Source organism: Aedes aegypti, chromosome 3 (genome assembly GCF_002204515.2).
Source record: "Aedes aegypti strain LVP_AGWG chromosome 3, AaegL5.0 Primary Assembly, whole genome shotgun sequence".
Classification (NCBI taxonomy): domain Eukaryota; kingdom Metazoa; phylum Arthropoda; class Insecta; order Diptera; family Culicidae; genus Aedes; species Aedes aegypti.
In genome coordinates this window covers 313,491,970-313,556,618 of record NC_035109.1, presented here as the reverse complement: position 1 = coordinate 313,556,618, position 64,649 = coordinate 313,491,970, and the positions used below count along the sequence as shown (strand labels likewise).

Below are 64,649 nucleotides of genomic sequence, written 5' to 3'. Positions count from 1 at the left end.
ACCTTGGGGAAGATCGGGTAACCAACCCCCGGTGGGAACTTTGGTCGTATGCTGACAGGGAAGGGGGGGTTTGCTTTTGCAAACCTGGAGCGTCTGTACTCCACGTTAGGAGCGGCTCACAACAGCGTCTGTTCCCCATGTCAGGGGCGGCTGATCATCGTCCGAGTGCCAGAGAAGGACTCTAAGCTAAACTGCGCACTATGGCCCTCCGAACATTTAGGGGGAATGGTCCTCCGGAAATCTAGGGGGTTGGTGTCAGGCCCTGCGAGCCAGCCGTAAAAACACATCAGCACAGGAACGCCAACGAGAGAATACGGACCGGAACAATCGGCAAAGACCACAGCGACGAAAATGGACTAGCGATTGGAAACTGAATGTACTGAAGACCCGCGGTTTCGACATCGTAGCGCTGCAGGAGGTGTGCTGGACAGGAGCATTGGTGCGAACGTTTAGAGGTAATCATACCATCTACCAGAGCTGCGGCAACACACGCGAGCTGGGAACAGCTTTTATAGTGATGGGTGACATGCAAAGGCGCGTGATCGGGTGGTGGCCGATCAATGAACGAATGTGCAAGTTAAGAATCAAAGGCCGATTCTTTAACTTCAGCATAATCAACGTGCATAGCCCACACTCCGGAAGCACTGATGATGACAAGGACGCATTTTACGCGCAGCTCGAACGCGAGTACGACCGCTGCCCAAGCCACGACGTCAAGATCATCATAGGAGATTTGAATGCTCAGGTTGGCCAGGAGGAGGAGTTCAGACCGACGATTGGAAAGTTCAGCGCCCACCGGCTGACGAACGAGAACGGCCTACGACTGATAGATTTTGCCGCCTCCAAGAACATGGCCATTCGTAGCACCTATTTCCAGCACAGCCTCCCGTATCGGTACACCTGGAGATCACCTCAGCAGACAGAATCGCAAATCGACCACGTTTTGATCGATGGACGGCACTTCTCCGACATAACCGACGTCAGAACCTATCGTGGCGCCAACATTGACTCCGACCACTACCTGGTGATGGTGAAACTGCGCCCAAAACTATCCGTCATCAACAATGTACGGTACCGACGCCCGCCCCGGTACAATCTCGAGCGGCTGAAACAACCGGATGTCGCCAATGCGTACGCGCAGCATCTTGAGGCAGCGTTGCCGGATGAGGGCGAGCTCGATAGGGCCCCTCTTGAGGACTGCTGGAGGACAGTCAAAGCAGCCATTAACGACGCTGCCGAAAGCGTTGTCGGATATGTGGAACGGAGCTCAAGAAACGATTGGTTCGACGAGGAGTGCCAAGAGGTTTTAGAGGAGAAGAATGCAGCGCGGGCTGCAATGCTGCAGCATGGTACGCGGCAAAACGTGGAACGATACAGACTGAAGCGGAAACAGCAAACCCGCCTATTCCGGGACAAAAAGCGCCGCCTGGAAGAGGTGGAATGCCAAGAGATGGAGTTGCTGTACCGTTCTCAAGAAACGCGGAAGTTCTATCAGAAGCTCAACACATCCCGCAAAGGCTTCGTGCCGCGAGCTGAGATGTGCCGGGATAAGGATGGGAGCATCTTGACGGACGGACGCGAGGTGATCGAAAGGTGGAAGCAGCACTACGATGAACACCTGAATGGCGCAGAGAACACAGGCACAGAAGGTCAGGACAGCGAAGGCGATGGCTACGTCAGCACAGCGGATAGCGGAAATCAACCAGCTCCCACGATGGGGGAAGTTAAGGATGCCATTCAACAGCTCAAGAACAACAAAGCCGCTGGCAAGGATGGTATCGGAGCCGAACTCATCAAGATGGGCCCGGACAGGTTGGCCGCTTGTCTGCATCGGCTGATAGTCAGAATCTGGGAAACGGAACAGCTACCGGAGGAGTGGAAGCAAGGCGTTATATGCCCTATCTACAAAAAGGGCGACAAACTGGAGTGTGAAAATTATCGTGCAATCACCATCCTAAACGCCGCCTATAAAGTGCTATCCCAGATTCTCTTCCGTCGTCTATCACCTATAGCAAACGAGTTCGTGGGAAGTTATCAAGCAGGTTTCATCGACGGCCGCTCGACAACGGACCAGATCTTTTCCGTGCGGCAAATCCTCCAGAAATGCCGTGAGTACCAGGTCCCTACGCACCATTTGTTCATCGATTTCAAGGCGGCATACGATAGTATCGACCGCATAGAGCTATGGAAAATCATGGACGAGAACAGCTTTCCCGGGAAGCTCACAAGATTGATCAGAGCAACGATGGACGGTGTGCAAAACTGCGTGAAGATCTCGGGCGAACACTCCAGTTCGTTCGAGTCTCGGCGGGGACTACGACAGGGCGATGGACTTTCGTGCCTGTTGTTCAATATTGCGCTTGAAGGTGTCATGCGGAGAGCCGGACTTAACAGTCGAGGCACGATTTTCACGAGATCCGGACAGTTTGTTTGCTTCGCGGACGACATGGATATTATTGGGAGAAAATTTGAAACGGTGGCAGATTTGTTCACCCGCCTGAAACGCGAAGCAACAAGAGTCGGGCTAATGGTGAATGCGTCGAAAACAAAGTACATGCTGGTTGGCGGAACTGAGCGCGACAGGACCCGCCTAGGAAGCAGTGTTACGATAGACGGGGATACCTTCGAGGTGGTGGACGAGTTCGTCTACCTCGGATCCTTGTTGACGGCTGACAACAATGTTAGTCGGGAAATACGAAGGCGCATCATCAGCGGAAGTCGTGCCTACCCGAATAAAAAATACAATACAAAAACAATATAACGTATTGCAACAGTACCATTCAATATATTGGAAATACAATACAGTATATGTAAAATGACAATACAATTACAGTACAATATATTGTTTTGAACAGTTCACTGTATGGTATATGAGATTTTTGCAATATAATGTATGGGTGGTTAAGTATCGTAACAATACAAATATAGATATTTTCTCATACAAACATTTTGAAAATACAATACGATATAATGTTCATGTATTGTCTTGATTAGCAATTCGTGTATTGTTGTACAATACAAAAACAATTCAACGAACTGTATCATGGTTGCATTCGTCGTTACATCTTATGTCAAGTGACTTCTAAAAAATTACTTATTTTAACTTTTTGAATATTTTTCACCCAACATTTCTTGCTTTCTGAACTTGTTTTGTTTATTTCTTTCAGCAAAGCTTCATAGAAAAAAGCAACAGTTGTTTTACGCGAAAATAGGAATTTGACCAAAATTGTAAGGTATAAAACCAATTAAAAACAATACAATGTTCTGTTACAATATATTATATTGTTTTTGAATTGTATATCCAAACAAGAATAATATTGCTTCGACATTCAATTACAATACGCTTTATTGTATCCAATACGTTATATTGTACATTAATGGTTTATTCCATTCACTGAATGATACGTTTTTATCCGGGTACTATGGGCTCCAGAAGAAACTGCGGTCAAGAAAGATTCACCCCCGCACCAAATGCACGATGTACAAAACGCTCATAAGACCGGTAGTCCTCTATGGGCATGAGGCGTGGACTATGCTCGAGGAGGACTTGCAAGCTCTTGGGGTTTTCGAACGCCGAGTGCTAAGGACGATCTTCGGCGGCGTGCAGGAGAACGGCGTGTGGCGGCGAAGGATGAACCACGAGCTCGCTCAACTCTACGGCGAACCCAGTATCGTGAAGGTAGCTAAAGCTGGAAGGATACGCTGGGCAGGGCATGTTGCAAGAATGCCGGACAACAACCCTGTAAAGATGGTGTTCGCCACGAATCCGGTCGGAACAAGAAGGCGTGGGGCGCAGCGAGCTAGGTGGATTGATCAGGTACACCAGGACCTGGAGAGCGTGGGTCACAGCCGAGGATGGAGAGAAGCGGCCATGAACCGAGGGAATTGGCGAAATATTGTTGGCGAGGCTTTATCAAGATAATTGATGTAAAGCCAAATAAGTAAGTAAGTAAGTTGAGTAAGACCCGGTTTTACATCATGAGTAAAATTTAGGAGCGAAAAAACGAAAAAAGAGCAATTTAATCAACCATTGAACAGAATTTGTAATAGCTCTGTCCCTTTAGATCGCTTAGTTTACATAGTTTTCATATTACATCGCATCAATTACATGGTATGGTGTACGTTGAATATATTACATCGGAAAAATTACATCGGTCCCATTTATTACACCAATAGTCCGCGAGTACGTTGAGCTGTGTAATATTGTCGCGCGCCCACCAAATCGGAACGCGCGTGTGGGACACGCGACGTTTGACTCGTTCCCGACATAACTATCATAATGACATGTGTGCCGCTGCATTCTTACGATTTTTATGCACACAGCACACTATTCAAATATTAGTCGCGACGCTTGGATATTGAGAAAAAATATATATAAAAAAAATGTTTGTCCTTATTTCTGTCGGATCCATAATATTACACAACCGAGGGAACGACTTGGTTGCAGCGGTTTCGATGTAATATTCAACAACTTTTTTTGCTGTGTTTAGTTTGACATAGAAATCCTTTATAAGAGAGATTCGCGGAAGCTGACATTTCTGTCAAAGTGTGAGCCAAACGAACATGCGTTATGTTTGTTTTGAACTATTCTTGAGGAGTAATGTAATCCGCTTGAAATTGACATTAGAGTTCGTATCGAAAGAGAATATCAAATGCGCCTTTATGTTTTTCTCACTTATTTCGTGAAAAACGTTAATTTTAAGAAACAGTTGTGCAGTATATGATTGTAGTTTATCAAATAAACTGTTAGGTGAATAAAACTCAATTTGTTTACATTTGTCAGTTAGGCCGTTGTTCTGGTACTGTATTGAATTAGTATTTTCTTTTTTATCCGAGTAATCGAATTTAATTGGGTTCAGCAGCGGCTGGCAAAGCCAATGCTTACCAATGTCGATGTACCCTTTTTGAAATGTTTGTCCAGAATTACGAAAATAATACTTTTGCCGGTGCGGCAAACGCTCGTGAAAAAACATCGCCCGCAGCTACTGTCCGTCGCCCGTGTGTCCAGTCTACCACACGGAGCAGAACAGCGCACGTCATTGAAGGTCGCCATTTTAGTAAAAAAATCGTGCGCAACAAGAATCGTCCGTCGTCCGCGCTGTTGTGATTCGTGCGTAAATTGCCCCTGTAATATTGTACAATATAGTTCGGAACGCGATCGGAAACGGCACGGTTACGGGTTCCCCCAAGGCAGTCGACGGAAGTGCGCTTCGTGTGTAGAAAAACGGCAAAAGGAAACCAAGGGAGCGAAGTCAGGATTCAAAGTTTGGTTCCAAAATCTGAGAAGCAGAAGACTTCATTCCCACACCAGTTCAAAGAATTTTGTTACGGAAAAGCTTCCGCAATTTTCCCCTGTCCGGGATACAAGAAGCAACAAGTGGAATTTTGGTGCCGGGAGGGTGTGAAGTTATCTTGTGGGGGCATTTATCGGCCCAGGAAGTGCGTGAAAAGTTGGATTTTGATTCCCGGAAAGCCCGGAATGCCATTATTTTGAAAAGTGCTACTGGTTTTGACACTCGGCAGCAAAGACACCAACACCAATACACAGACAAACGGAGGAATCACGACGACGGCCGCTGAAACGAGTTTTTTTGTGTCTTTCGTTTTGTGTTTGATGCTCTTTTGCTGGTCGAAGTTCTCCGATTTTGGTTCTGCTGGTTGGTTGGGCGCAGCATAAAAAAAAGCATAGGAAGCGCGCGCAGGAACACGCACACAGATAACGACGGCGCACATTACTGAATTGCCGTCGCGGCGCGGCGCTCTTCTTTCATCTTCCCGATCGGCTGCGGATTTTGGATTGGATTTTGATCATCTTTACACACTCGACGACGCTTGCCGCTGAATACGGGATCAGGAAGGGTGCGGATTTTGCCCCTTGCCTTCGTTGAATGAAATTTATGCTGACGGTGAGTAGTTTTAGCAATAGTGTGGATGTTCATATCTGAATACGACAATCGAAAGTTTTTCTATTCTATTTACCGTAAAAATAACCTCAGAATAATAAAATCATTGAATCTTACAAAAAAGCATTTCCTCCATTATTGGAATAGGGTGTCAATGCTAGTAATGGACCCCTTAGTAGCTGAAATTCATTCTCGACGCCTTTCCGCAATTATATCTCAGGCAGATATACGTTTTGTGGAGTCTAATAACAAGTTCAATGTCTTTACTTCACAGTACACCCATGCAACATACAAAATCATACAATTTTCCCAGAGAAATATACATTTGGAAAACTTGTCCGAATGCCTATTATGGACCCTCCCGGGGTCCATAATGGATCGATGCACGAGTTCACTATTTGACATTTTGAGCGGTGCCGCGTTATTTAAGTGACCATGGTAACGAGTGAATTCAGCACCGCTCAAACGTCAAATTAGTGAACCCGTGCAAAGGTCCATGGACCGATTCACGAGTTCACTAATTTGACGTTTGAGCGGTGCTGAATTCACTCGTTACCATGGTCACGTAAATAACACGGCACCGCTAAAACGTCAGATAGTGAACCCGTGCATAGGTCCATAGGATTGTTTACAAATTTGACGTTGCGTATTATGGACCCTCCATTTGATTCCCATGTAATCCGGCTCGCTGCCGACGTGCCTATTATGGACCCACCTGGAAATGCGTATTATGGACTCTCTTGTGTGGTTTCATTTACAAAACTGTTCAAATATCTGTATTTATGCGCCTCAAACCAAATATTTTGCCTGAAACTGCTGACCAACAATGCAATCGAAGTTCCCCCGGTAGAATTTCATAGGAATAAGGTTGCTTTGAGTGCGAATTTTATGTTTTTCTGTAGGGGGTCCATAATACGCAAAGGGTCCATAACCGGCATCGACTCCCTATGTTCCAGTAATAGTGTTATTTGCTAATTTTTGTTCCTATAATAGTGGTTCCCATTGACTTCCCATTAAGACTCACTTGTATCGAAATGTCCCACTATTACTGGTGCAAAGGAGCCAAAAAATTAATTCTAATTGTTTCTAATTATTTCCTTACTAATTAATTACGACCTATTCTTAATAGAAGCCTAGTCCAACGAAAAAGTGAAATAATAGGTAATACTATCTGTAAGATCTCAGTATGCTAGATTATCTTCATTTCCTTTAAAAATTGCTTCGGGGATACACGAGGAAATTCATCTAAGGATTCTTTCAGAATGATCTTTAAGGAGTAGTTCAGTAATTTCACTAAGAATGCTTTGCTCATGTATTACTTTACGGATTTTTGAATTTCCAAATAATATTCTGGGAGTTCCATTGAGGACTCAATTATTGATTTCTCAAGATATTTATCTTAGGTTTGCTTCATAAATTCACCCACGGATTCCACCAGGAACAAGTCAAAAGGATTAATTCACGTATTCACGTATATTCATGAATGCATTCAGTAATTCCCCAGAGATTACTTGAGAAATTTCCATCAGGGATTTCTTGATTAATTCCATCTAAGTTTCCTTCAGTTTTTTTTTTCTAAGATTTCTTTAGTAGTTCTCCCAATTCTCTGAAACATTTCCTACAGAAACTTCCCGGATATTTCTTCAGGTATCCCCCAAGTTTTCTTTCAAAAACTTTCCCAGTGGTCTCTGTAGGAATCCTCCCAAGCATTGTCTCTGGAAATCCACAAGGATTCCTACAGAAATGCTTCCAGAGATACCTTCAGAAATTCCTACCGATATTCACTCAGAAAATTTTCCAGAATTTTCCAGAATTTTTTTCAGGAATTCTTCCAGATATTGCTGGATATTCCTCATTGCTCTCAGGAATTCCTGCAATATTTGTTTCTGGAGTTTGCCCTGGGCTTGGATTTATATTTTCCAGGGAACGGTGATTTTAGATATTTGATCGCTGCATTTTGTAGTGTTGATTAGAAAATGGATGAACTTCAGAACAATGGCAAAGTTTTTATTACATTCAGATTTTTTGGGTTTTGTTACCAGTGAAACGAGGTGGTAAATTCCTAACTATTTATTGAAATAAGTCTATATTGATTGAAGGCTCGTATCTGAATGATCTTCATTTCTGCTTTTCGCTGTCATCTTGGTTGCGCATCCAAAGCATGGCATACTTGGTTGCACAACTGGTGGTGGTAACATCTCCCCCTTTATTTCAGTACCGGATGTAGTCTTCCAATCTTCTTGGTATTCTGGAGCATCTGGTTGGGCGTGGTGTATCTTCATCATTAGGCTGAGCTACGGGTACTGGTGTTGATGCAAAAATAGTCGGTGTTGCCGTCTGCATGGTTTCATCTAGGCTGTCCGCAATGAGTCATTTACTGGAACTGTTTGACTGTGTTGCAAATTTGTAGTTGGTTCTGGACTAGGATTCGTCTGAGTAGGAACTGTTAATCCAAAACTTTCAACCAGTATATCCAAAGGCAATGGAAACTGAACGTAACGGTTGTTCGACATCGTTGTATCTAGGACGTAATTGATTTGTAATTGTAGTTCACATTTCCAACTGTTTCAATAATCATTCCAGGCTTCCATTTCTAATCGGTTGCATTCTTGTGCACTTTTGCAAAGACGATTTTTCTAGCTTTCAACGTGATTTTTGCGGTTGTTGGATCACTGAAGATGGTATGGTTGCAGTGGGTCGAACCAAATCGAGAGTAGTCTTCATCGGGCGGCCAAATATCACATCTGCTGGAGATTTTCCTTCCAGAACTGTACTTGGCGTTGAACGATACACTTGCAGGAACGTTTGTAGATATTCGGCTGATGGTATGTTCTCCCCATCGGTGATTTTTTGCAGTGAACGATTGAGGGTATCAACGAACCGTTTCGCTTGTCCATTTGACTGTGGATGATAGGGAGCGGTGCGAATGTGAATAATACCGGAATACTCACAAAACTGCTGGAATTCACTGCTACAAAATTGGCTTCCGTTGTGCGAGACTGTAGTATCAGGAACTCCAAATCTTGCAAAGGTTTCTTTCAAAATTCGGATAGTCGAAGATGCTGTTGTTGATCGGGTTTGGAATCACCACTTGCTGAATGAATCGATAATGACCAGACACGACATCCCTTCAATTGGTACGGCGTAGTCCAGATGAAGTCGTTTCCAGGGTCCTTCTGCTTTAGGCCACGGTTGAGGTTGAATTTGTGGCGGTGATTTCGCTGCACTGGCACAAATGGAACAACTTCGAACGAAACGTTGAATTTCTTCATTAATCCCAGGCCAGTATACAATACTGCGTGCAACTGATTTCATCCGCACAACACCAGGGTGACCGCGATGTATTTGCTTCAAAATTCGAGCTCGAAATACAGCTGGGATAACGATTCGGTCGCTGAGCATCACACAATCCTTGATAATTGAAAGAAAGGACGTCCGCGTGCCCAAACTGGTCAGTGGGAACGTATTCCACATCGAAATCAAACCCCGGAAGCGTTAGTGCCCATCTCTGGAGGCGATTTGGCGGTATGACAAACATTTTCAGGAGCGGTTGATGATCGGTGTGTAGCTTGAAATGGCGACCTAGCAGCATGCGGCGAAATTTGGTCACAGCAAATACTAGAGCGAGTGCTTCCTTCTCCACTTGACTGTAGTTTTGCTCAGTTTGTGTTAGTGTTCTTGAAGCGTGAGCAACAGTTTTGACTTGTCCATCGGCGAACTGATGCATGATGACGGCACCGATTCCAGTCTTTGACGCGTCTCCAGCTACGATGATGCCCAAACTTGGATTGTAGTGGGTTAGCAGCAGATCGGATTGGAGCACTTTCTTGATATTGGTGAAAGCTTCTTGACACTGTTGACTCCAAACGAATTGACTGTCTTTCTTCAACAAGTTGTCTAACGGCCAGCGTAATTGATGCATTTCTCTGACGAACTTGCCAAAAAATTTAACAGCTCCGAGGAAAGATCTGACTTGACTGGTATCGGTAGGACGTGGCATCTGAACAATTACACTTATTTTTGCTAGATCTGGACGTATACCTTCGGAACTGACTATGTGGCCAATAAACTTGATGCTGATTGGCCTAATTTGCACTTCTCCAGTCGTAAGTTGAATCCGAACTGTTGAAGTCGAGTGAACAGAGCATGCAAAGTTTTTTCGTGTTCAGCTTCTGTTTTGATGTGTACGATGAAGTCGTCTAGAAAAGATTCTACTCCTCCTATTCCCGCAATCAAACTGCTTATTACCTGCTGGAATGCATCCGGTGCCGATTTCACACCAGGATCTAACCGGTTGAACTGCAACAGTCCACGATGGGTGTTGATTGTCAACAGCTTCTTTGATTCTCCATTAACCACAAGTTGAGCATCCGAGAGATCAATGACACTGAATATCGTGCTACCTGTCCGCACATATGCGTACTTTTCCTTCTGGCTTCTTCACGATGACAATTGGTGCTGCCCATTCGGAAAAATCAACTGGAGTGATGATATTTAGCTTCTGAAATCGATCCAATTCCTCGTGAACCTTGTGTATAGCATGGAACGGTCGCTTTGGACGGAAAACAGGCTTCGCATGTGGTTTCAGGAATAACTTAACCTTCGTTCTCGTACAGTGACCTAGTGTGTCCTTGAATACTTCAGGGTAACGGGTGATGTATCGGCTTCTGGAGTCTGGATTGAAATTGGGTTGATTTACTTGATTGCAGATGGAAGCAAGTGGTTTGTTCCAAAGATCGAATGCTTCGATGAAATCTAGTCCAAGGAGGTTCAAGTTCTTCACTGTAGTGGCAAAGCAAGTTCCTGTTCTGGATTCGTTGTTGATGGTCATCCGACATTGGAACTCTCCCTTCAGTGGTAGTGCAGCACTCGAGGCTGTATTCGCCCGATGGAATGAATTGGTTATGGATGGTGAACCAACCTTCTTCCATGATCGGACGGGGATGACTGTTATGTACGAACTACAATCCAGCTGAAGATGCGCCGGCTTATCGTTGATGAGAGCGGTGACGTACTTACGGGTAGGTGCTGCTACTGCGTTGACGGAAAGGATGTGATTTGACTGAGATGAATACCGTCAAGCTACCATTCACCGTGCATTTAAGAAAGATTTGAACTTCAAATAATTATATAACTTTTCCAAATAATTTGAAGCGTACTAGAATACCACTACGGAACGTGCAATTATATCATAATTCAGGGAAAAATCTAAACTAGTGATGCATAACAAAAAAATACTCAAAAATTATGTTTGGAAATGTCATGTTAAGGTCGCCTCGTACCGTTCTATGTCACCATTTACCGTGCACACTAGTGCACCATTCACCGTGCGTATAGTTTTCATCATGATTTTATTTCGTTTTTTGAAGAAACGTTGTTGATGAAGTAACTATGTTGCTAGTAGTGTGCGCACTTATTTTTAAGAGTATTCAAATTTTCATTTACAATAAAAACCATAAAAAGTTCAAAAATTGGCTAAATAATTGTTTTTCCATTAAAATCGTTATAGGAGGTTTGACTGTATTGTCCAAACCATTTCATATTCACTTACAAACTAAATATGAAGTAGTTTAATCACGACATAACGATAAATCTAATATTACCGAATAATTTCATGCCTTTTACACTAATGCACGGTAATAGGAACCATATATATTGAAAAGGGTCCATTCACCGTGCATTTGGGTTTCGACTGAGACACAATAAAAAATCCTAATTTGCATAAAATCTCATTGCTCATACGATAAAATACATCTTACTAATAGTATCCACAGTGAAAACTTGTTGAAATTTTGAAAAATTTCAAACCATAACGTTAAAATGAAAAATGTGATTTTTTGGCGTTTCTACTAAGAGTGTTGAAAAATCTCATTACACAGCGTAACAAAAATGACATTTTTGCGTGTCTCAAGGATCAAATTATGTGTCTCTAGTAGATTTGGGGTTGCTGAATCTGGTGCCATTCTCAGAAATGTTCCAGCACGTCACAATTTTTAGCTACAGGTCGCCAAAGTTGTATTAAACACTGGTTTTACATGAAATTTAAAGTACAATTCATCATACTTTTTTGTAATCTAATCCACCAAACATGCAAAATAGAACTTGAACTTTCATTTCAGACATAATTTTATTGAAATTGCGCGATTGAATTTCGATTAAACCGATTTTTTCAACATGCTTGCAGTCTCCATACAAAATTCTTCGTTTCTTCTATATGGCAAAATACAACAATTCTCTAAACCATCAAAAAATAACTTTTCTGTTACGAAAGTAATACAAACTTTGATGATAAGTATTGTTATACACATAAAGTTTGAATTCTGTGGCAAATTAAGCCAATATATTACCTTACAAGTTGGCAAACTTGCATGCAAGTTGGCTGAAATAGTCATTTTTTGCATTTTCAACAGTCATTATCTCAAAAACTAGACGTGCTATGACATTTCTGTAAACGGCAATGGATTCAGCAACCCTTAATTAAGTGAATAGTGGTATTTTGATGCTGGAGACAAAAACGTGTTACGCAGTGTTATCAAACAGAATTCGCATGATTTTGACTACATAAACTAGGTTTTTCCAAACGCTTTGTGACAAAAACTACTTCATTTTATCAGTTTTATCTTATTTTGCTGACAAAAGAATAATTTGTGAAAATTGTATGAATATTCTGTAGGAATTTGTATATGTGCACGGTGAATGGAGGCCGCACGGTGACTGGTGACTTAACGGTACCTGCCTTGATGTTTGCCTTTTCTCTTCTTTTGATGGTCGGTATTCACTGAGTATCCGGATGGCCTGGTTATCTTGGTGAAGCATCCGCAATAGCCTTCCTTTTGTCCAGTCTTGCTGCATTGCTTGCATTGATGGCTTGAAAATGGACATTCTTTGACGAAATGCATGGCTCCACATTGCCAGCACGGTGTTCGAGGAGTCTTCTCGCTTGAATGTTGAGAACCAGAAGATTTCGGCTGCTTTGGTTGCCGATCTGCCTGAACCGACGAAGGTGATTACTTCTTCTCCACCAGAGCTGTGTCGTGTTTGAGATTCGACAGTCTCTGACATTCGGTGACTAGATTCTCGAGATTTACAGTTGCCGCCGTGTCTGCTTCAAGCTTCGATAGTAATCTTGTCCTGACGTCTTCATCTCTTGATGATTGTAGACCGCAAACCAAAATCAGTCCCTTGAATTGGTCGATGGTCAGCTTGTTCAGTTCGAAGTCCTCACACTGGCGGTTGACGATGCCAGCGTAAGTAAAGTAATCGTCTGCTTCGTTCTTCACAATCCTGAGGCAATCGTACGTTGACTGAACTGGGACTGATGGTGTCCGAAAACGGATTTCAATTTCTTCATCACTACTTCTTCGAAGGTGAAGTCCCGTGGGTGTCATGGCAGGAGATAGCTTAGCTTAGCTTAGCTTAGCTTAGACTGACTACACATATCAATGGTTGCTATTCCGTGATTGACCGAAGTCAGTGAAAATGCACAAAGAATCAACTAGAAGTTCGGCTGGGATTGGCCATAATCTTCTTCAGTGTGCATAATTCAGTGCCTCTATTTATACAGGGTCAATAACGGCGCCGGCCACGTCCTTGCAGTCAGGTGGGATTGGGGGAAGGAATGTTAGTGTGTAACCTTTGCTTTTTGGAGACCGTGTTTGCCTCTGCATCTCCACAAAGGCTACTGGGAGGGATGTTTGTTAATGGGGAGGATCGTTGGGTCATAGGATTCACTTTGATAAGCGATTAGACCATGATAAACAATGATTTGTGAGATATATACATACTTATACGTAAATATAATATTTTCATTTGATATGAACAATTTCTATGTAGAGGAAAATAATGCCGACACTTGAGGTGACGAACCATTCAAAGTTTGTTGAACAAATACCTAAATGTAACATTCCTACAGCATGTGTTATTATATTTTACTCATTTGAAAAGAAACAAAAAACTCGATTGGTTGGGACATCATAGAACACTCTTATTATTATGCCGACACTTACAGTGGCGAACCATCCAAAGTTTGTTGAATAAAGTGAACCTTTCGCAAGTCTACACTTGTAGTGTCGAACCATTCAAAGTTTTTTTTAATTACAAAAATAAAGGTATATAAAAGGTGTTCTGAAAAAAAAAAATGTTAAACATAAATAAATCATGAATCAGAGTTTGTGTCGACACTCACAGTGACGAACCATCCATAGTTTGTTGATAAATCATATATTTTATAGATTAGAAATAGTAGCATGAAACGAGCTCACCAATTGATCCGTTATCCTTGACTGAGCAGCCACAATCCACTTTCGGCTTCACTCGTTTGCTCGGCTATAAAAAAGCACTCAGGAAAAAAAATAAGCGCGCGACCCAAAAAGAATAAAAAAAAAAAAACTGTTCGGGCTTTCTTGACGCACTGCCCAGGAGCAAGCGTCAAGGTCGAAGGATCAAACAGAACTAACCGATCGCGGCACTTTTTCAGTTACTCCAACCGAACTCACCGATCACGCCACTTTTTCACTTACGAGACCGACGCGCGACATGTTTGATCCTGCCCTCGTCGCTTGCCCCGGGAAAAGCAAGTGTCAAGGTCGAAAGATCAAACAGAACTAACCGATCGCGGCACTTTTTCACTTACGAGACCGACGCGCGACATGTTTGATCCTGCCCTCGTCGCTCGCCCCGGCAAAAGCAAGTGTCAAGGTCGAAAGATCAAACAGAACTCCCGTGGGTGTCATGGCAGGAGATAGTTCAAAAACTTTTCATGAACTCGCTGAGACTCCGCATGAGCAGGCGAATTTTTGCTGCGTCATCCAGTTCTCTCCCGTCGGCGCTGAACAAATCCTCATACTTCGAGAACCATCTTTCAAACGTCATACCGGCAGCTGAGTCATGATGAAACTCCTTAATTGTCGCGGAAAGCGACTCGATGATCTGCTCAGGCGTGTTTCTTGATTGCGGATTACCCAGAACGGCTTGATTCGTGGTCAACCGGTTCAGAAGCAGGAGCAGTTTGTTCATGATCGCTTGATTGGAAACTTCGCCTTGATCACCGACGGCTTCATCAATTCCGCGCGGCATTTTTGGAAGTGTTTCAGCTGGTCTTGAAAGTTTAGTTACAGGAAAATTTGTCAGTAATACTCGTCGCCAAACTGTAATGAGTGAAACGAGATGGTAAATTACTAACTATTTATTGAAATAAGTCTATCTTGATTGAAGCCTTGTAACTGAATGATCTTCATTTCTGCTTTTCGATGTCATCTTGGTTGCGCACCCAAAGCATGGCATACTTGGTTGCATAATTGGTGGTGGTAACAGGTTTCTGATTAAGGGATCATATTCAAACTACTGTATAATACGGTTAATATTCATTGAAATCATTTTTACTCAATTAAAATATGATTTCCAGTAAATGAAAAACCAAATTTAGTACTATACTATTCAATTCTGCAAGAGTTTGTATCCTTTGACAGATAAGCGTATTTCGACCTCAACTGTAAGGCCGTCTTCAGTGTCGTGTACTAGACTAGTCTAGCATTAAGCAAATTCGAGATTTTGCCACCATGCAACGCTAGTGAGCATGAAACTGTTGTTTTTGTGATATCTTAGGATTCTGATCCTGCTTTGGATTTTGCTTCTGCAAACCTGGAGGCGTCTGTACTCAATGTTAGGAGCTGCTGGCAACAGCGTCTGTTCCCCATGTCAGGGGCGGCTGATCATCGTTCGAGTGCCAGAGAATGACTCTAAGCTAAACTGCGCACTATGGTCCTCCGGAAATCTAGGGGGTTGGTGTCAGGCCCTGCAAGCCAGCCGTAAAAAAAATCATGCAATGAACAATCAACGAGAGAATACGAACGGGGACAATCGGCGAAGACCACAGCGACGTAAAGGGACTAGCGATTGGAAACTCGGTACGTGGAACTGTAAATCTCTCAACTTCATCGGGAGCACACGCATACTCGCCGACGTGCTGAAGGACCGTGGATTCGGCATCGTAGCGTTGCAGGAAGTGTGTTGGAAGGGATCAATGGTGCGAACGTTTAGAGGTAACCATACCATCTACCTTCCTTAGCCGAGTGGTTAGAGTCCGCGGCTACAAAGCAAAGCCATGCTGAAGGTGTCTGGGTTCGAATCAAGGTCGGTCCAGGATCTTTTCGTAATGGAAATTTCCTTGATTTTCCTGGGCATAGAGCAGTGATCCTCAGCCTAACTGGTTATGCGGGCCACCAACTTGCTCTTGAAATACGTCGCGGGCCACGAATATCTATTTTATAAGTCTGATCAAAACAACTCGACTAGATTTATTGGATATTTTGCCCTTCAATAGAGCAGAATTGCTTAATATCAATCATATCAGCTGATGGCTGATGGTCTTAAACTATCAATATCACTTGTGAGCTATCAATATCACTTTGATTTGACAACCAACAGCAGTGATGCAACATCGCACTCTAGATCAAAATCACTGCAGAAATCACTCGTGTTCATTATCCATGCTATTGATGTTTTTCAGTGACCAACACATAGTTTCAAACCACTGTCAAAAATATCGTACTGATAAATTGCCATTTTATCTGTTTAATTTGAAGCTAAACTTAACCCATCAGTGATATCCATAGTCTATCGCCATCAATACATTGGTGATGGAGTAGACAGCATGATGTTGATGTGATATGGAATGATCCGATTTGTATCGCAGTCGGCCTGTACAAATCAGCAAATTTTAAGCATTGATAGTGACATCGAGCAACTCTGCAATAGAGTCTAACCTAAATAATTTTGTCCACCATAATACCTGAGCAAAGTCCAACATCAAAAAGAAAGCAAGTTGAAAACATATTCTGTTTTCAGCATCAAGTCGATGATTATTTTTTCAAAGATTAGACAAGCTTTGACAAACTTCTAATATTTTCTACATTTTTACATAGGATAATTGAAACACTAGTATAATATCAACAATTAACCTGCATGTGATATAAAATTCTTCGCCAATGAAAAACTAAAAGTTCAGCATAAATTAGGAACTAAAATAGAAATACTTGAAAAAAAAACATTTTTTTTCTGTCTATAATCTGATATCAAGAGTTGAAGAAACTTTGGGTTAACTCTAGGAATAAGAAATTTTATCAATTTCCTTTAGTTTCTCAATAGCTATTCCACTGTTCAACACATGTGAAAGAAAAATATCTGAAGATTAACCCAGTGTGGCCCACTTTGAGAAAATCGTTTGCGAGATTTTACAGAAAATAAATTTTCAACGTTTGAAATTACAACTTGCGGGCCGCACTCCAATATTCAAAATTACTCCGCGGGCCGCACAAAACCGTAAGGAGGGCCGCATGCGGCCCGCGGGCCGCAATTTGGTGACCACTGGCATAGAGTATAATCAAAGACACATAATAATAATAATCGTACCTGAGCTACGAAATGAGCTAGGATAGGCCGAAAATTTAACCATCAGAGAACAACTTGAAATGGCTCAAAATTCGGAACTCACTCTTTGATGTCGAAATCGGATGATCATTGCCAGACGACGAACGATCAAATTCAAAACACTCCAATGATAACATCTAGATGATTCCTTGTTCTGACGAGATTTTCGAGACTGAACAGAAAAAAATCCCCAGAGAAGTCATTATGTAATTGAAATAAATACGCATTTTGAGTCGTATTTGGCTGACTTGGAGTTGCCGAGCAGATTTGCCAGCAGTTCTTATGGGAAAGGCTACAAAAGAAGAGCGACATCGGCTTAGAAATCTTTAACGGATGGAACACGATATGCCTGATGGATGGTCATTGCATTACTCATACGCCGTCGATAGTTAACACTATGATGGATTAAGAATATACCTTGTGTCACAATAAATCAAATTGATTGAAATATCATATTATTTATAGGAAAAATTTACTAATAATGAAGATTCGAAAAAAAACTTCAACAAATACGAAATGCTTTGATTACCGGACATTGAAAGCAAGGATTACGGAGAACTATCCAAGGTTATTAGGCTTCCTGTTATTCAAAGATTCATATGGAAACACTTTCTGTAGAGCATATTCTTCGTGACTGCTTTGCGTAAAGTTCCGTCAATTATTCTTCCATTGCGTTCCATTCTTTCATTTGTGCTCCATAACTCGATAGCACCGAGAATACATCTGCATCTCCACAATCATCACGGAAAGTGTGTTTATTAGTGAGGGAGGAACAAAATCTGGGAGTCTTGGTCTTGGCTGGTGATGCGATCTATGGATAAGGGGATAAAGAACTACTCTTACTTACTTTTGCATTTTTGTATTGTGGTGAAAAGAAATTGGTTGAAGATTAAAAAAGTACGTCGACATTCATAATGTCGAGCTATTCATAGATTATTTTAAGTAATGACTAAAAAAAATTATGTAAATAATAAAATCATAGAAAACATGAATAAGGGTTTATGCCACACTTGTAATGACAAACCATCCATAGTTTATTTGAAAATTACATAAACGTGACGTTGTCACCTTGAACAAGTGTTATCATAAGCATGAAGCTCACCAGTTGGTAATCCACCTCGTCTCTGATTTTGTGCTCCATAACTCGATACCTTCTTAACTCGATGGTTCCTTCAATATCGAGTTATGGAGAGTTGACTGTGTAACGAAATTGAAAATTTTCAAAACCTTCTACGAACCGTCTAAGAAGTTCTCACGGTCCCCTAAGGTTTGGAACCACTGTTCCAGAATGAGCTAGCAAGGAATTCATTACATTACAGATTCAATAAAAAATGCGACTGCGACAAGAGCAACATTATTACGATTTGCTTCGAGTTTTCGAATATGAGTCCACAAAAGCAACAAATTCTAAATTTTGATCTTCTGGGCCTGAATAAAACGTCGACCGACTCGTCTGAGACGTGCCCTCCGGGCCAGTAGACTCGTTCATTCGTGTTCACAAACTCCTCTCTCTTTCGAAAAAATAAAAAATATCGAAAGCGTGGACCCAAGGAAGGGAAGGAATTTTGATAGCTTCCGGTAAGAATGAGGCGCGCATAGAAGACGCGAGAGACAGGAGGAAGATGAGCTAAAAAGTCTTGCAATGCAACAGAGAAAACCGATGATAGTCGTCGTCGTCGCTGCTTCTTCAATGGAAAGATAAAGATGAAAGAAGGATTCGTCGACCGCAGAGTGGTAACCTACCTGATGAACGCTACGATGCTTGGTTCACGATTGGGGCTGTTGCGTGTGGTACAATATTGCTTGGCTGTGATTATGTTGGTTTGATATATGATCGGGATGAAGCATAAATTATCGAGTGGGGAGGTTTAGGAGAGCGAGAAACGGTAGGCGCAAATCGGAGCACTATGCTATGCACACGGCGTTGATTGGGTTCTGCTGTGGAATGTTCGGATCGGGAAGGCCGATGTCTCTTATTTTTTGTGGGATGGAATTTTGAGGGTTTGTGCAATTTTTGTGATTTTAGAAGAGAATGACTTTTATCGTTATATATTAAAATTTAGTATCAATTAATTACAAAGCTTAGTATAAATCACTAAATATCTTCGCTTTTATTGTTTTTGTTTTGCATATTTTTGTTTGTTAGCAGTCAACTAATACAGTTTATTGTCAGTCTAAGAGAAAATACAGGGCTGTTACAACTGGCGCGTATTTCGCGATTCTCGCGGATTTCGCGATTTTCGCGGATTTGTAGCGGATTTGGCCAGCCAAGCGCGAAAATCGCGGGTGGATAAAATTCTGTCGCGAAAATCGCGGATTTACCAAATCATGCGGCAAAAATTGCAGTTATATACATACAGTCGTGATTTCGTAATTAGGAATTTTATATTTAAAAAGGAAAATCCAATTCATTGAGAGTAGTAAAGTTCAGTTAGTTATAGGGACGTTCCGATACTTTCAATATATCGGAATATCGATATTTTGCTTTCGATATTTTGGTATCGATATTTCTCATTCAATATATCGGTAATATCGATATTTCCTTCCGATATATCGTACACTAATATAAGGAAACACTTGTAGGAATTTATATAAAATTTATTTTTAGTATTTCAAAAAGCAGTTACCGTTCAAATTGTACTGTCATGTCACTTAACAGAAGATGCTTAACCCCTCTACCGGACGCTTCATTTTTTACCACTAAAAAAATATTCAAATCACGATAACTTTTTTGTTTCTCAATATTTTTGCACCATTATTTTCTTGAATTCCAAGTTCTTGAAAAACTCTCCTAGTTTCAGAATAAGTGTCGATATTGATAATAGGTCATCTGGATCCAGAGATATTGGAAAATTTCTTCGCGTGGCCACGACTCACGTAAATATCTCAGGCTACAGAATTTTCAGCGTATTCGGATATTCATTCCTCGGAATGATACATTAATGCGAGTGTGTTGTGAAAAAATGAAGCAATTTGGTGCAGCCGTCTCTGAGTAATGAGCATTTATGTTTCTTGTACCACGCTGAACAAATAAAGATCCTGAAAATTTCACCTCATATCGTAATTTTCAGATTTCTCCAAGAATACTTAACCGATTTGTATGATTTTTTAGGGTAGCTCCTTATTACCTGGTATTGTATAGTAAACGTTTTATTTTATTTTTTTGATAAATTGATCAAAATCAAAATGGTCGTCAAAGACATTTTATATAGAGAATGTCGGTCCCCCAAGGAACATCGGAATATTTTCAAAACAAGAACACCAATTATCAATATCGACACGGACTCTCAAATTAGAAGAGTTTTTAAAGATCTGGTAAAAAATTAAGCCAAAATATTAAGAAACAAAAAAGTTATCGTGATTTGAATACTTTTTTGGCGGTAAAAAATGAAGCTGCCGGTAGAGGGGTTAAGTACAAAACGGTTAAAATACCAATAATCTTGAATATTTGAAGATTTTTATTTGAATCTTTGGAAACTAAACAACAGGTCACTAAGCGATAAAGGAAATTTTGCTCCATTCAAATATATCATATGATATTCCGATATATCGATATTTTGAATCAATATATCGGTGGTATCGATATTTTGATTCGAACGTCCCTAAGTTAGTATAGTCACTGATATCAAAAATACTGTACAGGGAAATGTGAAAATCAGTAACATTTTATTAGTAAATCATTTTCATTTTATTTGTAGTCATTTTTCTTGAGGGTCGCTAGTCAATCAAGAGATTGTTCCTCCCTAAATTCTTAATGACACTTATCTAAAATTCTATTGACGGCGATCTATAGGTTCTTGACTTTAAGATAAACTGGAAATAGAAAATTATCCTGTGAGTTCTTTTTCTTCCGCTAAAAATTTTAGAAAATGCAACACATTTGGCTTGGCTTTAAAATATTTGAAATCAGAAATGTCATAATAGGGGAGGTGTACCAGTTTTGGCCACCCTAAGGAAAAATATTGTTTATACATAAATCAAACGATCTTTGGTTACTGTCAATACTTTAAACGAAAGCTTTCAATCCATGTTCAACAGGGAAAATATAAAAACTAATCAGAAACTTTGTTTTTGTATTAAAAATGGGGGTGGCGAATACTGGGCCACTTGCACCAGTATTCGCCACGATTTTAATTTCGGTTCCTGAATTCGCCACCTACGTTGATTCTTATGGAGGGTGGCGAATCAGGAACACCATGGCAAAAAATAGGTGCAAAGGAGCAACAATTTTAAGGAAAATGATTTTTTTCTATAATTTTCTGGGAAAATTTTGCGGTTTCCAAGAATGTTTCTGTATCATTTTAAAGCAATTTAGCGAACACTAAGCAATTGGCAACCATATATATCGTAAAATGGTATATAATCCGGGGTGGCGAATAACTGGTACATGGCGAATACCGGTACACCTTCCCTATTAAACCGTGTAGGAATACTAAATTTGTTCAGCTTAACTCATAAATGCATGCCTTCAAAGTTTGTACGGATAATATGCGGACACTTTGGCTGAGATTCTACCCCATTACCCCGAATCCCATTACCCCGAATGACATTACCCCGAATCCCAATATCATGGGGAAATGTCATCAATATAATCATGTCAAGGTAATTGTAAATTCGGGGTAATAGCATTCGGGGTGATGGAATTCGGGGTAATGGTTTTCGAGGTGATGTCATTCGGGGAAATGGCATTCGGGGTAATAGGGTAAAATCTTGGCTGGGTGTTGGCGCTGCAGTCATAGTTGGTTACCCTATGAAATCTAAGGATAGATAGAAAAGTTTAAAACAATAGATAGCTTCGCAGTCAAATTAGCAGTTTTTTCAGTGAAAAATAAGTATTGTAAATCTATAAGATACAAATTACTTGAAGTAAATGGAAAGCAACGCTAAAAACTGTATGTATCCAGCTTTTTAAAAGCGCTAATGGCTGCCGCAAACGGCCTCGCTTTCTGGTAGGGATGAGTCGATTTGACGTTTGGCTTGGGTAGTTTTATATTGATCGGACCCAAGCCATATGTCATATCAACTGATCCCTACCAGAAAGCAAACCTATTTGCAGAAAAAATCGAAATTTAAATAGCAATTCAAGGTTTTGTATGCTTCTAATTGACAATGTAAAATTACTGTGTGTGTTTTTCCTTTTAAGTTATCATTAATAACTACATTTTGGATCTCCTATTGTATGCAAAGATCATATCGAATTGTGTTAAGTATAGTTGCAAACTAGGCCTCCTCTCTGCTTGTAGTGACACAACCATTTATTAAATTGCACGGTTTTTTATAAAAATATATTGAAATGTTGATGACAAATAAATTTCGAGTGATATTGTTGAATACGATTTTCTCCATAAAAAACTCGAATTATTAGATTTTTTTCGCTTTGTACCTTTTTTCCTGCCTGGTCAAGCTCGATTACGCATTTTTTATAATGAGTAGGTAGTAAATATGTCCATGAAACAGATTTTTTTTTGGCGCGGATTGGAGTTCCCAGGCGCGGATCGAATTTCTGAAGTCGCGATTTTCGCGGATACGATTTTAAGATTTTTGTAACAGCCCTGAAAATATTGAACAAAAAATGAACAAATAAAAGATTTCAACCCATATTATGTATGAAAAATGCAGGAAATTGAAATTGATTGAAAATTGAAAATCGCGTTGGTTAACGTAGGCCACCAGAACCATTTTCAGCCACATTCATGACTTCGATTCCTAAATTGAACAATCACATTAATTTTTTATGAGAGTGGCAAAATTAGGGATACCCTGGCCAACTTAGTTGTATAAAAGATAAAACGATAAGAAAGATGTTTTTTTCCTTATACTTTTTGAACAATTGCGGATGAATGAATGAATGTATGTTTATCTTGTGAATGTTTACTAAACATGAAATGTCCCAAGTTATTTTTTTGTAAAACGGTGTATAATCTGTTATGGCTAGAATTGTCACTATGGCCAAAATCAGTGTTTCTACCCTACCCTACCCTACCCTAAGAAGCATTTTTCCGTCGATTTTGTTAGATTTTTTTATTGTTTAATTATACGAGTACTAGTGTCATCGAAGGGGAGAGACTTGAATGTGTGATCTTGTCGCGATGCATGGGCTTACCCCATTAGGGTTCCGGGTCATTTGGCCGAATGTCGTTTGGCCGAACGCCATTTCACGTATGGCGAAATAGGAGACTACTATGTCCATAACTGGTTCTTCTTCTTTCTGGCATTACGTCCTCACTGGGACAAAGCCTGCTTCTCAGATTAGTATTCTTATGAGCACTTCCACAGTTATTAACTGAGAGCTTTCTTTGCCGATTGACCATTTTTGCATGTGTATATCGTGTGGCAGGTACGAAGATACTCTATGCCCTAAGAATCGAGAAAATTTCCTTTACGAAAAGATACTCGACCAGCGGGATTCGAACCCACGACCCTCAGCATGGTCATGCTGAATAGCTGCGCGTTTACCGCTACGGCTATCTGGGCCCCTGTCCATAACTGGTACACTAGGGCAATTCAAATTTTAAAAATGTTTGAAAATCCAATCTCCCATATGCATGGTAAGGAGCACCATAAAAATAGTGTTCTGTGAAATTTTCAGCTTTCTAGGTGGTGATTTAAAGGTGGCCCAAAGACAATATAGGTTTATATAGAAATTACTATGGAGAAATTTAGAGAAATATTCCAAACACTCTAGTACTGTAATGTAAGTAGAAACTTATCATCCCATATTGAAAACTCATTCTTCAAACCTTAATGAAGGATGTTGCTGAAGAAACAAATCCCTTTTGAGCTAATTTTGTTTGGGATTTTTGTACATGTTTGCAGGGCTATAATCCCACATTAGGCTAAATAATAGCAAACAAACTCATGGATATCTCTTATGCTATCGTTCGGATTGAATTTCTCTCTTCAGCAAATTTCTTCATTATGGTTTGAAGAAGAAGTTTTCAATATGGGATAATAAGTTTGTATTAATATTACAGAACTACCGTGTTTGGAACATATCTCAAAATTTCTCCATAGTAATTTCCATGAGAATTGTTGAAATTTTATGTGCTACTTTTCAATTAATAACTTATAAATGATATATATTTGAACATGTTTTGTTCCTCTACGCTTTTAGTGAGGAATTTTCAGTTATTAAGTACGATGTGACATACTATCAAATGTACGTTTTCTTCCTAAAGCGTTGTTTATGGTTGATCTCTTAAGTGATTTAGAGTGGATTTAAATAAGAGTCATTGGCCTTAGCATGGTGAGAGGCCAATGGCTCTCTCTTGCTCAGAGAGGTGCCCAAGCAAACTGCCACGAACACCAACGCACAATAAATCTTACACAAGTCGATTTCCTCAGAATGAAAACGTATCGATGTTTGTTTGACGTCATTGAGCTTTCGGTCAAAGGCAGGCCAACAAGGAAGTGGTTGTTTTGCATCAATTCTGTTTATATTTGGATTCTCACAGCAAACAAAAGCATTGTTGTGACAGTTCTCACAGCAAACAAAGAAAATTTTGTCAACATTGCACTACTACGCAGGCAACTGGATTGGTCTATTCATTGAAAACCGAAAAGGCCTAGGCTTGGGCCAAGCACGCTAATAAAATTCAATTTGGCCAATAAAAAGGCCCATGCCTTTTTGAAAATCGAAAATCGGCCAAACGAGCCAAACGAGCAAGAAATCACATTGATTCATTTGCATAACGCAATTTGGATGCCAAATGGCCCGCCGTCGTAATAATGGTTTTAACAATAATCGAATAGATCCAGCAAAGATATTATCATCTTCGTTTCCGTTGTAAGGTGATCTCTGGTGAGCCGCGAGGAAATTTTATAATTGCAGATTTGACAAGATTGTCAAAATTGTCAAGATTGATGCCAACATTAAATGTTATTTTCCGGCTGCAGAATAACGTTAAATATGCCTTACAACTAATGCAAATGTCAAGGTTGTGAAAAACTATTTTAATAATAAGAGTTGTAAAGTTACATTCAGAATAAAGTTGATTGACTCCAATTATGGCATCCATAATTAGTAGTTTGTTTATATTGATAAATTTTCTCTAAAATTCATTGATCATTTAAAATAGATCAATCTCAAAAAGAAATAAGACGATAATCACTAGGGTTCCTCGTACCGACCCCTTTTGACGAGTACCGGTTCTACGGTACTGTCACTCTCAGTACCGGTAGTACTGGAAGATTTTTTGCAATGAACATAAAGCATACAGTATTTAACAAAAAATTGCAACTTTTTCGAATTTGTCAATAAACACAAGTTTGCTGATGCTTAGTCTTAATTTTTTATGAACTATCACAGTAAAAAATATGGTCTTAAAATAATAACGAGTTAACCGTTCTAATTTTATACAATATGTGTTGAAATTCAAGTTTTGGCTAGATGGCTCTCATTTTTTTCTAGAAAAGTCGTAAAAGTTTCTGATGTATTGTGTAATGTTGTATGTGGTGCAAAAAATCATTCAAAATTAATAATTTAGTGACCTTTTTTATTACAAAAATGCAAAGCGTGTTAAAGATCAACGTTCAACTGCCATTTGATTGCGTATTTTTATGACAATACTTTCAAATACGGACAAAGCTCTTTCAGGGTCATCCGCATGTTGCTCGAATTGTTGTCCATGCATCGTGAAATGTCAACAAATATTTCACCTAGAACAGACTTATAAAACAATTTCTATCAATCTTTGTGCCATATCACAACACTTTTAAATTCTACAATATCCTGGAACCTTTCTTTATATTTGTGCCTAGTTTTCTAGAAAGCTTGATATTTACCATCAGCAGCATTATTTATATTCGAAATACGATAATTCGTTAATCCTGTTGGTAATAACAGGATCTTCTGAATTATTTTCGTTCAATAACTTCACCCTCAGTCCTTTCAAATGTTCCAAAACATGTTTTAAACAAGATGCAAACTATGAGCGTACTTCTAGCGTTTTTACGTATGGAGATAAACCGTACTTAGTGATCATAATGCAGTGGTCCTCAGCCTAACGGACTATGCGGGCCAACTCAATGCTTTCAAATCATAGCGCGGGCCGCAAGATAAGTTAGGTCGATAAAAATATTATTTTAACTCCTTCACTAGCAGCTCATTTTTTTACCGCAAAATAGATATTCATATTACGATAACTATCTTGTTTCTAGATATTTTTGCACCATATTTTGACAAGTTCTCAAAAAACTCTTCTAGTCTGAGAATGTGTGTCGATTTTGATGATTGGCTATCTGGATCCGGAGTTTTTACAAAATTCCTTGGGGGACCGTCGTGTAGCAATAATCAACGTAAATTTCGCGGGCTAAAGAATTTCTATCGTAAAATTAAATATTCACTATTCGGAACAATTCATCAATGAGAGTATGTTGTGGAAAAATAAGTAATGAGCATTTAGGTTTCTGGTACCACGCAGGCCAAATAAAGATCTTGAAAACTTCAAAAAACATCATTCTGTAATTTTCAGATATCTTTAAAAATACATAACCGATTTGTATGATTAATTCAGAGTAGGAATCACGTTTTGAATATTTATTTTTCGGTAAAAAATGAAGCTGCTGGTAGAGGGTATAACCTGCTCGCTCAAGGATAAGGGTTTTGGGATCTTCAGGGTCGTTAAACGTGACTAGAACTTAATTTCACTGTACTGGCTGCACTGCTTATGGTTGGAGGTACTGATATGTGTAGGAGAACGGTTATTTAATTTGATAGTGGGAACACACACATACAGCTGAATACGGAAATGAAACAAAAATGATACCAAATAAGTTTTAAAGACAATTTTCCACCTAATGTGGAGATACTGAGACGTCGAGGCTTGATGGTTCCTTTGTGAACCCGGTGGACGAACAAACAAAGAAGTAGTGGACAAACTATTAACCAGGGACTCACTCTTCTATAAAGTACACTAAATGCAATCTCATTATTACAATTATTTATTGTGACGTCACATTTTGGGTGGTTTTACTTGCGGTTTTGGATGTGCTCTGATGGGCTGTTGTAGAACTGCTGGTGTGTTGGTGGTTGAACGGCTTGACGGGTATCGACGAGCGGGTGATCAGTCCGCTCATCATCGGGCTTGTGCAGAATGTGGTTGGCTTATCGAAGTTGGACTCATTGGCCTTGATGAATCCTGAAGGTAGGGCAAGATGGCGGTTTTGGGACGCTAACCGTGTAAAGTAGTAACGGTTTACACCCTTCTACTTTCTGCTGGACTGGACTTCAAGATGGACGCGCACTCCGCACTAACTGTCGTGGTTCTGCCAAAAAGGCCACAGATAAAAAGAAAAGGCCCAATGTGTGGACCTAACCACCAAGCATTAGCACTCCAATTTAACCTCTAATAATTCACATATATTATATACAATTTACAATGAACATTACCTTTTCTTGTAGGTTTTTACGAATTATTTCTCACACGATTGTTTCGACGCATGATTTATACTTAGCAACTATAAGATTTTAACACACATTAGTTTTGGTATATTATTAACATTTTAACTTACTAACCAAGTGTTTTTTTGTACTACTAACACACTTTTTGTACTACTAACTGTTCTTTTTAACTTCAATGTTGCATGTCTAACCTTACTAACCACTACTAAAAGAAGAGAGAAAACACTAATTAACAATAATTCCACTAAAATGAGGCATTATCAACGCTAACCTCAATTCTATTAAATGCTACACGCGCGCGCACTACTACTACGTTCCAGTATTCACAGCAAAAAGAGGATCTTTGCTCCAAAACTTGGGGTTTTTATATGAATCGGTCCAAATGCTCAACATATCTTACTTGTTGACCATTTGTGCAATCTTTTGTATCACACCCTATTACGTCATAGTGGTGCGCTCCCTCTATCTACGAATACGAAAAAGGCGAGGTAATGTTTTGCCCCCCCCCATCTCAAACTACTCAATCAGAGAACCACTCACCATTGACAGTAACAGGAGAGCGAGACAAGCTCACTCACTCACCAATCCAGAAAATGAGTGCCCCAATGTCGACAAGAGGTTTTTGTTCCAAAGGGCGTATTTATGGAAAATCCGGGAAAAGGAATTGGGAAAGTAAATTTGTGGTGGAGTCACAAGTCTAAATTTGGAACCATCGGTTACAATATCCCTCCGACCGGCTGCGAAAATGACTAGTTTATTTTCGCTATGGAGATAACAAAACTTGCCTTTTCAACCGGCATAAAAAAATAACATGCTCGATTAGTATTTATTTCTGCTCTTCCTTCTCATCGTCGACGATCGAAGATTGCGACTGATACATGGATCTTTACCCTACTTCTTCCACGAACTCAACATAGGTGAGTTACCTTCCAGCTGTCAATCATTGTCCTTCTCACTATCTAACTTGCTTTCGAATCAAAACAAATCGATACAAGGAAAAGTAATCAGTTTTGAGCTCTAAAACGACGAATCTCCGCTATTCAAATCATTTGTCGGTTTTGTTGCCATTCTGCTTTTGAGTTGGAGACCATCATGGATCAAATTCCAAGGATCAAGTGGTTTTGGACCATTGGTAAGTACTTCTTTCCTACAATTCATGCCTACTGGTTTTAAATCGACCTACGCAAGTTACATTGAATTTTTTTTTTTCATTCTTTTCAGCTTCCCCCCGGTCTGCAGTCCCGAGGAAAAAACCTATTCACCTATCAGGCTAAGTATTCCTTTATATTTCACGTCAACTCCGTGTTGACAAAATTGAATTTGCTATTAGTTTGAGAGAACTTAACTTTGTTTGAATCTTTCGTTTCAGGTTCGCGGTTTCAGATCGGCGGCAGAGAAGATCCCGAGTGCTTTTCCTTCTTCATCTATGAGGTCATACGAACTTGTTCCCACCCGAGCCTTGATCAAACACGGGATGTAACATGGAGCAAGTTTTGCGTTATACCTGTCTACGGCGGAGGATTGTTTGAAGTTCCTTTTCAGGACTTTTTGGCCTACTTTGTACACAGGCGCCGGTTGTTTTCGACGCAGATTGTAGTAGTGTGAATTTTTAGTGTAATTTTTATGTAAATTTTTGACTACAAGGTCACGAATAGACTGATCGATGTTCAATTTGTTTTCTAATCTTTTCTGATCCGAAATTTCTTCCTCATCCCGATCGACTCTATGTTCGTCGCCTCGCTCTAATGCTTCATGGCCAAAAATGACTTTATATGGTGAAAAACCTGTCGAGCTATGTGGAGTAGTATTCAGAACGTGCTCAACTTCAGAAATTCGGGTGTCCCAAAGAGTCTGATCCGTTCGGACGTAGGTGCGAATGCACGCATTAATTGTCCTGTTGAGTCTTTCGACGGGATTGGCCTGACAATGGTGTCTCGAGTTGGTCCAGTGCTGTATGCGATATTTTTCAAGAAGAGCTTTAAATTCTTTTGACAAAAACGTCGAAGCGTTGTCAGATATAAGACATTCTGGCACGGCATAACGTCGTAACCAGCTGTCTTCTAAAATCTTGTTGACTTGTGAAGTCGAGATCTTACGCAATGGAAATAGCAAGCAGAATTTAGAAAATAGGTCCATCACTACAAGGAGGTGGCAATTTCCAGTTTTGCTCCTAGGAAGCGACTGAATGAAGTCCAGTGCAATTATCTGGAAGGGCTTTGTTGTAATACGCTGCTGTCCCATCACAGGGTGCTGGGATCTATTGCTCGGTTTGCTTTCCTGACAGATTTGGCATTTCTGGACGTAGGCTTTGATATCTTTTGCCATGTGTGGCCAGTAAAACCTCTTGCGGATTCTCGCCATGGTTTTCTCATGTCCCAAATGTAAGGCCTCGTCATGTTCCTCGAAAAGAATCTTCTCTCGTAATGCGGTGGGTACGCAAACCTTCCACTCGAAACGATAGTCGATGCATTCTGGACTCGAGACGAATTTCTTCAGAATACCATTTTCTACCCTGAAATCTTTAAAGTTTTCTGGTTCATTCTGAACCTTTTGAACCATAAAATTATACCAGTCGGATTTATCAGAGGTTGCACTGACCTCTTCCACAGCTCGGGAAAGTGCGTCAGGCACCACATTATCCACACCTTTCCGGTGTTTGACTTCCATGTCGTGCTTTTGAAGTTCAAGGCTCCATCTGCTCAGCCTGGAGGAAGTTTTCCAGCTGCTTCGGAGAATATATGTGAGGGCCGAGGCATCAGTGACCACCGTAAACCTCGAACCTTCAATATAGCATCGGAACTTTTCCAGAGACTTCAGCACCGCTAGTGCTTCCTTCTCGGTAGCCGCGTAGCGTTGTTGTGTAGATCCTAACTTCTGAGAAAAATAGGCCACAGGTTTCTCCATGTCGCCGTGCCATTGCATCAGCACCCCGGCGATAGCCGAATCGCTTGCATCACAGTGGATGCTGAATGGCTTCGAAAAGTCCGGATTTGATAATATCGGAGCGCTGATGAGCAGCTCTTTTATTTTAACAAATGCTGACTCAGCACCGTCATTCCATTTGATAATTTTGGGTTGATCTTTAAGAAGGTCGGTCAAAGGGCGCACTATTTCACTAAAAGTGGCGATGAACCGTCGATAATAGTTGCTCATGCCCAGAAATCTCCTCAGTGCACGGAGTGATTTAGGCCTTTCGAAATTGACGATGGCTTCGACCCTATCTGGATTGGGACGAAGTCCACTTCTGCTTAGAATGTACCCTAAATAGGGAACTTCGGGTACGCAAAATTTTGATTTCTCCAGGTTTATGGACAAATTCGCGGCTCTAAGCCTGCGTGCCAGCTCCTTGAGCCTGTCCAAGTGCTCCTCAAACGTATTGCTTACCACGATGATGTCATCGAGGTAAACAAAAACGTTTGGTTCCAGTTCACTCCCGCCCAATACCCGGTCCATCAGCCTTGAAAGGGTTGCCGGACTGTTGGCCAAACCAAAAGGCATCCGAGTGAACTGGAACAGACCTCTACCCAGCACGGAAAACGCAGTAAATTTTCGGGACCGTGGGTGTAACGGAACCTGTAAAAAGGCTTTTGACAAGTCTATTGTTGAAATATATCGACTGGGCCCGAGACGGCTCAGGATTCTATCTGCGTGTGGGAGAGGGTAGGAGTCACGGACAGTTCGCTCATTGAGCTTTCTAGCATCTAGGCACAGCCGTACCGATCCATCCGGCTTGTCAACGGGTACAAGGCGGAGTGCCCAGTCACTGTATGACCGTTCAATAATGCCGCACTGTAACATATTGTCAAGTTCCTTGTTTATCTTATCTTGCCGATTTGGAGAGGTCGGGAACGGATTGATTCGCACCGGAGGGAGCTTCCGGGCTTCTTCCGATAGCTCTATGCGATGACTAATCATCGACGTCATGTCGAGTTTACCATCTATCGCAGGTTTGAACAACAGTTTAACCTCGTCCAACTGTTTCTTTTGTTCGTTAGACAATACTGACTCTTCTTCGTGATCCTCCAATTCATCAACTGAGATTGTCGTATCATTGGTGGCCATGGTAGGCACTATACCAAATGATCGCCAGAAATCTGACCCAAGAATCAGTTTTCGCTTTACGGAAGGGATCACCAGAGCGGATAAAATCTTCGTCATGCCTCTGAAAGTCACGGGCAGTTCAACACATCCCGAAACATCCAAATTCTGACCACTGGCGGTACAGACATCGATGTTAACAGGCTGTATACGCAGTCTACATGATTTCAGTAGGGAAACGCTCCCCGAACCAAGTATGCTCCGGTTTGCTCCGCTATCGAGCAAGCCGATTAAGGGTACATTCATAATATTAACTCTTACGAAGGGTCTATCGTCGTTTTCGATTTTGAGAAAATGCTCACTGATCTCCACACTGGAGCAGTGTCTATATTCGTCGTCATCAACTTGTCTCTGACCAAGTGAGCAAACGATACAATCTGGTTTACTGGGGGATTTAAAAATGTTTTGTGCCTCCATCTGCCCCTTCAGACGGGTATCTAGGCGTTTTTTGCGCAAAACGGACAATTTTTCGTGTCGAAATTTAAGAACCCACACCTAAAGCAAAATTTATGCTTTGGACGGTCACAATCCGATTGGTGATGACCAGAAAGTCTACAATTGTAACAAACACCAGGTCTCGGAGGGGTATATTTCTCCAGAAGGACCTGCAAGCCTTTATCGGTCACTACACTATTTTGTCCTTGACTTTCCTCACCTTGCTGATTCTCGTGAGCAGGTTTTTTCGAATTTTTCGCCTCCTCAGGCTTACTGAGAGGTTTTTGGTCCGTTCGCATTTTGTCGGGGCGATTCATTGGTCCTGTCTGTTTTGGTTTAGAGTTTGATTTCAGTTCGCTAACCTGATTCCGGTTTTTGGAGGAGTTATCTTCCGTATTCCGGTTCTCATACTTGTACCAGAACGTGGCATCAAGTTTGCGACCGAATGGTTTCAAGTCTGCTAAATTATCGATATTGGCAGCAACTACATAGCCTTTGTAGTCCGCTCTGAGGTTGCGGAAGACAATCTCAAACTTCTTTCGCTCGGAAATCGGTTTTGTAAGCGCATTAAAAAGTTTCTGCATATCAAAGAAGAAATCCTGAAATTTTTCTTTGGGTCTTTGCTTCCTTTCAATTGCTCTAAACTCGCTGACATGGTCATGATCTGGACTAAGAAACTCTCGCTTCATTTCAGTGACTAAGTCCTTCCATGAAGAGAAGTCTCCGTTTTCAACCCCGGACATGAACCATAGTTTAGCTGCGCCCGCAAACAAATGGATTGCGGAGCGGAACAACTCCTTTTCGGAAATGTTCTCCGATTTGGCATAAAATTCCACTTCCTTGATGAAACGCATTAAACCTTGTCCCCCATCTCTACCGTCGTACCGTAAGTTCCAATCCGAAACCGGTCTACTTCGCTTCACATTAGACCTTCGTTGCCTGGACCTACGTCTACTTGGTGGAGACTGTGACGAGGAAGAATCCGTGCCTCTCTCTGAAGTCTCCTCTTTGCCTGTCGGTCTCCGACCTTTCCCCGACAAATCGATTCGATTTAAAATTCTCTCTTCACCCGATCGGCGGGAGTTCATCCCTGATCCCGATGGCTGTGACATCATCGATGGAAAATTAAGCGATGATGTTAACTCCATCGTAGGCACTATATTTGATTTTAGCTGCCGTCTAGACGGTGTAGTTCTAGCGTTAGCCTGAATCGATCTATCGTCTTCATGAGAGCACAAATCGTCCTCCGTTTGGGTTTCTTGCGATCTACTCTGGACCTGTCTTGCAACTCCAGACGTGCTTGGCTGAGCCAAATGCAGCTGGGTTAAAGAATTGGAAATTTGGAGCATAACTTCTTTGCGAATAGACTCAATGGGCGTGAATAACGTGAAGTACGTGTTGTATAACTGACGAACAGTACCCAGAAGTTTGTCTAGATCTTCTAAATCCGCGTCTTCTTCAGCCACTCTTTGAACGGCCAAGCACCGCGCGAAATAATGTACTAAGCGGGTCTTCAGTGAATCCTTTACCCCCTCGAAACTCTTTTTCTTCTCTAAAATATCCCTAATTTCTTCTACATTCTGATCGATCAACTTAATTTCTCCATCGACCGTGCGATTGTTGCATTTGGAAAAATCCACTTCAACCTGTTCACCTTTATCCTTCAAAGCTTCTCTCAAACGCCTTCTCAAAACCCCAACAGATTCCGTATTCTCGAACTGTACGGCTCGCACGTCCAGTTCAAACTCGACTTCCTCTTTATCTAAATGATGAACTAGCAAAGTCCTATACTTGATCTGAATTTCTGACTCCATGGCCAAGAATCTTTCGTGTTGTAGAAGTGTTCAGGTTGTAGAGAGTGTTCGAATCACGACCAGATCAACGTCTGTGCCCTATCCAGACTCACTCTTATATCCAGCTGTACTCACCCTTCTCAGTCGCGATTTGCCTTAATCGGACTCCAGGACGGTTTTAAAATTAGCCACTGTGATTCTAGGGCTCACACTTTACCTCCTGAACAGCTTCTGCACCGCCGAAAATTCCGATAAAATGCCTAAAAAACATAAAAATCTCAATTAACTAATCCAACAACAAAAGTAAACATGCAACAAAATCAACAAAAAGTATAATGATCACACCGGGGGTGTCCCGATGGAATTAAATCAAAATAAGAGCATGCAAATTGAAAAAGACCTAATTATTTGTCGTTCAGAGAACGCAACACACTAAAACAGTTTATGCTGTTTTCTTCCTCCCTCTCACGGGTTTGGAAAGATATTGCAACCGATTCAGAAAATTTGTTATTCTAGTTTTTATGCTGGGCGCCAATTTATAACCTGCTCGCTCAAGGATAAGGGTTTTGGGATCTTCAGGGTCGTTAAACGTGACTAGAACTTAATTTCACTGTACTGGCTGCACTGCTTATGGTTGGAGGTACTGATATGTGTAGGAGAACGGTTATTTAATTTGATAGTGGGAACACACACATACAGCTGAATACGGAAATGAAACAAAAATGATACCAAATAAGTTTTAAAGACAATTTTCCACCTAATGTGGAGATACTGAGACGTCGAGGCTTGATGGTTCCTTTGTGAACCCGGTGGACGAACAAACAAAGAAGTAGTGGACAAACTATTAACCAGGGACTCACTCTTCTATAAAGTACACTAAATGCAATCTCATTATTACAATTATTTATTGTGACGTCACATTTTGGGTGGTTTTACTTGCGGTTTTGGATGTGCTCTGATGGGCTGTTGTAGAACTGCTGGTGTGTTGGTGGTTGAACGGCTTGACGGGTATCGACGAGCGGGTGATCAGTCCGCTCATCATCGGGCTTGTGCAGAATGTGGTTGGCTTATCGAAGTTGGACTCATTGGCCTTGATGAATCCTGAAGGTAGGGCAAGATGGCGGTTTTGGGACGCTAACCGTGTAAAGTAGTAACGGTTTACACCCTTCTACTTTCTGCTGGACTGGACTTCAAGATGGACGCGCACTCCGCACTAACTGTCGTGGTTCTGCCAAAAAGGCCACAGATAAAAAGAAAAGGCCCAATGTGTGGACCTAACCACCAAGCATTAGCACTCCAATTTAACCTCTAATAATTCACATATATTATATACAATTTACAATGAACATTACCTTTTCTTGTAGGTTTTTACGAATTATTTCTCACACGATTGTTTCGACGCATGATTTATACTTAGCAACTATAAGATTTTAACACACATTAGTTTTGGTATATTATTAACATTTTAACTTACTAACCAAGTGTTTTTTTGTACTACTAACACACTTTTTGTACTACTAACTGTTCTTTTTAACTTCAATGTTGCATGTCTAACCTTACTAACCACTACTAAAAGAAGAGAGAAAACACTAATTAACAATAATTCCACTAAAATGAGGCATTATCAACGCTAACCTCAATTCTATTAAATGCTACACGCGCGCGCACTACTACTACGTTCCAGTATTCACAGCAAAAAGAGGATCTTTGCTCCAAAACTTGGGGTTTTTATATGAATCGGTCCAAATGCTCAACATATCTTACTTGTTGACCATTTGTGCAATCTTTTGTATCACACCCTATTACGTCATAGTGGTGCGCTCCCTCTATCTACGAATACGAAAAAGGCGAGGTAATGTTTTGCCCCCCCCCCATCTCAAACTACTCAATCAGAGAACCACTCACCATTGACAGTAACAGGAGAGCGAGACAAGCTCACTCACTCACCAATCCAGAAAATGAGTGCCCCAATGTCGACAAGAGGTTTTTGTTCCAAAGGGCGTATTTATGGAAAATCCGGGAAAAGGAATTGGGAAAGTAAATTTGTGGTGGAGTCACAAGTCTAAATTTGGAACCATCGGTTACAAGGGGTAAAAGTCCGAAACCACTTGGAAGGTACAAAATGTGGGATTAAAATAAATAAGAAAAAAATAGCTAAAAAAAGGAATTTCTTAAGTTTTTATTCTAAAAATTCATCTTTGCCCCTTTTTTATTGTCTTCTGAATCGTCATTTTAGCTGTATTTTACTTCAAAAACTTGAAATAGAGTGTTCAAAAAAAAAAAAAATGGATCAGTTTTTTATTCCCTTCAAAATTCTCGATTTTTCAAAAGGAAAGGGGGTGGTTGACATCAAAGAAAGTTAGTATGACTCCACATTAAATTGAAAAAATCTATCCTTAGCAAAGCTCTCTCCAGGATAATATCATGGTCCAAATAGTACAGAAAACTATTTTTACGCGGTTCATATAAAAAACAGAACACAGAACTACAGAAAAATTTTCACGCGTTAGAACAGTCTTGAATTTACAATACAATTGAGATTTTTAGAGGAAGTTCTGTTTTTTCCATAGTTGATTGAAACAATCCATTTTTCAGTAATTTTTGATGTTCAATATCGAAAATATTCAAGCAAATCCGCTATGATTTTAACAACCAACTTTCTATTATAGTTATTCAAATGTTCAACATCGAAAATATTCAAGCAAATCCGCTATGATTTTAATAACCAACTTTCTATTAAAATCATGCGGGCCACATTATAATAGAATTCAAAATTCGTTTGCGGGCCGCACAAAACCTTCTCGAGGGCCGCATGCGGCCCGCGGGCCGCACTTTGGTGACCACTGTCATAATGGATCATTAAAATAACCAAACCGGCCGCTATGGAAAGAATAGATAGGGGCCCAGATAGCCGTAGCGGTAAACGCGCAGCTATTCAGCAAGATCAAGCTGAGGGTCGTGGGTTCGAATCCCACCGGTCGAGGATCTTTTCGGGTTGGAAATTTTCTCGACTTCCCAGGGCATAGAGTATCTTCGTACCTGCCACACGATATACACATGCAAAAATGATCATTGGCACAGTAAGCTCTCAGTTGATAACTGTGGAAGTGCTCATAAGAACACTAAGCTGAGGAGCAGGCTCTGTCCCAGTGGGGACGTAATGCCAGAAAGAAGAAGAAGATAGCGCCACCGTAGCCTTGTGTGTTTGACGGAACAGCAATGCTGTCACAATGTTGAATCCCATATACAGTGGCGCCTTTGTTTTGATGCGGTGAGCACTGACAAAAACTAGCTTCAATGATTCATTCGAATAAGCCATTATGTATACGTTCCTTGGTCGACCAGAGAAATATGCCTTTAACGAACTTAACCAAACTTGAGTAACGTTTATTGTGAAGAAATTTATTGAAACAAACGATTATTACATTTTTCATCAGTACCGAAAATACCGGTACTCAAATCTTTCCAGTACCGTAATCCGGGGTAAGATTGATCAGCGGGGTAACATTGATCGGTATGATCCTTCTCGCAAAAAGTTCGAATCATCATTTATTTATGAAACATTTTCAAACCATGAATATTGCCTCTTTTTCTTACATTGATAAGCTAATGAAAATTAAGACTACCGCTGTGCGGGGTGACATTGGTCCTAGGGGGTGACTTTGACCGCCCTTTTCGATGCATCTCTTGACTAGCACGGGAGGCAAAAAACTAATCCATGACCATCCAGTGACTTTTAATAACGTATTCTTGAAGTTTACCACATTGTTTTCATTATTCTGGTTTTAGTTTGCTGTAAAAATCTTGGCCCAAAGTCACCCTTATGGACTGACCATAAAAATGTCACCGCGCACGACGGTACTAAATGGTTTCAAATAAAGAGCTTTTGGTTTATGTGGAAATATTATTAGTTGATAGTCATTTCGAATTATATATTTATCGTTTACCAAAACGAATCCTTTCCAATATCCAAACTCCCAGTGTTTTCTTGTGGAAGTGCAGAGGACTCCTCGGCTTCTGTAAAGCAAGTAACACGTCAACATGTCCCTCCAATTCCCAAATTGACCTGAATTCGGACGCAGCCGGCGCCGGTATTGTTTATTACAATAATGAGAGCACCAGTACTTACACATTGAGGATGCTACTGATCCCGAGTAGTGTCTGTTGATTCCCTGTGTAAGTACAGCTGTTCTTGCAATAACGGAGTAGCATCTGCGGGCGGTCAATCATGCCCATGCTCATGCTCATTGATAAGCTAATGAGAACTAAGTTTTTTTGCGAAAATTGCGTTTCGTTCATGCGTAAATTTGTCAACTCACACGAGATCTGCAAATGGTATGAGCAAGGAAAATGCGATTGTTACTAAAAATGGCATTGCTGAAAACGATTCAGTTGTCAAATCTTTCATAAATTTATTCAATTAAGCAACACTAACGAACTACTATTACGAATGCAGAATTACCTTGGGAAATTGCCTACCTTTAGGCGTATTGCGCGGTGTAAAGTGATTTTATTTTTGAAATAACTCAAAAAGTAAATGACTTGTAAGAGATTGGTCTTCATATTCGGCTTCAGGAACCATGATTCAAGTAAGCAACGGCATTTTTACCGAACGTTGTTTACATGGGTGATCAATGTTACCCCATATCAGCTAAATCGAAAAATCACTTAAAACATTTATATAAACATACTTAAATCTTTTGAAAACCAGAATGCAGTATATAGCCACAAGCGGTGGGTGCCAATAATTGTTTTAAAAATATAAAATTTACGATATTTGTATTTTCAAATAAAACATTTAAGAAATATCCGAAAAACTGATCAATTTTACCCCGGATTACGGTACCGGTATTTCGGTACCAAAGAATTATCGTTAGTACCAGAAGCGTCACGTCAGCATGTGCAACATGTGCACTGCACAGGTGGCATCTCGTTCATCCTGACCACCAACAATATGTACTACTTATCAATGACAATTTAATAATTCATTCACTTAACAACTATTACAAGTATCAATAGTTTGCTACGTAATTTACATTCATCAAAATAGTCGCAAAAATGTTGCTTTGCAAATTAAATGAAATAGGCGTTTTGTGGCGACGCGCGATCTGAGAACTTTTTTATTCCTCGCACATTGCTGCGCGACACTTTATCCCACGCTACACGTTGTTAGCTGTGGCGATGAAACCCAACGTGTGCACTTTCACGGGGAAACGGGCTGCCCGGTATCGTACACGCAATGCTGCCAATGTGGTAGAGAGCTTTTCTAACTACAAATGCCAGTGTGTGAGTAGCCAAAGCGTCAACTCCGGCCAGTGCACATCTTGCTACAGCAACCAACCAAGTCGATCAGTGTGAGAACGCAGATGGGAATGACAAGAGAGAAATCAATCCACGAGAGAGATTCCTTCTGCTTGCTCTCTTTTTGCCTTCGCGCCATCAGCAATCAGGCGTTGCAGAATTCGTTCTCATTTGAGAATGAAGCCCGATCAAAGCAAGCAAAGAAAAACATCCCATCTGTTGCGGTCCACGATCGTCATTGTATCGCAAGGTGTAACAAGTCTGATAAATGGAAGCAGCGAGCGAGAGCCCCAACGAGAGAGCGATGATAAAATCCATTTTTCTCGCTTGTTTACCGTTGGGGATAGGTGTTTTTCTTTACTGGCACGATAAACAATCCACGAACTTCCAATAACAACAGTGTCCCCCAGGCTTGGAGCATGTTTAGAGGGGTTTTATCATGCACTACTATCCCCCCAATCTGATCAAACTTGTAGCAGTATACGATAAACAGTCTCTCATAATGTGCAGCATGTTATGATAGTTACAGAGAGCGATACGTGAGAGATTCTCTCAATTTTCTCAGGATTCAATCCCTGGCAATCAGCATCACCACGCGTGAAACGCAGGTGTGTCTCAGGCAGTGGAAGATGGATTTTTTTGCTTTTTTTCTAGATGACTTTCAGTAAACTATCCTCACTTTTTGCATACAGGGTGTCCCAGAAAGTATAGACACGACTTTACCAGACTGCCATTTCGAGACTAATGCAGATAAAAATCTGATTTTCACACATTTCATTCTTTTACTTATCAAGAGTAGATTTAGAATTTAGAGCAATTTTTTTGCTACCTGTTTGTTGTTGGTGTTATATTTCTGGAAGCTCTTCATGAGTTTTGCACAAATCGCGTTATTTCTGAGCGACTTTGTTCTACGAAATTTGTGCTGGGTCATTTAGTATGTTCAATAAAAATCGAGTATTTTACACGATACTAACTGTTGGTTTATTTCTATGTAAAGATTTGGTGACCATTAGTCACAGTTTTGAATTACAAGGTTAGTTAGAAACCAGTGCTGTTGAAATTGCACTACTTCTTCAGAATTTATCATTTAATTATGTCTGATTTTAAAATCACATACAATACGTGGAGTGCTTCGTGAAGCCCAAGCAGGATGGATCGTTGTTGCGTCGACGGATAGGTTTTGTTCTCGGTTTCGCGCGTGTTTTCGTCGTCGGAGAACTTCTTTTTTCCCTGTTTTCGCGCGTCTTGCTGGATAGTGCTTCGTGAAAACGGTTTGTTTTCGGGACGCCAAGAAGTTTTTCTGTTCGCGCTGTGTTGCGAAGAGATATTTGTGTTCAGTCGAGGATGGATTACCAACTGGTGAGTTCGTTTCATGCTTATGATAACACATTTTTTCTTGAAAGTGTAACTTTTGTGTAATATTAAAACAAACTTTGTTTGGTTCGTCACTATAAGTGTCGGCATTATGCTTGTTTTACACAATTTCAATATACATATATTTTTCTCTTTTTTTCATTATTAAAAATATCTTTTGAAATGTTCGACATTGTGAATGTTGACGTATTTTTTAAAAATTCTACCAGCTCGAGACAAAAATGCACAGTAATACTCATATGTAATTTTCAAACAAACTATGTATGGTTCGGCACTACAAGTGTCGGCATTATTGCTGTTTCATATGATTTAAAATATATAATGTAATTCTCAGTTTTCGCTATTAATAAAAAAATCTTTTGAATTGTTCGATATTATAGATGTTGACTTAAATTAATTAACTCATTACGCGTGGTAAAGATGGACAAATTATGGGTGAAATTATGAAAAAAATCCACGTGCTCGGCTGGGATTTGAACCCAGGACTCTTGTATGCTAGACGAGCGCTTTACCAACTAAGCTACCGAGCCACTTGGTGACCCAATAACTGAGTTGGTTACAAGTTTAGAATTCAAATCCCTACAGACCACGCGGACCCCTTTCATAACCAATATCCATCCATCTCTTGTTCCTACACACGCGGAGCGAGCGAGTGCGATTTATTTAGTGTTGAAACTGTTTGCCTATCGTACCTACATCGCTTCCACAACAACTGTATTGTGGAAGAGTAAAGATGTGGGAAGGCTATCAACGTGTCGTTCTCACTCAAGTGACGACATGACTACTACAGAGAGGCAGTACACTCTAATATAAACTGACACTTATATTGAGCTGTTCGGTAATCCAATCCGCATGGTTATTAAATTAATTAACTCATTACGCGTGGTAAAGATGGACAAATTATGGGTGAAATTATGAAAAAAAATCCACGTGCTCGGCTGGGATTTGAACCCAGGACTCTTGTATGCTAGACGAGTGCTTTACCAACTAAGCTACCGAGCCACTTGGTGACCCAATAACTGAGTTGGTTACAAGTTTAGAATTCAAATCCCTACAGACCACGCGGACCCCTTTCATAACCAATATCCATCCATCTCTTGTTCCTACACACGCGGAGCGAGCGAGTGCGATTTATTTAGTGTTGAAACTGTTTGCCTATCGTACCTACATCGCTTCCACAACAACTGTATTGTGGAAGAGTAAAGATGTGGGAAGGCTATCAACGTGTCGTTCTCACTCAAGTGACGACATGACTACTACAGAGAGGCAGTACACTCTAATATAAACTGACACTTATATTGAGCTGTTCGGTAATCCAATCCGCATGGTTATTAAATTAATTAACTCATTACGCGTGGTAAAGATGGACAAATTATGGGTGAAATTATGAAAAAAATCCACGTGCTCGGCTGGGATTTGAACCCAGGACTCTTGTATGCTAGACGAGCGCTTTACCAACTAAGCTACCGAGCCACTTGGTGACCCAATAACTGAGTTGGTTACAAGTTTAGAATTCAAATCCCTACAGACCACGCGGACCCCTTTCATAACCAATATCCATCCATCTCTTGTTCCTACACACGCGGAGCGAGCGAGTGCGATTTATTTAGTGTTGAAACTGTTTGCCTATCGTACCTACATCGCTTCCACAACAACTGTATTGTGGAAGAGTAAAGATGTGGGAAGGCTATCAACGTGTCGTTCTCACTCAAGTGACGACATGACTACTACAGAGAGGCAGTACACTCTAATATAAACTGACACTTATATTGAGCTGTTCGGTAATCCAATCCGCATGGTTATTAAATTAATTAACTCATTACGCGTGGTAAAGATGGACAAATTATGGGTGAAATTATGAAAAAAATCCACGTGCTCGGCTGGGATTTGAACCCAGGACTCTTGTATGCTAGACGAGCGCTTTACCAACTAAGCTACCGAGCCACTTGGTGACCCAATAACTGAGTTGGTTACAAGTTTAGAATTCAAATCCCTACAGACCACGCGGACCCCTTTCATAACCAATATCCATCCATCTCTTGTTCCTACACACGCGGAGCGAGCGAGTGCGATTTATTTAGTGTTGAAACTGTTTGCCTATCGTACCTACATCGCTTCCACAACAACTGTATTGTGGAAGAGTAAAGATGTGGGAAGGCTATCAACGTGTCGTTCTCACTCAAGTGACGACATGACTACTACAGAGAGGCAGTACACTCTAATATAAACTGACACTTATATTGAGCTGTTCGGTAATCCAATCCGCATGGTTATTAAATTAATTAACTCATTACGCGTGGTAAAGATGGACAAATTATGGGTGAAATTATGAAAAAAAATCCACGTGCTCGGCTGGGATTTGAACCCAGGACTCTTGTATGCTAGACGAGTGCTTTACCAACTAAGCTACCGAGCCACTTGGTGACCCAATAACTGAGTTGGTTACAAGTTTAGAATTCAAATCCCTACAGACCACGCGGACCCCTTTCATAACCAATATCCATCCATCTCTTGTTCCTACACACGCGGAGCGAGCGAGTGCGATTTATTTAGTGTTGAAACTGTTTGCCTATCGTACCTACATCGCTTCCACAACAACTGTATTGTGGAAGAGTAAAGATGTGGGAAGGCTATCAACGTGTCGTTCTCACTCAAGTGACGACATGACTACTACAGAGAGGCAGTACACTCTAATATAAACTGACACTTATATTGAGCTGTTCGGTAATCCAATCCGCATGGTTATTAAATTAATTAACTCATTACGCGTGGTAAAGATGGACAAATTATGGGTGAAATTATGAAAAAAATCCACGTGCTCGGCTGGGATTTGAACCCAGGACTCTTGTATGCTAGACGAGCGCTTTACCAACTAAGCTACCGAGCCACTTGGTGACCCAATAACTGAGTTGGTTACAAGTTTAGAATTCAAATCCCTACAGACCACGCGGACCCCTTTCATAACCAATATCCATCCATCTCTTGTTCCTACACACGCGGAGCGAGCGAGTGCGATTTATTTAGTGTTGAAACTGTTTGCCTATCGTACCTACATCGCTTCCACAACAACTGTATTGTGGAAGAGTAAAGATGTGGGAAGGCTATCAACGTGTCGTTCTCACTCAAGTGACGACATGACTACTACAGAGAGGCAGTACACTCTAATATAAACTGACACTTATATTGAGCTGTTCGGTAATCCAATCCGCATGGTTATTAAATTAATTAACTCATTACGCGTGGTAAAGATGGACAAATTATGGGTGAAATTATGAAAAAAATCCACGTGCTCGGCTGGGATTTGAACCCAGGACTCTTGTATGCTAGACGAGCGCTTTACCAACTAAGCTACCGAGCCACTTGGTGACCCAATAACTGAGTTGGTTACAAGTTTAGAATTCAAATCCCTACAGACCACGCGGACCCCTTTCATAACCAATATCCATCCATCTCTTGTTCCTACACACGCGGAGCGAGCGAGTGCGATTTATTTAGTGTTGAAACTGTTTGCCTATCGTACCTACATCGCTTCCACAACAACTGTATTGTGGAAGAGTAAAGATGTGGGAAGGCTATCAACGTGTCGTTCTCACTCAAGTGACGACATGACTACTACAGAGAGGCAGTACACTCTAATATAAACTGACACTTATATTGAGCTGTTCGGTAATCCAATCCGCATGGTTATTAAATTAATTAACTCATTACGCGTGGTAAAGATGGACAAATTATGGGTGAAATTATGAAAAAAATCCACGTGCTCGGCTGGGATTTGAACCCAGGACTCTTGTATGCTAGACGAGCGCTTTACCAACTAAGCTACCGAGCCACTTGGTGACCCAATAACTGAGTTGGTTACAAGTTTAGAATTCAAATCCCTACAGACCACGCGGACCCCTTTCATAACCAATATCCATCCATCTCTTGTTCCTACACACGCGGAGCGAGCGAGTGCGATTTATTTAGTGTTGAAACTGTTTGCCTATCGTACCTACATCGCTTCCACAACAACTGTATTGTGGAAGAGTAAAGATGTGGGAAGGCTATCAACGTGTCGTTCTCACTCAAGTGACGACATGACTACTACAGAGAGGCAGTACACTCTAATATAAACTGACACTTATATTGAGCTGTTCGGTAATCCAATCCGCATGGTTATTAAATTAATTAACTCATTACGCGTGGTAATGAGTTAATTAATTTAATGGTAATGGTACCCATAATTTGTCCATCTTTACCACGCGTAATGAGTTAATTAATTTAATAACCATGCGGATTGGATTACCGAACAGCTCAATATAAGTGTCAGTTTATATTAGAGTGTACTGCCTCTCTGTAGTAGTCATGTCGTCACTTGAGTGAGAACGACACGTTGATAGCCTTCCCACATCTTTACTCTTCCACAATACAGTTGTTGTGGAAGCGATGTAGGTACGATAGGCAAACAGTTTCAACACTAAATAAATCGCACTCGCTCGCTCCGCGTGTGTAGGAACAAGAGATGGATGGATATTGGTTATGAAAGGGGTCCGCGTGGTCTGTAGGGATTTGAATTCTAAACTTGTAACCAACTCAGTTATTGGGTCACCAAGTGGCTCGGTAGCTTAGTTGGTAAAGCGCTCGTCTAGCATACAAGAGTCCTGGGTTCAAATCCCAGCCGAGCACGTGGATTTTTTTCATAATTTCACCCATAATTTGTCCATCTTTACCACGCGTAATGAGTTAATTAATTTAATAACCATGCGGATTGGATTACCGAACAGCTCAATATAAGTGTCAGTTTATATTAGAGTGTACTGCCTCTCTGTAGTAGTCATGTCGTCACTTGAGTGAGAACGACACGTTGATAGCCTTCCCACATCTTTACTCTTCCACAATACAGTTGTTGTGGAAGCGATGTAGGTACGATAGGCAAACAGTTTCAACACTAAATAAATCGCACTCGCTCGCTCCGCGTGTGTAGGAACAAGAGATGGATGGATATTGGTTATGAAAGGGGTCCGCGTGGTCTGTAGGGATTTGAATTCTAAACTTGTAACCAACTCAGTTATTGGGTCACCAAGTGGCTCGGTAGCTTAGTTGGTAAAGCGCTCGTCTAGCATACAAGAGTCCTGGGTTCAAATCCCAGCCGAGCACGTGGATTTTTTTCATAATTTCACCCATAATTTGTCCATCTTTACCACGCGTAATGAGTTAATTAATTTAATAACCATGCGGATTGGATTACCGAACAGCTCAATATAAGTGTCAGTTTATATTAGAGTGTACTGCCTCTCTGTAGTAGTCATGTCGTCACTTGAGTGAGAACGACACGTTGATAGCCTTCCCACATCTTTACTCTTCCACAATACAGTTGTTGTGGAAGCGATGTAGGTACGATAGGCAAACAGTTTCAACACTAAATAAATCGCACTCGCTCGCTCCGCGTGTGTAGGAACAAGAGATGGATGGATATTGGTTATGAAAGGGGTCCGCGTGGTCTGTAGGGATTTGAATTCTAAACTTGTAACCAACTCAGTTATTGGGTCACCAAGTGGCTCGGTAGCTTAGTTGGTAAAGCGCTCGTCTAGCATACAAGAGTCCTGGGTTCAAATCCCAGCCGAGCACGTGGATTTTTTTCATAATTTCACCCATAATTTGTCCATCTTTACCACGCGTAATGAGTTAATTAATTTAATAACCATGCGGATTGGATTACCGAACAGCTCAATATAAGTGTCAGTTTATAGATGTTGACGTTTTTTTTTTTTGAATCTACTACTAAAAACTTCTCGAGACAAAAATACAAAACTAGTTTTAAATGTAAGTCGTATATTTCCCCCTTGTCCATGGATCGCATCACCGACCAAAGGTGACTCCCAGATCTTTTCCTCCCCCACTAATAAACACCCTTCCCGTGGTGATTGTGGAGATGCAGAGGTATTCTCGGTCTCTAGAAGCAACAATCATTACACCCTAACATTCCTTCCCCATCCCAACTGACTGTAAGGACTTGGCCGGCGCCGTTATTGATCAATAATATTAGATCTGCTAAAATTGCACTTCGAGAGTAAGCGGAAACTCCCATCCCTTATTCATTTGGATCCCAGTGCAATTCTTACCAGTTCCGATCAATCACGGAGTAGCAACCATTGACATGTACAGTCAGTCTATGCTATGCTATGCTTTTAAAATCACATACAATACGTGTTGATTAAATTGGGTTGTTCAGTAATGACAAATTTACCAGTTTTTATAGTTAATCGAAAGCGGACATTTTTTTAACGATTTCACTATGCTCGATATCTTAATTTTGATATTGTAAATGATTGACCATTTACAGATTTCAATCTCAAATTTGAAATTTCAGGTTTAATGACATCTCATCCCGACAGCTCGTACCGTAGTAAAATTTACCAAGGAGATCAAAAAAGATTTATATACTAACTTCAGATAGTTCCAGGGCACGGTAAATGTCGAAACTTCGAGTTCTGTTTCAATTTTTAACGTAGATTCAGAATATATAAAAGCTGAATACCCATATACAATTCTATTGATAAATTTAACTGAACAGCCCGATTAGTAATTAAAATATGCAATGTTTTGATTCTATTGAAAGACTAAGTGAAAAACAATCATAATACAGAATGATGATTACGCTCTTCTTACGAAAAACTTAGCATGACATGACAAAAAAGAGATAAAGTTAAGTAAGCGGTGCACAGGTGAATAATTAGGTCACGCGACGCCTCTGTAGTACTGGTACTTTCGGTACCGGTACTCCCGGTACCAAAACTCTAATAATCACATTGAATTTCGTTCAATTCAATGCAACAATTATCTGTTCAGCGCATTAAAGCAATCCATTTTATCTTTATTAACGAGATTTTAAAACCTGGGTTAGTTCATCTCGGGACCAACGGCTTTACTTCTGTTCCGAAGGAAGACGTCACTATAACTTTCCAAGTCTATCTAAGTGACTAACTTGTAGATAGGATTCGGCGTGAGAGGCGTGTGTTTTAATCATCGTCATCATCATTGATGACTTTTAAGCGTGAAAAAAGCACAAAGGTAATTTCTTTTACCCGATGGGTCACGAAAAATATGCCTGATCGCCGGGTGGATCGTGCTATCGAAAAGTTTGGGAACCTATGCACAGTGAGAAAATTGGGCTCCAAAACGCGACTAAATGCAATATCTCAACTGGGTAAAGGTTCCAGGAAATGATTTTAGCCAATCTAGATCGGAAAAAGGCTGCTGAATCGATTGGTGGCGGTCCCATTGACCGGAGACTTCGCCCTGGCCACCTAGAGCCCTGGAATCATCCTGAGTTCCTTACAGCAAGTAGAATTAATGGAACTGAAATAAACTGTCATGATTACGTTTTGCTGCGAAGCCGCACACGAAAATATTCTTACATGGGAGATTTAGTGAATTGACCGTTATGACCATTTTATGGTTCCGGAGCAAACCCGGAACATCCGTAATATTGGTAATATTAAAAAAATATTAGTTCCTTTGTCTCTTGTTTGTTAGAAATAAGTGTTCTTTCAATTCGTATTTAATAATCTGAATGTTTCCCATTACGACTATTTTATGGTTCCGGAACTAACCCGGAACATCCGGAAAAATGGAAATACTGAAAAAAAAAAAATATTTTCTGATAGTTCCTTTGTCTCTTGTTTGTTAAAAAGAACTACTTTTACAATTCGTATTTAGTAATCTGAATGTTTGACCATTACGGCCATTTTATGGTTCCGGAACTAACCCGGAACATCTGTAAAGTTTTCCATATTGAAAAAAAAAAGATTATTCATATGTTCCTTGTTGATTAAAATTAAGTATTCTAACATATTGGATTTAGTGATATGAATGTTTGATCACTTTGACCATCTTATGGTTCCGTAATTAACCCGGAACATCCGTAAAATTGAAAAAAATGTTCTGATAGTTTCTATGTTCCATGTTAGTTTTAATTAAGTATTCTTAAATGTCGAATTAAGTTATATGAATGTTTGACCATTATGGTCATTTTATGATTCCTAAACTAACCCGGAACAACCGTAAATATTCCGTATTGGAAAAAAAATCTGATAGTTCAGGAAGAATACTAAGAGAAATCTTTGAAAGAACTCCTGGAAGTATCCCTGGAATAATTCCTGAAGGAACTCTTAGAAAAACAACTGGAGAAATCCCTAAAGTAAAACCTCTGGAGGAACTTGAAGAAATCCTTTAAGGGATCCAAGGAAAAATTCTTGGAAGAACTCCTTAGGGATCTCTAGCGGAATTCTTTTAAGAATCTCTCGTGAAACGCTTGGTGGAATCGCTGGAGAAGCTCCTGGAGGATTTTCTTAAGGGACTCCTGGAGTAATTCTCGAAGTAAATCCTGAAGGAAAATAACTCTAATGGGATTCCCGAAGGAACTCCTGAAGGAATATTTGGAGTAATATTCAAAAGAATACTTGGAGGAACTCCTGGAGGAATTTCCGAAGAACCTCCTGGAGGAATTCCTGAACGAACTCCAGGAGGAATTCCTGAAGGAACTCCTAGAGAAATTCTTGAAAGAATTTCTGGAGGTATTACTGAAGGAATTCCTGGACAAAATCATGGAGATACTCCTGGAGGAAACTCCAGAAGGAACTCTAGCAAAAAAACCTGAAGGAACTTCTGAGGGAATTTCTTGAGGAAGTGGATGAATTCCTGAAAGAACTCTTGGAATAATTCCTGAAGGATATATATATTTTGTTCCTTATCCGAAATAAGGATACACGTATTTTTGGATTTTTTGATTAGGGTGACCATTTCCGAAATAGGGTGACCAGAAAAATCGCGATTTTGCAAAATTTTTATTTAAAAAAAATTATAACTTTTGAATCGTTTGACCGATTTTCAATCTTTTTGGACGAAATGAAGGCTAGAGATTTTGACTTTTCAGGAAAAATATTAAAATTTCAAAAAAGTGTGTTTTTTTACATAAAAAAAACTCAATAGTTTCCGTTTTTTTTGTGTTTTGAAGGCCTCGGGCCAAAGTGGCTATTGTTGTTCTCATTTTTTCTTGAAAGTTAAGAAAATTTTACGTCTACTGTCAAATTTTCAGCGATGTATGTTTTTTAGTTTTTGAGATATATTTTTTGAAAATAAAAAATCAGTCATTTTTCATCAGCACACACTGTAGGTCTCAGCGCATTAGATTTTTTATTTTAAAAAAAATCATAACTTTTGAACAGCTTAACCGATTTCCAATCTTTTTTTATGGAATGAAAGCTTAAAATTTCAGCTTTTCAGACAAAATTGATTAGTTAGTTCCGGAACCATAAAATGGCCGTAATGGTCAAGCATTCAGATTATTAAATACGAGTTGTAAGAATACTTATTTCTAACAAACAAGATACAAAGGAACTATCAGAATATATATTTTTAATATTTCCAATTTTACGGATGTTCCAGGTTTGCTCCGGAACCATAGAATGACCATAACGGTCAATTCACTAAATCTCCCATGTAAGAATATTTTCGTGTGCGGCTTCGCAGCAAAACGTAATCATGACAGTTTATTTCAGTTCCATTAATTCTACTTGCTGTATGGAACTCAGGATGATTCCAGGGCTCTAGGTGGCCAGGGCGAAGTCTTCGGTCAATGGGACCGCCACCAATCGATTCAGCAGCCTTTTTCCGATCTATAATGGCCAAAATCATTTCCTGAAACCGTCCAGCTAAGATACTGCATTTAGTCGCGTTTTGGAGCCCGATTTTCTCACTGTGCTATGGTCTAACCTACAAATTTAACACTCAGTCAGATGTAGACACAGTTTAGCTTGCATCACTTAGTTTTAGATCTGAAATACATATTTTGCCGTTTTCTGAAATACACATTTTGCCGTTTCAGTACGAAATGCTAAATATCTCCCTTTTTTCAATTGCAGGTTTCAACAATGCATCATGACACGACAGCAATACTTTACCGACACGCAAGGCATATGTTAACGTGTGACTGAAAAAAAAAACAGTCAAATTCCAGTAAGGTAACACACACTCCTGGTTGTGAGTGTGAAAGTCACTATTCCGCATTCGCAAACTACATTCCATGGTTCTTCAAAACGAGAAGGAACCGAAACAGGGCCTCGGGCCCTTGCTACCTACCGGGTCATCCTCGGCGGTAGCAATCGTAACCGATAGTGGATCTACTGCGACGTCGTCCACCATCGCCACCGCCACCGATGTGGCCATAATGTCGACGCCATCCCCGACGTCCTCGAACCGGAACAACAACAACGGACAACCGGTCATCAAGCGGCAACGGATCGAAAAGGAAACGGATGTCGTGGACAGTAGCAGCAATAGTACCACAAGTAGCAGCGCTGCGGTTGCCGTCGCAAATCTGGTCAACTGCGCGGCCAGTTCCAGTGGCAATTCGTCGAACGGCTCCTCGCTGGTGGCGTCCACATGTTCCAGTTCTACCTCTCTGTCCTCGTCACCTCCCACGGCTTCGTCATCGTCGTCTTCGACGTCTGGTTCCTCCACTTCAAAGATGTTGGACGTTAGTAATGGAAGCAGCAGCAGTAGCGGCGTTGGGACGGAAGAAGATGTCCTGCTCAAACAGGTGCACGATTACCAGGCACTGTTCCAGGGCGCCATTGCCAAGCAGTGCTTGTGTGGGTTGGAAACCGAGGTGCTACTCATGTCGTTTCAATCGTACTACGTGTGCTCCGGGAATAGCCCCCGGGGGATGCACCGGCAGCTGCTACCGATGATCGAGTGGCCGTTCGAGTACCTGCTGAAGTTCCTGTCCAATGTGCAGCTGCTGTTCGATACGTACTTGAAGCAGAACATCAAGGGTAACATCTGCTCCGGGGTGATGGATTTGTGCAACTATCTGGTCAGAACCGAGCATCTCCATCCGGATGGGGAGTTTGTCGGGATGAACATCGATGAGATTATAGGATTATGTAATTATAACAACAAGTTTATCAACTACCTGTCGGGGCGAATACTGTCCTCGTTTCTGATCATAGTGAAGGACGATTTGGACGATCGGTGGCTGGAGAAGATCGTGGCCAATCTGTTCGACTTCAATCAGTTGGACATATTGGCGGTGAAGAAGGTCAACTTTAGTTTGGATGTCATCCAGCGGATAGTGGAGTGGAAAGATGAGACGGAACATCCCTTGGATGAGTACATTCAGGGACAGGAAGCTTCGAGTGGAAGCGGCGGTGCGGGACCATCCAGTTCGATGACATACCACCATCACCATCATCAAACGCCTGTCCCTCCTCCTCCGCCTCCTTTGGAAAACAACTATTTTGCGGCGCATTACAGCTCGCAGCAATACGGTGGCCAAACCGGAACGAATAGCATTTTCCATCCTTCTTCGTCGTCTTCATCGGCATCAATTCATCCAGCACCAGTAGTACATCACAGTAATAGCTCTGCAAGTCTTCAAGCTCACCATCCTTATACTTCTTGCCATATCATCAGCCTCACGGATTCGGAAAGTTTCGACACAACCCGAATCAAGTGCGAAACGGTGAACCATCTGGGGAAGAAATGGCCCGCTTTGGTGGAAGTGGTCAGCAGGATGATCAAAGCCCTGTCCGGTTCGCAGTCGCAAAACCCGCAAAGCCTCACGGCAATCGCTACCGAAACCTGCATTCTAACGTTCCTTCGGCTATGGGAGAGCATTATCAGTGTGAAGGCGAACCTGTCCGTGGTCGAAACGCAACCGTTCCATGCGCAGTTGGATCACTTCCAGCTGCTCCTGTTGTCCACCAAGAACTCCGTCATCTACAAACAGATGTTGACCCTATTCAACGAAGCCCTGTGCTACGGAAGCACACTGGCGCTGCAGGACTTCATCCCGGACGAGGTGGGAAGCTTGGCTCACAATGTGGTCCGTTGCGTCAAAGACCACCGGATACTGGACAAGATGCCGAAATCGACCTACACCAGTCCGCTTGGATTCCTAGGATACAAAGGGGAAATTATTCGATATCATGACAACCGACTGTCTCCGGTGAACGGTGAACAGAACGGGGGGAGAGTATCCACGGTAGATGGAGTTCCTGGAAGCAGCAGTAGTAGCAGCGGTGCAAGTAGCAGCAATAGGGCTGCTGCTACCGTGATTACTTGTGGATACGATCGTACTTTAATGCAGAAAATGGCCCTGCTGGTGCTGAAAGCCGTTGCAGTCATAGTCAAGGAAATCCGCTGTGATTCGAGTGACTCCAGCGTGGACAGCAGCGATTTCGATATGCAGGAGATTCAGATGATCGAACGCAGCATCCGGGACGTGGTCAGAAAGCTAGAAACGTTCCTAAAAGTTCAGCTCGAGTTCCATCCCGACAACCATTTCAGCAAGGTGTTGATTCATCTTTTCGACGACCAGGACGATTACCTGGTGGAGGCGATGGTGTGCACGCTGGACGTCACTTCCGGGATCTCGTTTCGGAACAATGCCTTCCCAGAGCTGATCGCCATCCTGAATCCGGTGTACACCTTCATCGAGTTCTCCAACCTGGGACCGAACATTACGCATCTATTTCTGGATCTGCTCATCAGCACCGAGACATGCTTCCTGCTATACCTGTTGCGCTTCCTGAAGTACGCCCGCCAGAATTGGTCCATGTTTACGCAGAGCTGCCTCACGTACTCGCAGCACAACAACTACAGCAACGCGAGCACCCTGCTGCAGAGCATCCGGAACACCAACATCGTAATCAACCCGAACAGCAACAACGTGATCCTGGACAGCGTGATGACGGTGCTGATCAGTTTGCGGTTGCAGATCAGCCGTCAGGTGGCCGACGCCATCTTCCCGTACAACATTGGGCCGATCCTGCGCCTGATCGAGAACTGCGAGAGCCTGTACGAGGGCAATGAGTTGAGCTGAGCTGGTGGGGCGGGTGAGTACCGTTTTTTCAACTAGGTACTGGTGCCAATTGCACAAAGGCGAGAGGGATAACGGGATTTCCACAGGGTATACGGTACGTTGTACGCCAACCTATGTATGTGCTGGTTTTATGGTAAACGAATTGTTAATTACATGTTAAGAGATGTGGCAAATGAAAATAAGACATGTTCTAGCCTAAATGTCAAATGTACAAACAAATTCCATTTTCATTAAATCTAACAAAAGTTAGCAAAAAAAAAAATAATAGATAGGCATCATGTAACCAATAAGCCGTAATTCAGTCTTCTTCTTGCATTTATTATGGTCACTGCCCTAACAGAGCAGACAGATTGTTTAGCTGCCTTTTTTTTTTTTTTTGAATTTCTTTATTAGTATTGTCGGGGACACGAACGACGAACCGTAACTTTTCGTTTGCGAAGGATTTTTTATAGACTCAGTCCGTCAGTTCTTGTCTCGATCTGATTTTAACACGCGTGGTAGGATTTGGGTGAAGTGCTGGGTTTTATTATTGTTTTGGATCTAGGAATATTCCGAGTTTAAAGAACTTGAAATTTAGGGATAACGTCTTCTCGGCTAAGACTGCGTAGGGAGTGACACCTCTATGGTTCGGTGAGAGGTGGCAGAAGAACTTACCGTTATGGGAATTGCCACGCTGGAATCGGTATTGTGACTGATTTTCTCTATGTCCATTTGATTGTCCTTGATATGAATTTCTGCTAGAAGCATTGTTATGTGAATCAGAACGATTCGTTTTGAAGCTTCAAATGCTTGACGAATTTTCGCTCTCATTCTCAGTTGCTTTTCCTACTGCTATTGACAAGTTATCGTACTGTCCAGCCTTCAATAGCAATTTGGTTTCTGGACTACGTATGCCATTAGCCAAAACCTTTACTCCAGCTTTGGTGGTCATTCTGGATGCTGTCTACTGGGACATTCTCAGCAATGTAACATTTTTCCAAATCAAGTGTCAATTTTTCGACTTGTTCGGTAAATTTGTTAAATTCTCCTGTTTGTCGGAGTGCATTCAATTTAGCTTGAATAACTTCAGGTTGTTCTTGCGATTTTTTTTAAATAAATCTACAATAACATGGATAATTATTAATTTTGTAACTTATTAGTTCAAATATGATATGTATTGGCACTTAAAAGTCTATGTACACACTATTGTCTGATAATATAGATATGTGGAACAAACTCCAATAACCTCCAATAACCTCGTATCTAGTCACATGATATAATCAAATTAACATATTGGATATGACAGTTATGAATTCTTATAAGCCATAGGCATCACACATTATTTTCTACAGACAGATTGTTGGGTATATTAATAGCAGACATCCTGCGGATACCTCGGGTCAAAGTGGCTACAAGAGGAAATCTCTCAGTAATTCTAGTCTCTAGACTAGACAAAAAAGTTTTTGACCGTTTGATGGCTACCAATACAGGAATCACAACTATAATTATGATGATTACAACAACAGCAGTAGAGAAAGTAACAGTTTCGGTTATAATTAATTGTTCATGTATATACTCGATCTTATCCACTATGGGTATGTCAGGCAATTCAGAATTTATATCAAATTTAACATGAATGGTAGAATACCACTGTTGGTTATCGAAAACCTCGAATGGAACTGTGTTGTATGAATATATTTTGCCATCTACGAGAATTTCCTTATATTCATGGCTGGGCAAGTATACAGATTTTCCCTGATTCAGTTGGATCAATTGATACCCGATGAATCCATCAGAATTTCTGTATACTTTAGATATGTTGCCGAGGGTTGTACTAATCAGAGTTCCTTTTGAATATTGTTGAGCCATTGATGTTCCTTTAGGTTCATTTAATCCGCAAGAAGATGAACCGTTTTTATAGAATATATCACGTATACACAGGCTACGTTTCTTGTACATCGAGCTAGACGGGCAGAACTTGACACCAGATAGAGATATGCAGTCATGATAATATGGAATCCACACGTCTTGAGTCAATGGGTTCAACACCATATGTTCTGGAACTTCTAGGATTCTCAATAGTGGGGAAACAGGAAAGACTATTAGGACAACTCTTGCGGTGATGATAGAAGCCACATTAGATCTCAAAAGTCTAGGGATAACTAAAACCACTGTTACGCTAAAAGGATCATGTCTGACTGATATGATTAATCCTTTGACCAACTTATATTTTCAGAATATAAGGAATTAGAAATCGCAGGATTGTTTGATATCAGGCGTCTCAGTTCGGCCGGTGGTAATATGTCAGGGGTTATCCGATGATTATACAATTGTTCAATATTCTAGCAATGCGGTTACTTATCATACTGAAATATCCCTTGACCAGCCCGCTTAAATGGATATAATCCTAACCACTGAGCAACATACATTCCAGCGTCCTGATTTGATTAGATATTTCCGGCAATATGACTTGGGACACATTGTTTAAAAAACGAACTACTGTATCCAGGGTACGTTTATCGGCCTGCTGTGAGAAATAAATCTGATGGATCCTAGTTTCTGCTCGACGGATTTCAGAACGTAGACTTTCGGCTTGTACTGTGTTTCCTATTGTTAGACCAGAAATAACTCCTCCTGCAACAGTCAGAGCACCGGCTATTATTCCTCTTTTGGTTCTGTTTTGATATTGTATATCATCATGAAATGGGGACCTATAAACTTCATATGTTGAGTAAAGTTCCCTTTTATACTCATTAGAAATCCCTTTTAATATGGACATAGGGTCAGAGAATTTTGATGAGGAACAGTGGTAGCAGGGTTAGGCAAAGACGGCTCTAGGGGGGGCAGATAAGTTATGGATTGTGTCACATAGTCTGAGAAGGAATATACAATTCCGCCTCTTTCCACATATAAGCCCAGTTCAGGGAGGAAAATATCCTGAAAGTCGGAATTGGGAGTATCTTGAGAAGAAGCGGATTGCATTAATGCCATTAGATTGGCTAGCAAATATACGAACATCCGTAATAACCGCATTGTTCTAATTGATCTGTGAGATATCTCAAGTTGTTGCAACTCGAAGTGTTATTCTTTTAAAATATCACACCTAGATGATTTGCATTTATCTGTCAAATTTTGAAGAATGGCATTTAGAGTAGCAGGGTTTGCGCCAATTGCTGACCTCGCTTTGCCAGAAAGTTTTGATAAAATAACGTTAATTGCTGCTGCACGATTATCGTCATTTATGATTGGTCCCAGTGCTCGTATGGCTGATATTGTTGCATCCAATTTATCAGCACTTCCATCAAACTTTGGTATAAGTGCAGAAGCGGTTTTTACGATTTCTAAAATAGAAGCCATATTGTTTTTTATTACTGGTACTGTTGGCAATATTTCAGTATTATCTAATATTCCAATTGCCAATTTCACTCTTACTTTTAAAGATTCATAGTTTTCAATTTCACTTATCCAATCTCTGAAACTTATGCCGCTTTGATGCTTCTGCAGTATATCCTTTATAGCAGTGATTGCTTCCTTTAGCTGTTGTTTTTTTTTAGAATTCCTTCTAATGATATTGGTCTGTTTTTACTTTTTCCGAATATTTAAAGTTTCTCTAATTATATAATTATAGTCCTCTGATTCTGATTCTCTAACTATATAATCATTATAGTCCTTAATATGATGCATTACTTAGAAAATGCATAAATATAGCTAAAGGAAGTATAAAAAAATAAATTTTCTCGACATTGCTGGCAAATCATTCCAGAATAAATCGAGTTTTTTTATTTTTTTTTAACTAATTGGAATATAAAAGAACTTTCAGCGCATTAACCATACAGTTAAAGTTCACAAATTGAATTAGTTTTGTAGAAAAAATCGCAATACATGAGACACTTCATAAAAAAAAATACAGAATACAGAAATCTTCACATAAATGCATTTAAATTAATAATGTTTTAATTTTAAAAATTTATAATAATTTTACACTATTCCAAAATTTATAATGATCACTTACTCGTTGAATATTTGTCACACCGTTGCACAATGGTCCGAGGGCGGCCAAAACCTCAAAAATCAAAGTTGTTTTATCTGAACGGTATTATTTTTCCCGACTTCCTCAACACCTCTGTTGTTCAAATCCAAAGTTTCAAGATTCATTGGAGTTTGAATTTTATACAGCTCCTTGAGTGGACCGTGGACATGATTTTTCAAGGAAATTAATATTTGCGATCCATTTTTCACAAGCCATTTAAGAAATTAAAGAGAGCTCGTGCCGCAATGGTATCTTCAGAGAAGTTGTTTGTATACACATAAAGCACACCTCAGTTTAATAAAAATTTTCATTCTATTCATACAAAGTGAATTAAAGTTAAAATTGTTCAAAAACCATATTATTATTTATAAAAGTACCCTAAGACATTAGTAGCCCTTGAATGCACGCGATGAGAATAAGTTCATTCGAAAGCTAAAAACAAGAGCTTTCAAGTAGGGTACAAATTATTTTGCGAAAACTTGCGATAGACCACTTTCAACGCGTTTGAAGGTGTATGGAGTGCAATTCTAATTAAATAATAATAATCCTGTGATACGCTAGAACGTGCATTGCAATCGCAGGAGCCATGAATTGCATCCCGAGAAAGAACGAAAAACTCGCTCCAATCTTCTTCTTTTTATTTCTGGAGTTACGTCCCAACTGGGCAGGCAGGTGTTCTTATGAGCACTTCTCCAGTAATTAACTGAGGACTCTCTTTGTCGATTGTCCAGTTTTGCATGTGTATGTCGTCTGGCAGGTACGATGATACGATGCTCTGGCAAGTCGAGAAAATTTTACTTCACCAAAAAAAGCCCTCGACTGGTGGGATTCGAACTCACGATTCTCAGGTTAGTCTAGCTGAATAGCTGCGCGTTTACCGCTAGGATTCTCTGGGCCCCTATGTATACAATATGTTGGCGTTATACCTTAATTAAACATTGTCCACACCTCTATTTGATATTATTAGGATATTAAACTGCCTTTAATTTAAATTTGAGATGTCACTTAATAAAATAACACAAATTATCTCGACTTATTAAGATGGTTGAACGAAACTCTTTCCTTCGACATGCAGTCTCCAGATAAAATGAAACAAATTAGAAAAATCATTCCCTACGCTGTTAAACCAAGTATGATAACAGACTGAAGCTATAGACTTGACAATCATGCTGAAACTGATTAAATGGATGATACTTGCATAAAGGCAGGATTGGATCTGAGATATTTATGGACAAATGTATATGAAATTTTCACATATTTTTTTTCAGACATCACATGAGTTTCAACATATGTTTTTGAGTGATTTTTCCAATCACGAGCCATCGTAGTGTTTTTTTTACAAATTTGAAAAATTGGCGCGTTACACAAATAAGGTGGACATTAAGACGAGATGAACATATTTGCTTATGATGGTTTTTGTTTTCCCCATTTTGGTATAGTTTTAATCTTTTAAGCTCACTACACTCGATGCGAGAATTCACTTTACGTTTCGTGTACTTTTACTTTACGCGTTTATTTTCCCGGATTTGCGCAGGCCAAGACTGTCTCCGGTCAGCCATGTTACTTGCTTTTTCTTCAAGAGGGACTTTTTTTATAGCATTGGTATCTTAGCGGATTACGGTGTTACCCGGTCCGACTAAGAGCAATGAATAATCGGAGTTCACTCTTTGAAATTAGAATGATAAGTCCTTACTTTATTCAAATCATCTGTTTATATAGCGATGGGTCACATTTGTGACATCGCATCGTTCTGATTTAACAATTAGTAAAAAAGAGATAGACACCTGGAGCGACATTTTAATGTATCATACATTTTACGTGGGAACCAACTTGGACATTTTCATTTTGCCGAAGTCAGCAGAAAATGTCCACACCGGGACCATCTACACTGGTCGCATATTGCACCCGCGGTTGATGCTCATATTACTTCCATTAAGAGGTGAAATGTATGACGATGGTCAATGAGAACAAACAATGATTTTGCATATTTTTATGACAATGATATTTTAGCAAAAGATGATGATCGTGAAGACCAGCACACCCTGTAGCTACTATGTAAGTAGTGATTTTATTCTCGTTGAAGAAATTCACCAAATCGCCTGTCGTGAAGGATTTTTCGGATAACGACAGTTGAAGGTAGTTTGAATTTAGTTAAAACTTCTTTGATAGCAGGTACAAGATCTACAGCTGCTCTTGATTCTACTAAACGGACTTGAGCAAATTTTGAAAATTTATCGATACATGTATGAAATATCAATTTCTCTAGAAACATGATGTCGATGTGAACAATTTGGAAAGATCCATATTATAATAGTCCCTACAGAATTGGTACGCTTGACCTAGAGATTGGTGCTCTTTAAGAGAACATTCAGCGGGTTTTCCAGTCCTCGAATGAATGCGTCGAGGGCTTTGTCACGAAAATTGCTGATATGCACAGCTGCGTTGAGTTTATAGGCTTATCATCCGTATGAATTTGAGCTTGCGTTAACCCGACTGTAGTAGTATGTGCTAATATTCTCGTCTGCTATTTTCTGGATGGTCGTTAGCTCGACATCAAGCGTCTTGTAGCGAGTCTGATGTCGAGGAGGTCATCCGAAGTGTTCAACTCCGTGGTTGCGATACGAATGAACTGTTGTTACAATAGATATATAGTTTTTAGTTTCCAGTTTAAGTTTAATCAATTAATTTATTTTTGTCAATTTGCTGATAGTATTTCAACTAATGTAGTAAACTTTTCATCTACATAAACATCCGTGTTTTTGGTTTGTTAGATTAACTTTCACTACTTGGTGACTGACTGTTTTATTGAGTTCACTTTTACAAACTGTTAATCAATGCCAAACTTTTAGCGGCTTTTCAAGCCTGTTTTTTGAATGGTCCTTGTACATTTTGATTTCCATTATGATGAATTGCAGGAGAACGAGGGCCAAAATGACATTCAGCTTGAACAAACCTTGTTCACAAACAGTTCTTCGTGCAGCTCCAATTGGTTAAGGATTTGCACCTGAGGGTCACCGCTGATTTCACTTTTCTTTGACTTGTTGCTACCCATTTTACACTTGGTAACTATTTGGCTCACTTAAAAATTGGACCGATTTTTTTTTATTATAGAGGTTTTACCCTGTGGGGGCATTCGCCTCTTTGTTTATTGAACTTCTTTGAATACTTAAATTAAGAATTTTAACATTTCTCTCTATAATTTCATCCACTTTGTCACTTTGAAACTGATTCCATTCAATCGTATCCATTGGTATTGCCGTTGCTACATCTCTTATTGTAATTTGTCTTGCATCGTTTTCTCGCAACTCAGGGGTACGTTCACGTTTATTGCGTCCTTTTCTGTTATCCACCACAGTGAACGGTAGCTGCTGCTGTTGATGCTGTGTTGTAGTTGGTATGTTTTGCGCTGGTCGATCGGCAGACGGTAAAACTGCTGCTATTGTTTGGTTGGTTTTGGGCTCTGCTGAAGATCCCGTGCATTTTGTATTTGGATGGGCTTGTTTATTACACGAGCGACACGTAGTTTCTTGATTTCGGTAAAGAACTGTTGTTTGATGACTATCAATAGTGATATACGATGGGATTGGCTTTTCTATTTTCATTCGCACCACACGAACACCGTTAGGGATTCCTTGAAAATATTTTCTCCACACTTCTCGCGCTACCGACTTTACCTTCCCGTAAACTTTCATATGTTCTGCTATCACAGCATTCGGCATGTCCGGAGGAAGATCGAGGATACGGACGTTTACCGCAGAATCGTCTAGGTAGATGGGAAATTAGATTTTTTTGCTATCTACTTCTATGTAGTGTTTGAGGTTGTGTTTCACAGTCACATTTTCAGCGGCCTCTAAAGTGCGCATCTCAATGAATACGCATCTTCTCAGATTGTGTAGTTGTAGATTTTTTATGCTGGAAGTGTCAAGTTTCACAACACGGCACACAAAGTTTTCGATTTCTTCTGGTGTTGGACGTACAGGCAAAACACTGAAGTCGAAGACTAAGGTGTTTTTTCGTGCGGCTACCATTGTAGACAATGCCAACAATAGCAAACCACAGTATAGAGGAATGAATCAGCAGTTTAGAAACGACCGTATAGCGTGCTTGCTGGTGGACAACTGATTGGACCGATTAACTATTTTGATCATCCAAACTTTGAATTTTTCACCATTACTCGGTTCACTAGTCACGGTCGCCATGTAGCGAGTCTGATGTCGAGGAGGTCATCCGAAGTGTTCAACTTCGTCGTTGCGATACGAATGAATTTTATTCAAGTCTAAGAAATCTATTGAGCCTTAATCCTAACCTACATAATTGGTTTCAGGGAGAGAAATCGAGAGAATGAGAGAATCGGTAAATAGGAGGCGCATGGTAACATCGATATGCGTTAACATTATATTGCAGTTGACAACCCGTCGATAAGAGAAATTCGAGAATCATTTAGTCTGGGAACATTGAGTTTGGGAATAGAGCATCGTTGGCGGTTGCAACATGGGCTATTGCACTTGAGTGCTCTTGACCACGTTGCAAGACCTTGACGATGGGAATTATTGTTGCTGTGCCACATCTGTTGGCAATATGCAACTCAACTAATTTATGCACTACAGTCTTAACGCCACGTTTGTCCCTATAGTAGAGAATGAGTGTTCTCTTGATTGAATCCCAATCACTAGAAATGTTGTTCGCGTTTAGTATGTCTGCTGCCTCGCTACTAATTTTCCTTCGAATAATCCTTCCTAGAAAATTAATTTGATCCGGAACAGCGGAGTAGGTTCAAAAAAAAAAAAAAATGAATCGACGTCAGATCACCAGTCGATTAATTAACTCTGTGGTTGTTAATCGGTTTGGATACTTCCTTTTGTGAATCAATCCTAGAGATTTTCGATTTTTCTAATAGTTTTCTAGATTTTTCATTGATTACCTGTAATTTAAACTTTAGCTCACTAACAAACGATTCGTAGTTATATACTGGCTCTATAATGGTAGTTTCTGAAAATTGAGACGGTAATCTTGTTTGCTTGCCAAAAATTAACTCGAAAGGGGTAAAGGAATGTGCTGTATGCGGTGAGGTGTTGTAGCTAAAAGCAATAGTAGTTTACGGAACAAGTTGCAGAATGATGATTTTTACAGCACGAGTCGTAATTACGACGAGTGCTAAAAAAATCGAGTTCTGCTACGAGTTACGTACAACATTTTTTGCAATTTCGTAGGAGACCACTTCGTAGACCCTCAGCAATTATATCGGAATGCATACACAATTATTTTACAATTTCTGAGAAATTGTTGTGTTATGATTCATTACGCAACTCAAAACAGTTGCGTAATGAGAAAGTGTTGCGTAATGAATCATTACAGCACTGGTTTCAGTTGCATAATAATTATTCCCGCACTGCATACTTCAGTGTAGGAAAGTAGGCCGTTTCATGACAGATTGGCGTGATGAAAAACAGCCTATTACTATGAGAAAGTGCAAAAAATATATTAACCAATTGTCCCAATCATCATGCTTATCGTGAACAAAATGTCTAAGATATTCGTTAAGACAGCGACGGTTTCTCTCGAGACTGCCAATAGTTTGTGGGTGATAGGCAGTGGAGAAGTTATGTTGTACTGATAGCAATTCGCACACAGTTGTGAATACTTCGTTTTTGCATTCGATTCCCAAATCTGATTTGGGCTTAATATAGCGTTAGAGCAGAAAACTCCTGGTTCAATCTCGTGTGATGTAATTAGAAGTTCACCATGTAGATCTTCAACGTCAATTTTCCGGTATACTTCACAGTGTGGTGGTAATACATGTTCGCCTTGCAAATTATCTTCAATGATTAATTCAAATTCTTCAGAATCATTGTTTCCTGTAAGAATCCACGTATCATAATCTATGACGCATTTGAATTTTACTAGAAAATCACGACCTAAAATGCCGTCGGTCGGAATGGGTAAAGCCTGTCCACGTTAAATTTCGGACACCCAAATAATGGCAGCAAAAAAAAGTTCGAGAATTTTACAGAAAGAAGGATTAACATCCTTGTCAACTGTTTATTTTGTAGATATAACTCTTTTATTCTGAAATAAACAATTGTTTTTGTTGAATTATGAGTAACTTTTTTTTGCTGCCATTATTTGGGTGTCCGAAATTTATCGTGGACAGGCTTTATGCCGTCAGGTACTATTTGAAATTGTGTATTTAATGTAGAACCACTTGGTAAATGTATTGATGTAGATATAGTTCCCAGAGTCTGAACTATTGCTGAATTGATTCCGGAGATATTGCACTTGTTGTTCTGGTTCACTAATTCGGTAATATTAATGTTTTATATTTATTAAGATTTTATTCCCTGGCCACGATCACAGGGTTTGACGGTGCCAAAGTAGAAGGTGCACCATAATAATACCCGTCTGTGAAACATATCACCTTCCCAATACTTTGGCACACCTCTAACGGTTCATGATTTATCATGAAACGGCTGCCATCAGGCGGAGGATCTGTTAATATGTTTCGGCATATTATCAGGTCCTCTTCGAACGGAGGGACCGCCAGGGATCATTAGTTACTTAAAAACCAGTGCTGGATGTTGATGTTTCAGTTCGTTTACACGAGCTGTAGTATCCTTTGTACTAATCAGCAATGGTGGTTAAGTTTCGAAGCCAACGTGTGATCAATCGTTTTATAATGCAACATAAAAATGGGTGTTTGGTGGAACTGTGCGTTACATTCGTCGTTACTAAATTTAGTGATTGTGAAGGTGCTAATAGTGATTTTATAATAAAATTTATGGTGTTGAAAATTTGAAAATGAAAGTGGAAGTGGTTCTGATAGTTTTGTTAAAAATATAATAATAATGATGTGATCTCTACTAATTTAATTATGGCCATAATACATTGTGCAATCATTTCTCTGAATATAAACTTTATTGCCTAGTTCTTCAAACGTGCATGATAAAAGTGTTAATAATGACAGCGAGTGCAGAAGAATGGATCTAAGTGATTTTTTACTGTAACTTTCTTGATCATAGTGCTAAATCGTAGTTTGAATAGTAAT

The 64,649-nt window shown here is 40.3% G+C and overlaps 1 protein-coding gene and 2 long non-coding RNA genes across 10 annotated transcripts; 1 reads left to right on the top strand and 2 right to left on the bottom strand.

Annotated features, from left to right (window-relative positions):
• The first annotated feature begins 5,038 nt into the window (after positions 1 to 5,038).
• On the top strand, positions 5,039 to 53,899 carry LOC5573350 (protein lines). Its single transcript, XM_021849982.1, has 2 exons — positions 5,039 to 5,906; positions 50,636 to 53,899. The coding sequence occupies exon 2, from the start codon at positions 50,797 to 50,799 to the stop codon at positions 53,596 to 53,598; it is 2,802 nt and encodes a 933-aa protein (XP_021705674.1). The 5' UTR covers positions 5,039 to 5,906; positions 50,636 to 50,796; the 3' UTR covers positions 53,599 to 53,899.
• Positions 27,255 to 29,175, bottom strand: LOC110677939. Of its 5 annotated transcripts, none has more exons than XR_002501306.1 (3): positions 27,847 to 29,175; positions 27,721 to 27,788; positions 27,255 to 27,642 (listed from the first exon to the last, which is right to left on the bottom strand). It is a non-coding gene; the product is annotated as an uncharacterized LOC110677939 (long non-coding RNA). The 5 variants fall into 5 exon arrangements; XR_002501308.1 differs by having other exon boundaries at positions 27,721 to 27,937; positions 28,004 to 29,175; XR_002501309.1 differs by having other exon boundaries at positions 27,721 to 28,198; positions 28,273 to 29,175.
• LOC5568969 lies at positions 34,945 to 36,280 on the bottom strand. Of its 4 annotated transcripts, none has more exons than XR_002501311.1 (3): positions 35,537 to 36,280; positions 35,411 to 35,478; positions 34,945 to 35,332 (listed from the first exon to the last, which is right to left on the bottom strand). It is a non-coding gene; the product is annotated as an uncharacterized LOC5568969 (long non-coding RNA). The 4 variants fall into 4 exon arrangements; XR_002501312.1 differs by having other exon boundaries at positions 35,411 to 35,627; positions 35,694 to 36,278; XR_002501313.1 differs by having other exon boundaries at positions 35,411 to 35,888; positions 35,964 to 36,278.
• Positions 53,900 to 64,649: the final 10,750 nt, after the last annotated feature.

Excerpts from the sequence above, each read along its gene's own strand:
- LOC5573350 (XM_021849982.1), top strand. The coding sequence starts at position 50,797 with ATGGTTCTTCAAAACGAGAAGGAACCGAAACAGGGCCTCGGGCCCTTG.